Source organism: Coregonus lavaretus, assembly GCF_964263955.1.
Source record: "Coregonus lavaretus genome assembly, chromosome: 24".
Taxonomy (NCBI): domain Eukaryota; kingdom Metazoa; phylum Chordata; class Actinopteri; order Salmoniformes; family Salmonidae; genus Coregonus; species Coregonus lavaretus.
Genome location: NC_140011.1, coordinates 3,424,107 through 3,496,195, shown reverse-complemented (window position 1 = coordinate 3,496,195; position 72,089 = coordinate 3,424,107). Strand labels below are relative to the sequence as shown.

The window sequence follows — 72,089 nt, the reverse complement described above, 5'->3', positions numbered from 1 at the left end:
CTTTTCAAATAACCGAAAGTGAGAGGTTTTAATCTGAATAAAGGGGAAAAGGCCATTCTTGAACATGGGGTGAGACATTCTTACTAATTTGCTAGAGAACCAGATCGGATTTAAGTATAACGTTTGTATGACTGACGCCTTTAGTTAGAGGTCTAATGCTTTAATATTCAATCATTTCTGCCCTCCGAATTCATATTCATTATATAAATAGGCCCTTTTAATTTTGTCTGGCTTGCCATTCCAAATAAAATTGAATCTTTTTTGCTCATATAATTTAAAAAGCAGGTCGCTAGGTGTAGGCAAGACGATAAGCAAATAGGTCAACTGGGATATGACTAAAGAGTTAATCAGGGTGATTTTTCCACAAATAGACAGGTATTTTCCTTTCCATGGTAGCAAGATCTTATCTATTTTTGCTACCTTTCTTTTAAGATAATTTGAGTGAGATAATTTATTTATTTCGGAATATGTCTACCGAGTATGTCCACATCCCTGTCAGACCATTTTATTGGTAAACTACACGGTAATGAAAAAATTATATATTTTTGTTATCCAATACATAATATAGTACATTTATCATAATTTGGTTTTAATCCAGAGAGGTTAGAAAAAGTATCTAGATCCTCTCTGAGGCTGTGGAGGGATCCAAGTTGTGGATTTTAAAACAATAGGAATCATCAATGTACAATGACACCTTTGTTTTTAAGCCCTGGATTTGTAGCCCCTTGATATTATTGTTGGATCTGATTTTAATAACCAACATTATGATGGCAATAAGAAATAGATATGCCGATAGTGGACAACCTTGTTTTACCCCTCTTGACAGTTTAAAACTTTCGGAGAAGTAGCCATTATTTACTATTTTACACATAGGGTTACTATATATAACTGTAACCCATTTTATAAGAGATTCTCCAAAATTGAAATATTCCAGGCATTTATATATAAAGTCCTGTCGTACTTTATCAAAGGCCTTTTCAATGTCAGCTATGAATACCAGGCCTGGTTTCCCAGATTTTTCAGTGTTCTATTGTTTCCAGTACTTGCCTTATATTATCTCCAATGTATCGTCCATGTAAAAAACCTGTCTGATTAGGATGAATAATATATATATTCTATGCGCTAAGCATTTTGCTAGAATTCATTGGATCACAACCCTGAAATGTAAGAGGCCTCCATTATTTTATGGACTGGATCTTTATATTTACCACTTGGATCCTGTTTCAGTAATAATAAAATCAGACTTTCTTGTTGAGTGTCTGATAATCTACCATTTATATAGGAGTGGTTAAAACATGCTAATAACGGTCCTCTGAGTATATCAAAAAAGGTTTGGTATCCCTCCACTGTTATGCCATCCAGCTCTGGAGTTTCCCCGGACTTAAAGGCTTTAATTGTATCAAGAAGTTCCTCCTCTGTAATTTGGCCTTCACATGAGTCTTTCTGTACAGCTGTTAATTTTACATTATTAATGTAAAAAATACTTTGGTTAGTGGAGATGGAGTAGACTGAAACGAAAACATATGCTTAAAGTACTTTACTTCCACTTTCAAAATATAGTTTGGTGAATCATGTGTGACTCTGTCATTTGTAACAAGTTTCAGTACATTATTTTTGGTAGCATTTCTATGTTGAAGATTAAAAAAAATAATTTGGTGCATTTCTCCCCATATTTCATTTCCGTTCGCTTTATTTCATAATATATTACACTTGATCTTTCTTGAACAAGTTCCTCAATTTATTTTTGTTTTTCCTCTAACTTATTCTGAGCCTCTATGGTACAGTATTTATTGCTATCTATATGTACTGTTAGTCCTACCATTTCCTTTGTTAATATGGACTCTTTTGACCTAAATTGCTTTTGTTTTAGAGATGAGTACTGCATTGTCTCTAAAGGCACATTTAAAAGTGTCCCATAAAATAAGGGGATCTGCTGTACCTATGTTATGTCAGAAAAAGTAAGTTATAAATTATTCTGTCCAAGTAAAAACAGGGACATTACAGCCTTATTCTAAAATGTATTAATGTGTTTTTTTTGTCATCAATACCACCATAATGACAAAGCAAAAACAGGTTTTAATCAATTTTTGCTAATTTATATAAATAAAATAAAATGGAAATAAAACATTTACATAAGTATTCAGACCATTTACTCAGTACTTTGTTGAACCACCTTTGGCAGCTTAGGGATGGTGCCAGATTTCCTCCAGAAGTGACGCTTGGCATTCAGGCAAAATAGTTCAATCTTGGTTTCATCAGACCAGAGAATCTGGTTTCTCATGGTCTGAGAGTCTAAAGGTGCCTTTTGGCAAACTCAAAGTGGACTGTCATGTGCCTTTTACTGAGGAGTGGCTTCCGTCTGGCCACTCTACCATAAAGGCCTGATTGGTGGAGTGCTGAAGAGATGGTTGTCCTTCTGGAAGGTTCTCCCATCTCCACAGAGGAACTCTAGAGCTCTGTCAGAGTGACCATCGGGTTCCTGGTCACATCCCTGACCAAGGCCCTTCTCCCCCGATTGTTCAGTTTGGCTGGGCGGCCAGCTCTAAGAAGAGTCTTGGTGGTTCCAAACTTCTTCCATTTAAGAATGATGGAGGCCACTGTGTTCTTGGGGACCTTCAATGCTGCAGAAATGTTTTGGTACCCTTCCCCAGATCTGTGCCTCGACACAATCCTGTCTCGGAGCTCTACGGACTCTGGTTTTTGCACTGACATGCGTTGTCAACAGTGGGACCTTATATAGACAGGTGTGTGCCTTTCCAAATCATGTCCAATCAATTGAAATTAATAATAATAATATGCCATTTAGCAGACGCTTTTATCCAAAGCGACTTACAGTCATGCGTGCATATATTTTTTGTGTATGGGTGGTCCCGGGGATCGAACCCACTACCTTGGCGTTACAAGCGTCGTGCTCTACCAGCTGAGCTACAGAGGACCACAGGTGGACTCCAATCAAGTTGTAGAAACATCTCAAGGATGATCAATGGAAACAGGATGCACCTGAGCTCAATTTCGAGTCTCATAGCAAAGGGTCTGAATACTTATCTAAATAAGGTATTTCTGTTTTTTATTTCCAAAATTATCTGAAAACCTGTTTTCGCTTTGTCATTATGGGGTATTGTGTGTAGACTGATGAGGAAAACATTGAATTTAATCAATTTTAGAAGAAGGCTGTAACGTAACAAAATGTGGAAAATGGGAAGGGGTCTGAATACTTCCGAATGTACTGTATATTTCGCCCCCCTCAGCTCTGCATGCCCGGTCGGTATTCTGACATGTTTACTACAAGTTTAGATAGCTGGCTAGACTAACTGCCAATAGAAAAATTGTTAGCTGACACGGCTAATTGAGTTACTGTCAGTGACTGACATAACAAAAGAAAAACTGTTGATGCACAACCAAATTTCAAAATGACACCTGGTGTATTCTACTATTCTTACCGTCAGTAGTAAGTTGAGACCCCGACTAAGTGCTTGTGTCGCCAATGCCTGGAACTGGCCCTGCACACATTCTTGTTATGTCACACACTTTCTATCCCCACATAAACACACACTCTTTCTCTCTCTCTTTCCCCCAAAAACACACACTCTCGCACACACCATCTCAATGTGGTTGGTAGGCTTATCACCATTCCAGTTTGGTAGTCTTAGTTACACATGTGGTTATTGATTTCTTCCCTCCCTCCCCTCTCTCTCAATGCATAGTGAATAGAAGATAAAATAAGCTTCCCAGGCATTGTTAAGATGCAGTGGCGCTACACTCTCTGTCTGAAGAGAGCCGAGCAGGCAGCACATTTGAGGCAGCGCTGCAATAGCCGTGCTGCTGAAGATCTGCAATATCTGCATGATTCTCACATCACTCCCTTCCACACCACTTCCAAGCTGAGGTGGGGAGGGAGGGAGAGACTCTGCTTGCAGAATTCTGCTAGCGGTAGCTTGGTGAGGTGTGTGTGGGGGGAGGGGAGTGGGGGGGGTAGTGTGTGTGTGAGAGAAAGAGAGAGAGATAGAGCGCGAGAGAGAGACTGCATGAAGAATTCTGCTAAAATATCCTCTGTGTACAATATAAAACACCAAATAATGCATGCAGAGCAGAATTAGGCCAATACCCTCTAATTATCAAAATCCAGAAAAGAGCCGTTAAATTCTACAACCACCTAAAAGGAAGCGATTCCCAAACCTTCCATAACAAAGCCATTATCTACAGAGAGATGAATCTGGAGAAGAGTCACCTAAGCAAGCTGGTGCTAGGGCTCTGTTCACAAACATAAACAGAGCCCCAGGACAGCAACACAATTAGACCCAACCAAATCATGAGAAAACAAAAAGATAATTACTTGACACATTGGAAAGAATTAACAACAAAACAGAGCAAACTACAATGCTATTTGGGCCTAAACAGAGCGTACACTGTGACTGACCCAAAATTAAAGAACGGTTTGACTATGTACAGACTCAGTGAACATAGCCTTGCTATTGAGAAAGGCCGCCATAGGCATACCTGGCTCTCAAGAGAAGACAGGCTATGTGCACACTGCCCACAAAATGAGGTGGAAACTGAGCTGCACTTCATAACCTCCTGCCAAATGTATGACCATATTAGAGACACATATTTCCCTCAGATTACACAGACCCAACAAGAATTGGGTGAAATACCACAGTGTGCAATCACAGCAGCAAGATTTGTGACCTGATGCCATAAGAAAAGGAAAACCAGTGAAGAACAAACACCATTGTAAATACAACCCATATTTATGTTTATTTATTTTCCCTTTTGTACTTTAACTATTTGCACATTGTTACAAAACTGTATATAGGCATAATATGACATTTCAAATGTCTTTATTGTTTTGGAACTTTTGTGAGTGTTTACTTTTATTATTGTTTATTTCACTTTTTATTATCTATTTCACAAACATATGTTTCCCTTGCAAATAAAGCCCCTTAAATTGAACATTGAATTGAGAGAGCAAGAGTAGGGGTCTGACGTGTGAATCAGGTGGATAATTCTGAATTGATTTACAATATTGGGTAACACTATGTTACAGGTGTCACTGTTTTACATTGTAAGGTATGAAAGCCTTTAGACAGAAAAGTATCTCAGGTTCCATTTTTTAAACAAAACCATGGTAAGAGGGCACAATATACAGTTAAAGTCAAAAGTTTACATACACTTAGGTTGGAGTCATTAAAACTCGTTTTTCAACCACTCCAGAATTTTTTTGTTAACAAACTATAGTTTTGGCAAGTCGGATAGGGCATCTACTTTGTGCATGACACAAGTAATTTTTCCAACAATTGTTTACAGACAGATTATTTCACTTATAATTCACTGTATAACAAATCCAGCAGGTCAGAAGTTTACATACACTAAGTTGACTGTGCCTTTAAACAGCTTGGAAAATTCCAGAAAATGATGTCATGACTTTAGAAGCTTTTGATAGGCTAATTGACATCATTTGAGTCAATTGGAGGTGGACCTGTGGATGTATTTCAAGGCCTACCTTCAAACTCAGTGCCTCTTTGCTTGACATCATGGGAAAATCAAAAGAAATCTGCCAAGACCTCAGAAAGAAAATTGTAGACCAAACGTCTGAAGGTACCATGTTCATCTGTACAAACAATAGTATGCAAGTACAAACACCATGGGACCACGCAGCCGTCATACCGCTCAGGAAGGAGACGCATTCTGTCTCCTAGAGATGAACGTACTTTGGTGCAAAAAGTGCAAATCAATCCCAGAACAACAGCAAAGGACCTTGTGAAGATGCTGGAGGAAACAGGTACAAAAGTATATATATCCACAGTAAAACAAGTCCTATATCGACATAACCTGAAAGGCCGCTCAGCAGGGAAGAAGCCACTGCTCTAAAACCGCCATAAAAAAGAAAGATTACGGTTTGCAACTGCACATGGGGACAAAGATCGTACTTTTTGGAGAAATTTCCTCTGGTCTGATGAAACAAAAATAGAACTGTTTGGCCATAATGACCATCGTTATGTTTGGAGGAAAAAGGGGGTTGCTTGCAAGCTGAAGAATACCATCCCAACCGTGAAGCACGGGGGTGGGAGCATCATGCTGTTGGGGTGCTTTGCTGCAGGAGGGACTGGTGCACTTCACAAAATAGATGGCATCATGAGGAAGGAAAATTATGTGGATATGTGAAGCAACATCTCAAGATATCAATCAGGAAGTTAAAGCTTGGTCGCAAATGGGTCTTCCAAATGGACAATGACCCCAAGCATACTTCCAAAGTTGTGGCAAAATGGCTTAAGGACAACAAAGTCAAGGTATTGGAGTGGCCATCACAAAGCCCTGACCTCAATCCTATAGACATTTTGTGGGCAGAACTGAAAAATCATGTGCGAGCAAGGAGGCCTACAAACCTGACTCAGTTACACCAGCTCTGTCAGGAGGAATGGGCCAAAATTCACCCAACTTATTGTGGGAAGCTTGTGAAAGGCTACCCGAAACGTTTGACCGAAGCTAAACAATTTAAAGTTAATGCTACCCAATACTAATTGAGTGTATGTAAACTTCTGACCCACCGAGAATGTGATGAAAGAAATAAAAGCTGAAATGTATCATTCTCTCTACTATTATTCTGACATTTCACATTCTTTAAATAAAGTGGTGATCCTAACTGACCTAAGACAGGGAATTCTTACTAGGATTAAATGTCAGGAATTGTAAAAAACTGAGTTTAAATGTAGTTGGCTAAGGTGTATGTAAACTTCCGACTTCAACTGTAGATTAATGACAATTTTCATTGTCCAGGTGGGGAGATGTAGCCTACTGTAGCCCTTTTTAAATGCCCACTGTTCAAAATGAAAAATCATATTATTTTAAACATAAATATGTTTGCTACGAATGGGATGCAATAGATACAGTTGAAGTCAGAAGTTTACATTCACCTTAGCCAAATACAATTTAACTCAGTTTTTCACAATTCCTGACATTAAATCCTAGTAAGAATTCCCTGTCTTAGGTCAGTTAGGATGACCACTTTATTTAAAGAATGTGAAATGTCAGAATAATAGTAGAGATAATTATTTATTTCAGCTTGATGCTGCCACCCCTGTGCTTCACGGTTGGGATGGTGTTCTTCAGCTTGCAAGCGACCCCCTTTTTCCTCCAAACATAACGATGGCCATTATGGCCAAACAGTTATATTTATGTTTCATCAGACCAGAGGACATTTCTCAAAAAAGTATGATATTTGTCCTCATGTGCAGTTCCATAGTCTGGCTTTTTTATGGCAGTTTTGGAGCAGTGGCTTCTTCCTTGCTGAGCGGCCATTCAGGTTATGTCGATATAGGACTCGTTTTACTGTGGATATAGATACTTTTGTACCTGTTTTCTCCAGCATCTTCACAAGGTCCTTTGCTGTTGTTCTGGGATTGATTTGCACTTTTCGCACCAAAGTAGGTTCATCTCTAGGAGACAGAACGCGTCACCTTCCTGAGCGGTATGACGGCTGCGTGGTCCCATGGTGTTTGTACTTGCATACTATTGTTTGTACAGATGAACATGGTACCTTCAGGCGTTTGGTCTACAATTTTCTTTCTGAGGTCTTGGCTGATTTCTTTTGATTTTCCCATGATGTCAAGCAAAGAGGCACTGAGTTTGACGGTAAGCCTTGAAATACATCCACAGGTACACATCCAATTGACTCAAATTATGTCAATTAGGCTATCAGAAGCTTCTAAAGTCATGACATCATTTTCTGGAATTTTCCAAGCTGTTTAAAGGCTCAGTCAACTTAGTGTATGTAAACTTCTGATCCACTAAATTGTGATACAGTGAATTATAAGTGAAATTGTCTGTCTGTAAACAATTGTTGGAAAAATTACTTGTGTCATGCATAAAGTAGATGTCCTAACCGACTTGCCAAAACTATAGTTTGTTAACAAGAAATGTGTGGAGTGGTTGAAAAACAAGTTTTAATGACTCCAACCTAAGTGTATGTAAACTTCAGACTTCAGCTGTATATAGCTTTGTGGTTTGACAATCAGACATGCACTACATTGCATGTTATAAGACTTGCACTACATTGGATATGTGTGCACTATAGAGTGGGGAAAAAAAGTATTTAATCAGCCACCAATTGTGCATGTTCTCCCACTTAAAAAGATGAGAGAGGCCTGTAATTTTCATCATAGGTACACGTCAACTATGACAGACAAATTGAGATTTTTTTCTCCAAAAAATCACATTGTAGGATTTTTAATGAATTTATTTGCAAATTATGGTGGAAAATAAGTATTTGGTCACCTACAAACAAGCAAGATTTCTGGCTCTCACAGACCTGTAACTTCTTCTTTAAGAGGCTACTCTGTCCTCCACTCGTTACCTGTATTAATGGCACCTGTTTGAACTTGTTATCAGTATAAAAGACACCTGTCCACAACCTCAAACAGTCACACTCCAAACTCCACTATGGCCAAGACCAAATAGCTGTCAAAGGACACCAGAAACAAAATTGTAGACCTGCACCAGGCTGGGAAGACTGAATCTGCAATAGGTAAGCTGTGGGAGCAATTATTAGGAAATGGAAGACATACAAGACCACTGATAATCTCCCTCGATCTGGGGCTCCACGCAAGATCTCACCCCGTGGGGTCAAAATGATCACAAGAACGGTGAGCAAAAATCCCAGAACCACACGGGGGGACCTAGTGAATGACCTGCAGAGAGCTGGGACCAAAGTAACAAAGCCTACCATCAGTAACACACTACGCCGCCAAGGACTCAAATCCTGCAGTGACAGACGTGTCCCCCTGCTTAAGCCAGTACATGTCCAGGCCCGTCTGAATTGTGCTAGAGTGCATTTGGATGATCCAGAAGAGGATTGGGAGAATGTCATATGGTCAGATGAAACCAAAATTGAACTTTTTGGTAAAAACTCAACTCGTCGTGTTTGGAGGACAAAGAATGCTGAGTTGCATCCAAAGAACACCATACCTACTGTGAAGCATGGGGGTGGAAACATCATGCTTTGGGGCTGTTTTTCTGCAAAGGGACCAGGACGACTGATCCGTGTAAAGGAAATAATTAATGGGGCCATGTATCGTGAGATTTTGAGTGAAAACCTCCTTCCATCAGCAAGGGCATTGAAGATGAAACGTGGCTGGGTCTTTCAGCATGACAATGATCCCAAACACACCGCCCGGGCAACGAAGGAGTGGCTTCGTAAGAAGCATTTCAAGGTCCTGGAGTGGTCTATTCAGTCTCCAGATCTCAACCTCATAGAAAATCTTTGGAGGGAGTTGAAAGTCCGTGTTGCCCAGCGACAGCCCCAAAACATCACTGCTCTAGAGGAGATCTGCATGGAGGAATGGGCCAAAATACCAGCAACAGTGTGTGAAAACCTTGTGAAGACTTACAGAAAACGTTTGACCTGTGTCATTGCCAACAAAGGGTATATAACAAAGTATTGAGAAACTTTTGTTATTGACCAAATACTTATTTTCCACCATAATTTGCAAATAAATTCATAAAAAATCCTACAATGTGATTTTCTGGATTTTTTTTCTCATTTTGTCTGTCATAGTTGACGTGTACCTATGATGAAAATTACAGGCCTCTCTCATCTTTTTAAGTGGGAGAACTTGCACAATTGGTGGCTGACTAAATACTTTTTTCCCTTCTTACGAAGCCACTCCTTCGTTGCCCGGGCGGTTTGTTTGGGATCATTGTCATGCTGAAAGACCCAGCCACGTTTCATCTTCAATGCCCTTGCTGATGGAAGGAGGTTTTCACTCAAAATCTCACGATACATGGCCCCATTCATTCTTTCCTTTACACGGATCAGTCGTCCTGGTCCCTTTGCAGAAAACCAGCCCCAAAGCATGATGTTTCCACCCCCATGCTTCACAGTAGGTATGGTGTTCTTTGGATGCAACTCAGCATTCTTTGTCCTCCAAACACGACGAGTTTAGTTTTTACCAAAAAGTTATATTTTGGTTTCATCTGACCATATGACATTCTCCCAATCCTCTTCTGGATCATCCAAATGCACTCTAGCAAACTTCAGACGGGCCTGGACATGTACTGGCTTAAGCAGGGGGACACGTCTGGCACTGCAGGATTTGAGTCCCTGGCGGCGTAGTGTGTTACTGATGGTAGGCTTTGTTACTTTGGTCCCAGCTCTCTGCAGGTCATTCACTAGGTCCCCCTGTGTGGTTCTGGGATTTTTGCTCACCGTTCTTGTGATCATTTTGACCCCACAGGGTGAGATCTTGCGTGGAGCCCCAGATCGAGGGAGATTATCAGTGTCTTCCATTTCCTAATAATTGCTCCCACAGTTGATTTCTTCAAACCAAGCTGCTTACCTATTGCAGATTCAGTCTTCCCAGCCTGGTGCAGGTCTACAATTTTGTTTCTGGTGTCCTTTGACAGCTCTTTGGTCTTGGCCATAGTGGAGTTTGGAGTGTGACTGTTTGAGGTTGTGGACAGGTGTCTTTTATACTGATAACAAGTTCAAAGAGGTGCCATTAATACAGGTAACGAGTGGAGGACAGAGGAGCCTCTTAAAGAAGAAGTTACAGGTCTGTGAGAGCCAGAAATCTTGCTTGTTTGTAGGTCACTAAATACTTATTTTCCACCATAATTTGCAAATAAATTCATTAAAAATCCTACAATGTGATTTTCTGGAATTATTTTTCTCAATTTGTCTGTCATAGTTGACGTGTACCTATGATGAAAATTACAGGCCTCTCTCATCTTTTTAAGTGGGAGAACTTGCACAATTGGTGGCTGACTAAATACTTTTTTTTCCCCACTGTACATCTGGCCCTTCATTGGACACTGTGTTAACAAACCTCCAAACGAGCTTCAATGCCATACAACACTCCTTCAGTAGCCTCCAACTGCTCTTAAACACTAGTAAAACTAAATGCATGCTCTTCAATCAAACGCTGCTGGCACCCGCCCACCCGACTAGAATCACCACTCTCGACGGGTCTGACCTAGAGTATGTGGACAACTACAAATACATAGGTGTCTGGTTAGACTGTAAACTCTCCTTCCAGACTCACATTAAGAATCTCCAATCCAAAGTTAAATCTAGAATCGGCTTCCTATTTCGCAACAAAGCCTCCTTCACTCATGCTGCCAAACATGCCCTCGTAAAACTGACTATCCTACCGATCCTTGACTTCGACGATGTCATTTACAAAATAGCCTCCAACACTCTACTCAGCAAATTGGATGTAGTCTATCACAGTGCCATCCGTTTTGTCTCCAAAGCCCCATACACTACCCACCACTGTGACCTGTATGCTCTTGTTGGCTGGTCCTCACTACATGTTCGTCGTCAAACCCACTGGCTCCAGGCCATCTATAAATCACTGCTAGGCAAATCCCCGCCTTATCTTAGCTCATTGGTCACCATAGCAGCACCCACCCGTAGTCTGCGCTCCAGCAGGTATATCTCACTGGTCATTCCCAAAGCCAACACCTCCTTTGGCCGCCATTCCTTCCAGTTCTCTGCTGCCAATGACTGGAACGAATTGCAAAAATCTCTGAAGCTGGAGACTCTTATCTCCCTCACTAACTTTAAGCATCAGTTGTCAGAGCACCTTACCGATCACTGCACATGTACACAGCCCATCTGAAATTAGCCCACCCAACTACCTCATCCCTATATTGTTATTTATTTTGCTCTTTTGCACCCCAGTATCTCTATTTGCACATAATCTCTTGCACATCTAGCATACCAGTGTTAATACTAATTGTAATTATTTTGCATTATAGCCTATTTATTGCCTTACCTCCATAACTTGCTACATTTGCACACACTGTATATATATTTTCTGTTGTATTTTATGACCTTATGTTTTTTTTTCCCCATATGTAACTCTGTGTTGTTGTTTTTATCGCACTGCTTTGCTTTATCTTGGCCAGGTCGCAGTTGTAAATGAGAACTTGTTCTCAACTGGCTTACCTGGTTAAATAAAGGTGAAAAAAAAAGAAGCTTTTATTTCTAGTTTATTATTTTAAAGATGTCCTTCAGTGATTTGTTTTACTTTTAAAAGCGATATCTCAAATTGAAATACAGTAAAGTACACACACTAAAGGATCAAAAAATACATTTTGAGCAAAAAAGTGTTTTTTAGACACAACTGCAAACTTCAAGGAGTAGGGCATTCAAGGGGTTGGTCTGATGGGAATCCGTGATGTCATCGGCCTCCCCCTTTACTTGAGGGACAACAGAGGAGCAACATAGAACAAAAGAGGAAAGTCCCCCCATCCCCCACCTCCACTGGTGCTATGTCATGACATACCTGGACCACCTATTGAGATGTGCCTTTTTTTAAAGTAAATCAGGTGTTAAATTACAGTGAGGAAAAGTGATTTTGTACGTTTGCCCACTGACAAAGAAATGATCAGTCTATAATTTTTATGGTAGGTTTATTTGAACAGTGAGAGACAGAATAACAATAAAAAAATCCATAAAACACATGTCAAAAATGTTATAAATTGATTTGCATTTTAATGAGGGAAATAAGTATTTGACCCCTCTGAAAAACATGACTTAGTACTTGGTGGCAAAACCCTTGTTGGCAATCACAGAAGTCAGACGTTTCTTGTAGTTGGCCACCAGGTTTGCACACATCTCAGGAGGGATTTTGTCCCACTCCTCTTTGCAGATCTTCTCCAAGTCATTAAGGTTTCGAGGTTGACGTTTGGCAACTCGAACCTTCAGCTCCCTCCACAGATTTTCTATAGAATTAAGGTCTGGAGACTGGCTAGGCCACTCCAGGACCTTAATGTGCTTCTTCTTGAGCCACTCCTTTGTTGCCTTGGCCGTGTGTTTTGGCTAATTGTCATGCTGGAATACCCATCCACGACCCATTTTGAATGCCCTGGGTGAGGGAAGGAGGTTCTCACCCAAGATTTGACGATACATGGTCCCTTTGATGCGGTGAAGTTGTCCTGTCCCCTTAGCAGAAAAACACCCCTAAAGCATAATGTTTCCACCTCCATGTTTGACGGTGGGGATGGTGTTCTTGGGGTCATAGGCAGCATTCCTCCTCCTCCAAACACGGCGAGGTGAGTTGATGCCAAATACCTCGATTTTGGTCTCATCTGACCACAACACTTTCACCCAGTTCTCCTTTGAATCATTCAGATGTTCATTGGCAAACTTCAGATGGGCCTGTATATGTGCTTTCTTGAGCAGGGGGACCTTGCGGGTGCTGCAGGATTTCAGTCCTTTACGGTGTAGTGTGTTACCAATTGTTTTCTTGGTGACTATGGTCCCAGCTGCCTTGAGATCATTGACAAGATCCTCCCGTGTAGTTCTGGGCTGATTCCTCACCGTTCTCATGATCATTGCAACTCCACGAGGTGAGATCTTGCATGGAGCCCCAGGCCGAGGGAGATTGACAGTTATTTTGTGTTTCTTCCATTTGCGAATAATCGCACCAACTGTTGTCACCTTCTCACCAAGCTGCTTGGCAATGGTCTTGTAGCCCATTCCAGCCTTGTATAGGTCTACAATCTTGTCCCTGACATCCTGGGAGAGCTCTTTGGTCTTGGCCATGGTGGAGAGTTTGGAATCTGATTGATTGATTGCTTCTGTGGACAGGTGTCTTTTATACAGGTAACAAACTGAGATTAGGAGCACTCCCTTTAAAAGTGTGCTCTAATCTCAGCTCGTTACCTGTATAAAAGACACCTGGGAGCCAGAAATCATTCTGATTGAGAGGGGGTCAAATACTTATTTTCCTCATAAAAAAAAAAAATCAATTTATAAAAATTTTGACATGCGTTTTTCTGGATTTTGTTGTTGTTATTCTGTCTCTCACTGTTCAAATAAACCTACCATTACAATTATAGACTGATCATGTCTTTGTCAGTGGGCAAACGTACAAAATCAGCAGGGGATCAAATACTTTTTTCCCTCACTGTAGGTGAAAATGAGACTAGAGTGCTGCTTTAAATGTATGTAGTTCTGTCCTTGATCAGTTTTTGTCTATTATTGTTTTGTATTATGTTATGTTTTGTATGGACCCCAGGAAGAGTAGTTGCTTCTTTTACATTGCCCAGACATGCATATGTTGAGAAATGTGGATAATTAAGATCACACCACATCCAAGGCTAATGTAAGGATAGTGTAAACAGAAAAGTTGCATATTTGATGTTGAAGAAAGGCGGAACATCACATATTTTGAAAATGTAAAGACAGCCAAAGACTCTGGGAAAAAATTATCACTCTATAGAATAGAACAGTATAGAATATTACAGTATAGAATAGAATACTTTATACTTGCCTCTAGAAATTTAACATTGCCAATTAAAGGCTGCAGTCTCTGGGCAGATTGAATAATTCTCACATTGACCACTGGAAATTGATTTCTACTCAACATATTGGAAGCTATTATGAGACCAATGTGTGATTAACATAACTTAATGGGTAGAATACAATAAGTAAATAATGACATGGCACAATGACAAAATTATATGTTATTTGTTTGTCTACTTATATTTTAAAATTTTAGTCATTTAGCAGATGCTCTTATCCAGAGCGACTTACAGGAGCAATTAGGGTTAAGTGCCTTGCACAAGGGCACATCAACAGATTTTTCACCTAGTCGGCTCGTGGATTAGAGCCTGCGATCTTTCGGTTACTGGCACAACGCTCTTAACCACTAAGCTACCTGCCGCCCCATTGGCAATGTAATTTATTGTAAGTATAGCAAAATAGTTAAATAGCAGAATAGTTCATATTTTCCACTGTTTTCTGACTGTGGTGTACAGCCCTTATATTTCTTATGGGGCAGTTGGCTTTTATAATGTATCCACATTTTATGCCCAACTGATAAGTCTATGTATCAAAATGTAATCAGAATAGTTCAGAGATTGTTCAAGAATAATAATTAATCAATCACTCAAATGAGAAATTAATATCATAATGTGCATGGACAAATATTCAATATGTTCTTATTCTAAACACTAAAACTGATTTTTAAGTGCCCTAGACTTTATTTTTTGTTTGGTACAGAATTAAGATCAGAAACGAATTTGATGAAGATTAATATCCTCAATATTACAGACATTTTTAAGTCAGAAATAGTTTTTCCCATGTTGTAGGCTTGTCACAAAGACACGCATGTACTATTTGACCGGGCGCTTTAGCCCAGTGAGTCTCATGAGAGCATTCCAGTTTGGTAAAGTCAGTTTGGAATTTGAATAGCACGGAAGAACCGCCTCTGTCTGATTGGGCCTGATCATCTCATATGGGTGGAGTTTCCATGTCAATCAAAAGCATACGCGGGTCCCTATTGGCGCAGGCCAAGGTGGGCAGACTCCTCGTCTCCTTCTCCAAATATATATACTCTGTCAACGAGTGCCTAGCAAATGATTGCTTGCTCGCGTACAGAGGGAAGCGGACAGCCGTGTTCAATGTTTCACCACAGAGCTGATTTAGCCTTCGCCCCCAAACGAAATATCGTGACTTCCACTGAGAGAAAGTCGCTTTTCTGCGTCGGAGAGGAGCGGGAAACGACTATATCACCATCATGATCAACACGATGGAGTGTGCAGAGGATGCACAAAGTCTAATCTCCATTTCCTTACGGAAGATCCACAACTCCAGGACGCAGAGAGGAGGCATCAAGCTGCACAAAAATCTCCTGGTGTCCTATGTGTTGCGGAACGCCAGGCAGGTCTACATGAACGAGAAGTACGCGGAGATTTACAGGATGCAGCAGTACGAAGAGGTGATGACCGTCTGCAACGAGATCCAGGAGTTAAACCCACTGGATTTGGCCGAGGACTGTGAGGAGCAGAGTGGGGACTGCTGCGGCAACGGCGGGGTGAGCGAGCCGGCGAGTCTGTGCTGCGCGCTGCTGCCAGTGAGCCACCTAGCAGCAGTGCATTCAGCGCATATGCAAACCCCCTCCGCCTGCTCCGCGCCTATCTCTCGCCAAAGCGACGAGGTCTGCAAGGAGACAGAGCCCTCGTTCTACCAGAGCTGTTGTGCCGAGGATTACCCTGTATCGAATTGCGACTTTTCCCCGGTGAACAACAATTTACACTGCAACAAAACGACGGTGCTCGATTTGGACACGCACGTAGTGACTACTGTGGAGAATGGGTACCTTCACCAGGACTGCTGCGCGTCTCTCCAACAGTGCTGCCAGGGCGCACCATACCCAGCCAAGAAACGCAAGGTTGACTTTGAATATTATATATCTGATATTGAGGAGGTACCGGATTTTACGCCGTGTAAAATAGCGAAATTCGAGGACTGTTCCTATGCAAATTCGGAACACTTGGACACTTCGAACATTTCCAATCTGATCTCGATCTTCGGTTCGGGGTTTTCGGGGCTGGTGAGCAGACAGGCGGACTTTGAGCAAGCCTTAGCCTTGAACGGACAGTTCTGTAGCAAACAAGCCCAAGCGAGTCTCGGGGCATGGACTAGAGCTATAGTTGCTTTTTGACTCCATGGTAAACTAGAATAAAACACTTTATGAAATTGTACAAAGTCTAAATCAAATCGGCTTTATTTTTTTGCAAGAAAGGGTATTTCGTCCCCATGTAGCTCAGTTGGTAGAGCATGGCGCTTGCAACGCCAGTGTTGTGGGTTCGTTTCCCATGGGGGGCCAGTATGAAAATGTATGCACTCACTAACTGTAAGTCGCTCTGGATAAGAGCGTCTGCTAAATGACTAAAATGTAAACATTGAACCGTTTGTTTGACGACTTTCGTTTTCACAGGGAGGGAGGGAGGGAGAGAAAGGTTGTTGCCACATGCGATGTGCAAGCTTTAATTTTAATCTGAAAATGTCTACATAACGAATTTTACATAATAGTTGTGAATTGTATCTAACGAAGTTGATTTCGTTGCCTTAAACCCAACGCATACTACTGGTAGCTATTGTTGCAAACATTGAAAGTGTTTGAATGTCTCGCTCTCGGATTATGTTGTTGATCTCTCCAGAACAGTTTTGAACACAATGTTTCGTTTTAAGACCCTACACAAGGAGTGTGACTGAATAGCAACCATATAATGTAGCCTCAGCTCTAACCTAACTGGAAAAGTGTGCCCATGGATGGCTTTGCAACATGCTTTTGTTGTGCGTCGTGGTTTCATACGGTAAATAACTAACAGAAAGCTGTAACAGGCTACTACACAAGCATTGTTTTGTTGTACTTGGTTATCATGTATCTCTCGGTTGATATTTAAACCTTGGGTTATTCTAAGCACACCAGTAGTACATCAGTAGTATGCTATGTTACACGGGAACTAGATGGTACATTCTGAACACATACATTGACAGGTGAAGGCGCAATGGTTCAGACTTAAATTTCCCTCTCAAACTCGTGGGTGCATTAACTCTGAACCAGCTTGCGGTGTCTCCATTGATGTGCTAGTTGTACCCAACTTCCCACCTCACCTCTGATCAAAACCATTCATTAGGCTACTCCAACTCCCAGAGTGCATGTGTAATCTAATAAATCCAGGTCTTTTTTTTTGTTTGGTCTGTTGAGCGCCCCCCCTCCCTCCCACTGAACATATAACAAAAAGTTATTGATCAAGCCTTCATAGTAATTCATGATGCCAACATGGCTTGGTTTTGTGAGTTTTTTAAATGTATTTTCTAAAATCTTATGACCTTTTGTTCTAAAAAGGCAATCTCATGATTTAGCCATACATCCACACATTATAAGCACTATGTGTACTGAAATAAAGATGTGTTTCCAGACGTCCTCTTCATATTTTGTTGGTATTCTTGTATTTTTGTGCATATTAAATTGTATATCACCGGGTAAAACTGTTTAAGAAAATATTTGTTAAATTTATAAACTTAATAAAAAATTGAAAACAAATCAATACTCCTTGATTTATTGTTTGAATGGCACATGCTGGTCAAATGTTCTTTCCCTGAAACTAGAGTCAAGTCATAATCGCATGAAGTTTGTGAGGGATTCTGTGTCATTCTGTCAGCTACTGCAATGAGGTAGGCATATTTGGGAACCAGTGTTACAAAAGAAGAATGGGTCCTTCATTCACTGATATGTTGCATAGGCCTACACCACATTATCCCCTCACATCATTGTAGGTAACTTAGTTGTGTAGCTGTAACAATGGTCATTTTAAGACTTCCTCTAGACCAGGAATACCTGGTTATCAACACAAAGATATCCATGAATTATATGTATTTTGGGATACTACATTTCATTCCAAGAACCTCATAGCATAGCCAATCTGAAGACACTTCTGGTTCACTAGACATTTTTGGACTATTATTTACAGCATTATTGTTATTGATAAATGGGGCATCCGTGTTTAAATGTAAGAAAAAAGTAGCCTGATGTGAGTTGTTACAACTTGGTTGTTACAACCATGTGGAGTGCAACGCTGTAAGAACAATGGAGGATATTTGATATATAATAGTGTTTTTAAAACTGGTCTAGTTGAGAAAAGGCAGTGGCTAATTTTTTGTCCAAACTCACATAGGACTGTCTGTGCTTGGTTAGTTAGTGCACGCTCTGGCCGACTGAGACTCTGCTGTGCGCGTGCGCCTTTTTTGTCCGGCATTTTCCCCCAAACTTGCAGTCGTGTTATCTCTGCTATATGCCACTTGGTGGTGTTCTTCGAAATCAATGAATGACGGTATTAGAAAGCCTTTGTAGCGGCACCTCGGGCTGATCTGGGCTTCGCTGCCGCTGCTCCCCCCTCCCCCGGTCATCCACTCCGCTTCCCATCCCTCCTGTCTCCCTCGTTTTTATTCCAACCCGAAACCTCTCGACTCCTCTCAATTTGAGATACCGCAGTACGTCCAACACGTCAAAGCAGCTATAGGTTTAGTCTAACGTACTCTTTCAAGTCTCGATTGCCGGAACTCTTTTCCATTAGCCTTTGTGCATTTTAATTTGGTATAGGTAGGTCGTAAATAGAAAGTTTAACTAACTATGCGGGGTCGGTTTACTTAGATTATACTATTTTTTAGCATGATTTGACGATACTACGACAAATAATGGAACATCTACTATGCGTTGTATAACCTATAGATTACAGTTAATTTAGACATTTTAGACGAACGGTTAATGGACATCTGATTGTGCTTTGTTATTCTCTCGAATTCGATTATTATTTGGAGCATTAGGTCGCAATACACCGCTTTCATCTCAAGAAAGCGATCTGTAAAATAATTTTATATAATAAACCTTTAAAATGAAAGCGTTCTTCTCCCACAGATACAAATATTGTGGATTAGGGTTCGTTTAGTGGTGTAGAGCGAGCTCCTCCGCGTGGATTCCAAAGGAATAGCATCTATCTCAGCAATAATTTTACAGATTGGTGCAGTCAGAAAATGTTGTTTCACGTTACAATGACACAACTGGCCCTATTACAATGTATTTGTTTATTTGGATCCTCATTAGTCCAGCTGATAGGTGAAATATATATTTTAAAATTGTATAATACAAGTATCAAACTTGGTACACTAATACTAGATACCTTAAGGAACATTTTAAAGATTGGAGGCAGTCTGTGCAGCCTGTCAGTCAACCAGGGCGGCCATTTAAATAAAATGGCTGCCATCCGGATTCCCTTCTAGAAGAAAATAGGGTAAAATCATTCCAAACAATATCAAAATGACTTTGTAATGTTATCTACCCACTGAATAAACCCCACAGATAATATAGACAATAATTCTAATCATAAAGTACTCTTAAGACCTTAATAGGGGTCATGTTGAGGTCATTTTGACCATATTCCAGGAGCTATGTGACCACATTGTGGAATTTGTGATAGAGCCACCAAATTTCACACACAGCTAGAGCATGTCTAAATAAGTATTTTTGGCTATAGTGCCATCACAAATTTTGTCCATTACCCCACTGGCTGTCATTTTTATGCAGAGGTAGTGGCTCACGAACAGGTAACTGAAGGTTCGTCTAGTTAACTTTGTAAAACATTTTTTATGAACATACATTTGTGCCAGGTGAACAATGAGACACAACAATAAGATAAGGCAGCTAGCTGGTAGATACACAAATGAAACATTTATGATTTATGTTACAATGACTAGTTAGCGTGAACAGCTGTGCTGGGATGAAGTTGGGGTAAACAAATACAGTGGGGAAAAAAAGTATTTAGTCAGCCACCAATTGTGCAAGTTCTCCCACTTAAAAAGATGAGAGAGGCCTGTAATTTTCATCATAGGTACACGTCAACTATGACAGAGAAATTGAGGGGAAAAAATCCAGAAAATCACATTGTAGGATTTTTAATGAATTTATTTGCAAATTATGGTGGAAAATAAGTATTTGGTCACCTACAAACAAGCAAGATTTCTGGCTCTCACAGACCTATAACAACTTCTTTAAGAGGCTCCTCTGTCCTCCACTCGTTACCTGTATTAATGGCACCTGTTTGAACTTGTTATCAGTATAAAAGACACCTGTCCACAACCTCAAACAGTCACACTCCAAACTCCACTATGGCCAAGACCAAAGAGCTGTCAAAGGACACCAGAAACAAAATTGTAGACCTGCACCAGGCTGGGAAGACTGAATCTGCAATAGGTAAGCAGCTTGGTTTGAAGAAATCAACTGTGGGAGCAATTATTAGGAAATGGAAGACATACAAGACCACTGATAATCTCCCTCGATCTGGGGCTCCAAGCAAGATCTCACCCCGTGTGGTCAAAATGATCACAAGAACGGTGAGCAAAAATCCCAGAACCACACAGGGGGACCTAGTGAATGACCTGCAGAGAGCTGGGACCAAAGTAACAAAGCCTACCATCAGTAACACACTACGCCGCCAGGGACTCAAATCCTGCAGTTCCAGACGTGTCCCTCTGCTTAAGCCAGTACATGTCCAGGCCCGTCTGAAGTTTGCTAGAGTGCATTTGGATGATCCAGAAGAGGATTGGGAGAATGTCATATGGTCAGATGAAACCAAAATATAACTTTTTGGTAAAAACTCAACTCGTCGTGTTTGGAGGACAAAGAATGCTGAGTTGCATCCAAAGAACACCATACCTACTGTGAAGCATGGGGGTGGAAACATCATGCTTTGGGGCTGTTTTTCTGCAGAGGGACCAGGACGACTGATCTCTGTAAAGGAAAGAATGAATGGGGCCATGTATCGTGAGATTTTGAGTGAAAACCTCCTTCCATCAGCAAGGGCATTGAAGATGAAACGTGGCTGGGTCTTTCAGCATGACAATGATGGCCTAGCCAGTCTCCAGATCTCAACCCCATAGAAAATCTTTGGAGGGAGTTGAAAGTCCGTGTTGCCCAGCGACAGCCCCAAAACATCACTGCTCTAGAGGAGATCTGCATGGAGGAATGGGCCAAAATACCAGCAACAGTGTGTGAAAATCTTGTGAAGACTTACAGAAAATGTTTGACCTGTGTCATTGCCAACAAAGGGTATATAACAAAGTATTGAGAAACTTTTGTTATTGACCAAATACTTATTTTCCACCATAATTTGCAAATAAATTCATTAAAAATCCTACAATGTGAATTTCTGGATTTTTTCCCTCATTTTGTCTGTCATAGTTGACGTGTACCTATGATGAAAATTACAGGCCTCTCTCATCTTTTTAAGTGGGAGAACTTGCACAATTGGTGGCTGACTAAATACTTTTTTTCCCCCACTGTATTTGGCTCTTGGCAGGTCACGTGATCAGACCAGCAGATCACATGGTCATGCCAGCTGTGTGAACTTAACGCTACCCTGACAGAAGGCAGCTTTACCCGAGCTCATGGTCTAAAACCACTCCACCCTCCCCATCCTTATTGGTGTCGCCGGCGTTGATGATCACAGCACAGCAGTTGCTCCATGCATTTGAATAGGTAGGGGCTGGGGTGAATATAGGGTGATGCCGACCGCTCTCCTCAGCCTCCTTGCTTAATAAGTCAGCAGCAAACCGCACAGATTTCAGGGGCCATTTTTCTGAGTGTGCACAACCGGACAGTGACGAGGCAGAAATTGAGAACGAAAATGCGTGGAGAATTCAGAACAACTGCAGAGGGAGAGAGAGAGAGAGAGAGTGAATGAATGTTTACATTTAACTATGAAATTAGGAACGCCTGGCTGGATCTATCTGTAGGCCTATATATCCTTGGTGTAGCCTGGCTTTCCACAGTATCAAAATCAAATCAAATCAAATTGTATTTGTCACATGTGCCGAATACAACAGGGGTAGTAGACCTTACCGTGAAATGCTTACTTACAAGCCCTTAACCATCAATGCAGTTCAAGAAATAGAGTTAAGAAAATATTTACTAAATAAACTAAAGTAAAAAATTAAACAAAAAGAAACACAATAAAAGAACATAACAATAACAAGGCTATATACAGGGGGTACCGGTACCGAGTCAATGTGCGGGGTACAGGTTAGTCGAGGTAATTTCTATATGTAGGTAGGGGGTAAAGTGACTATGCATAGATAATAAACAGTGAGTAGCAGCAGTGTAAAAACTAAGGGGTGGGGGGGAGTTTCAATGTAAATAGTCCGGGTGGCCATTTGATTAATTGTTCAGCAGTCTTATGGCATGGGGATAGAAGCTGTTAAGGAGCCTTTTGGAACTAGACTTGGTGCAATGGTACCGCTTGCCGTGCGGTAGCAGAGAGAACAGTGTATGACTTGGGTGACTGGAGTCTTTGACCATTTTTTGGGCCTTCCTCTGACACTGCCTAGTATATAGGTCCTGGATGGCAGGAAGCTTGGCCCCAGTGATGTACTGGGCTGTATGCACTACTCTCTGTAGCACCTTACGGTCGGATGCCGAGCAGTTGCCATACCAAGCGGTGATGCAACCGGTCAGGATGCTCTCGATGGTGCAGCTGTATAACTTTTTGAGGATCTGGGGACCCATGCCAAATCTTTTCAGTCTCCTGAGGGGGAAAAGGCATTGTCGTGCCCTCTTCATGACTTTCTTGGTGTGTTTGGACCATTATAGTTTATTGGTGATGTGGACACCAAGATGCTTGAAACTCTCGACCTGCTTCGCTACAGCCCAGTCGATGAGAATGGGGGTGTGTTCGGCCCTCCTTTTCCTGTAGTCCACGATAATCTCCTTTGTCTTGCTCACATTGAGGGAGAGGTTGTTCTCCTGGCACCACACTGCCAGGTTACTGACCTCCTCCCTATAGGCTGTCTCATCGTTGTCGGTGATCAGGCCTACCACCGTTGTGTCGTCAGCAAACTTAAATGATGGTGTTGGAGTCGTGCTTGGCCACGCAGTCGTGGGTGAACAGGGAGTACAGGAGGGGACTAAGCACGCACCCCTGAGGGACCCCCGTGTTGAAGATCAGCGTGGCAGATGTGTTGTTGCCTACCTTTACCACCTGGGGGCGGCACTTCAGGAAGTCCAGGATACAGTTGCAGAGGGAGGTGTTTAGTCCCAGGGTCCTTAGTGATGAGCTTTGAGAGCACAATAGTGTTGAACGCTGAGCTGTAGTCAATGAACAGCATTCTCACATACAGTGGGGGAAAAAAGTATTTAGTCAGCCACCATTTGTGCAAGTTCTCCCACTTAAAAAGATGAGAGAGGCCTGTAATTTTCATCATAGGTACACGTCAACTATGACAGACAAATTGAGAAAAACAATTCCAGAAAATCACATTGTAGGATTTTTAATGAATTTATTTGCAAATTATGGTGGAAAATAAGTATTTGGTCACCTACAAACAAGCAAGATTTCTGGCTCTCACAGACCTGTAACTTCTTCTTTAAGAGGCTCCTCTGTCCTCCACTTGTTACCTGTATTAATGACACCTGTTTGAACTTGTTATCAGTATAAAAGACACCTGTCCACAACCTCAAACAGTCACACTCCAAACTCCACTATGGCCAAGACCAAAGAGCTGTCAAAGGACACCAGAAACAACATTGTAGACCTGCACCAGGCTGGGAAGACTGAATCTGCAATAGGTAAGCAGCTTGGTTTGAAGAAATCAACTGTGGGAGCAATTATTAGGAAATGGAAGACATACAAGACCACTGATAATCTCCCTCGATCTGGGGCTCTACGCAATATCTCACCCTGTGTGGTCAAAATGATCACAAGAACGGTGAGCAAAAATCCCAGAACCACACGGGGGGACCTAGTGAATGACCCGCAGAGAGCTGGGACCAAAGTAACAAAGCCTACCATCAGTAACACACTACGCCACCAGGGACTCAAATCCTGCAGTGCCAGACGTGTCCCCCTGCTTAAGCCAGTACATGTCCAGGCCCGTCTGAAGTTTGCTAGAATGAATTTGGATGATCCAGAAGAGGATTGGGAGAATGTCATATGGTCAGATGAAACCAAAATAGAACTTTTTGGTAAAAACTCAACTCGTCGTGTTTGGAGGACAAAGAATGCTGAGTTGCATCCAAAGAACACCATACCTACTGTGAAGCATGGGGGTGGAAACATCATGCTTTGGGGCTGTTTTTCTGCAAAGGGACCAGGACGACTGATCCGTGTAAAGGAAAGAATGAATGGGGCCATGTATTGTGAGATTTTGAGTGAAAACCTCCTTCCATCAGCAAGGGCATTGAAGATGAAACGTGGCTTGGTCTTTCAGCATGACAATGATCCCAAACACACCACCCGGGCAATGAAGGAGTGGCTTCGTAAGAAGCATTTCAAGGTCCTGGAGTGGCCTAGCCAGTCTCCAGATCTCAACCCCATAGAAAATCTTTGGAGGGAGTTGAAAGTCTGTGTTGCCCAGCGACAGCCCCAAAACATCACCGCTCTAGAGGAGATCTGCATGGAGGAATGGGCCAAAATACCAGCAACAGTGTGTGAAAACCTTGTGAAGACTTACAGAAAACGTTTGACCTGTGTCATTGCCAACAAAGGGTATATAACAAAGTATTGAGAAACTTTTGTTATTGACCAAATACTTATTTTCCACCATAATTTGCAAATAAATTCATAAAAAATCCTACAATGTGATTTTCTGGATTTTCTTTTCTTATTTTGTCTGTCAAAGTTGACGTGTACCTATGATGAAAATTACAGGCCTCTCTCATCTTTTTAAGTAGGAGAACTTGCACAATTGGTGGCTGACTAAATACTTTTTTCCCCCACTGTAGGTGTTCCTTTTGTCCTGGTGGGAAAGGGCAGTGTGGGGTGCGTTTGAGATTGCATCATCTGTGGATCTGTTGGGGCGGTATGCAAATTGGAGTGGGTCTAGGGTTTCTGGGATAATGCTGTTGATGTGAGCCATGACCAGCCTTTCAAAGCACTTCATGGCTACCGACGTGAGTGCTACGGGGCGGTAGTCATTTAGGCAGGTTACCTTCGCTTCCTTGGGCATAGGCACTATGGTGGTCTGCTTGAAACATGTAGGTATTACAGACTCGGTCAGGGAGAGGTTGAAAATGTCAGTGAAGACACTTGCCAGTTGGTCCGCGCATGCTCTGAGTACATGTCCTGGTAATCCGTCTGGCCCCGCGGCCTTGTGAATGTTTACCTTTTTATTTATTTATTTTTTATTTCACCTTTATTTAACCAGGTAAACCAGTTGAGAACAAGTTCTCATTTACAACTGCGACCTGGACAAGATAAAGCAAAGCAGTGCGATAAAAACAACAACACAGAGTTACATATGGGGTAAAACAAAACAAAGTCAAAAATACAACAGAAATACATATATATACAGTGTGTGCAAATGTAGCAAGTTATGGAGGTAAGGCAATAAATAGGCTATAGTGCAAAATAATTACAATTACAATTACCTGTTTAAAGGTCTTGCTCACATCGGCTATGGAGAGCGTGATCACACAGTTGTCCGGAACAGCTGGTGCTGTCATGCATGCTTCAGTAGTATTGCTTCAGTATTGCTTGCCTCGAAGCGAGCATAAAAGGCATTTAGCCCGTCTGGTAGGCTTGTGTCACTGGGCAGCTCGCGGCTGGGTTTCCCTTTGTAGTCCGTAATAGTTTGCAAGCCCTGCCACATCCGACAAGTGTCAGAGCCGGTGTAGTAGGATTCAATCTTAGTCCTGTATTGACGCTTTGCCTGTTTGATGGTTTGTCTGAGGGCAGAGCGGGATTTCTTATAAGCGTCCGGATTAGTGTACCGCTCCTTGAAAGCGGCAGCTCTAGCCTTTAGCTCGGTGAGGATGTTGCCTGTAATCCATGGCTTCTGGTTGGGATATGTACGTACAGTCACTGTGGGGATGACGTCGATGCACTTATTGATGAAGCCAGTGACTGAGGTGGTATACTTCTCAATGCCAATGGATGTATCCCGGAACATAGTAAGGGCAAAATGTTGGGTTTACAAACCAAGCTCACATGCTATGGGGACAGGATTGCGCCTTATGTAAAATGTGCTATCTTCTCAAAGCATGAGGGGTCCACAACCGTACAACTACACTTTAAGCAGCAGTACATACATTTCTATATCATGCTCTAGTCTCACCACGAAGTCCACAGCACTTCAATCTTATTCTCCAATCAGGAACTGAGCTGGATTTCTGGCTAATCACTTATAGAAATCAATCAATTAACTAACAGGAAGAAAAACAAAAACAGTACTCCGGATCTCCATGTTCGGATTTAAATAGCCTACCCTATAGCTTCCATTGAGTAAGCCCCACATTTTTGTAACTTATCATTCATGTGTGTTGTTACTGGTGAACTACTACTGAGCCCCAATATACCAAAGTCTGGTTGATAATTGTGTATCATCAGTGGAGCAACCAAAGGTATATTATTAAATTGCTAATACTGCTGAGTCGAGCCGAGCTCTTTTAAAGGCAATGTTTCTGCGTTAGTGGAGACCACATTCACGGTACACGTTGCATATGTCGGCTTAATCAGAAATGACCTTTAAATGTAAATCACGATGTAACGCATATCTTCCGAGGTCCAGCCTGAATCTAGGCCTAAGAAAGGAATAATAACCAAGCCAGCACTGTATGGTTCGGGTTGGCGCAATAGTGTGCTAAGGGTATATTCATTTCCTTTTTCATTTGTAACCCTATTTCGGTTAAATAAGTTAGTCGAGAACCATGTTGACATTTTGAAAACCCCCCACCAGCTTCCAGTTCCTTGAAATAACCGAACACCAAAATTATTAACTAATTATTTAATGACTTGGACGATCGTACAAGCAATAATGACATTGACACATTATGTGACAAAACTGAAAACAATTGGCCAAAACATCAGTGGACACTCAAACCAAAAACAAAACAATCTTAGAATCGCTGAAGAAATTAGTGTCTCAAATCATCCAATGCAGAGAAACACACACAAATCACATTTATATCATACCCCCTTCCTCTCTGTATCAAAAGACTCAAGGTCCCAGTGTTGGGTAAGAGCTATACATCAGGCCACTCACAGCAAAGCGCAAGTGCTTGTCCATGCAATGTTTATCTAAAACAAGGCTCACCTATCCCTGTAGACCAGGGTGGTGTTCATTAGGGCATGCAATGGAAAACATTTCAAAATATTACACAATGGAAAATGAGCGTTTCTTATTGGACAAGTCCAGGTAGTTCCTCCCTCTTTCAGTCTGTTTCCTCCATTTAGAGCCTAATGAACATGACCCAGATCAGCATTTGTACATTTACAGAAATAAATAGACACACTGGTAAAGGTGCACATGCTTTCAGTATTGCATTGAGAATTACTGACATCTTTCCGCAACGCACGCACGCGCACACACACAAAAATAGTTTCTGGACGCTTCAAACTTCAGGGGAGAGAACATAACCAAATCGAGTCACTGATTATCGTGGTGGCATCATTAGCAATTTGGGCAGGGTATTTCTTGTCGAAAGGCAGCTTTGGGTTGGTGTGTGTGCTAATATTGGGGTGGAACATTCATCCACAAGGATTGTTGGGAGTTTTGTCTCTCCGTCATACACAGGGTTTCCTTCCATGGCCGTCAGGGCTTCACGGGCTGGATTGAGAGGAGACTGCCAAACTTAAAGTGCTGAATGACAGGGAACTTCTAGAATGAGATGAGGAGAAAGAAAGGAGGGGGAGGGGGTTACAAGGATTAATAGAAATAAAAAGATTATGGTCAAAGAGAGAGAAAGACATAAGAAAAAGAAACATGGGGGGATTAAAAAGAAAGGGAGATGCGGCATCAAGAGGGATGAGGAGAGGGAGAAAGAGATTGGTTTAAACTGTGGGAAATACATAACAAGAACAGAGAGCAAGTGGTACAGTCTGCTTTACTCTAGCCCGATTTTGGTTGTCCATACCAGTGTTTGCCAACCCTGGTTCTCGAGTACCCCCAACAGTACATATTTCTGTTGTAGCCCTGGATAAACACATCTCATTCAGCTCATTGAGGGCTTGATGATTAGTTGACAAATTGAATCAGGTGTGCTTGTAAAGGATAACAATAAAAATGTGTACTGTTGGGGGTACTCGAGGACCAGGGTTGGGAAACACTGCTCCATACCAGCCAAAGCAATAGCTATGGACTGGGCAAGTGACCTTGGCCATTCAGAACCATTAACCCTTCTATGGTTTGGTCTAGGTAAGATAACACAAGGGGAGAGTAGCGTTAGTATTAGCAACTGGAGATACCACAGTGTTGCTAGCGTTAGCCCTTATCAGCTCACCTTTCATCTCCTCCACAGCTGCCCATCCACATGTCAATTACCTCTGACTGTTACAATTTGGTCGCATTTACATTTGTCTAAACATTGAGCATTGTATCTGCCTATCTTTTAGATAGCTAGCCACTTTTACACCCAATGAGACATTTCTATTTATACTCTCAATGGATTGGATGTCTCAAGGGCATTGAAGTGGGATGTTTTTCAGACTACATTTGTAGTGCGTAGGATCAATTGTTGTTTTAATTTAGATTGTTTGCGAGACATGAGTTTCTCTTTTTACTTGCAGATTGAGCATTGCTTCGCCGATACTTCAGTCGATAGATGTGCAAGCGCACACATCAATCTCATTAGATTAGCAATTCTGCCTCCCGAGTGGCGCAGCGGTCTAAGGCACTGCGGTGCTTGAGGCGTCACTACAGATCCGGGTTTGATCCCGGGTTGCGTTGCAGCCGGCCGCGACCGGGAGACCCATTAGGTGTCTGGGTTAGGGGAGGGTTTGGCCGGCCGGGATGTCCTTGTCCCATCGCGCTCTAGCGACTCCTGTGGTGGGCCGGGCGCATGCACGCTGACACGGTCACCAGTTGTACGCCGTTTCCTCCGACACATTGGTGCGGCTGGCTTCCGGTTTAAGCGAGCAGTGTGTCAACAAGCAGTGCGGCTTGGCAGGGTCGTGTTTTGGAGGACGCATGGCTCTCGACCTTCGCCTCTCCCGAGTCCGTACGGGAGTTGCAGTGATGGGACAAGACTGTAACTACCAATTGGATATCACGAAATTGGGGAGAAAAAGCGCAAACAAATTAAAAATAGCGATTTTGTGTTACGTAAAGCGCTATTTTTACTTGCAGGTCTATTGCCACAAAGTTGAGCGATGCATGACCAAAAGACATTCCAATAATCTGCAAATTACCCTCCATCTTATTTGCACTAGCTAAGGTTGCTCTCTTTAGCAGTAAATAATAACCAAGTTGGTATACTGTACTTGTGCGGTTGGCTAACCAGGTGGTAGGCAAAAACAATTAATATTTCTCCTGTCAACGCTCTACTCCAGGGGTGTCAAACTCATTTTAGCTCAGGGGCCACATGGAGGAAAATCTATTCCCAAGTGGGCCGGACCGGAAAAATCATGGTATATATAACTTAAAAACAACAACTTCAGATTGTTTTCTTTGTTTTAATACGATCAACATACAACATAAAGCTGGAGCCTGAGGACAGTGTGTCCAAAATAGTACAAGCACAACATCACTATTAATCATAAAACACGTCAAGTTTATTTGAAAATTCTAAAGAAAAAGAACACACAAACACACAATGCCTCAGTGATTAACAGAACTGTTTCACAGATCACAGAACTATATCAGGGTGTCATTTCTCAGGCAGAAATGTAGATAAAAATAATGAAATCCTGTTCCCCAAACAAGTGCAAGAACCACAGAGTCAAGAATAGGTTAAATATACAAATAAAATAAAATCAATTAAAAACAATAGCACATCAACATAAAAACATACAAACATAAAGCTGGAGCCTGAGGACAGTGTCCAAAAGCACAACATCACTATTAATCATAAAACACCTCAAGTTATTTGAAAGTTCTGAGGACAAAGAACACACAAACACACAATGCCTCAGTGATTCACAGAAGTATATCACAGATCACAGAACTATATCAGGGTGTCATTTCTCAGGCAGAAATGTAGATAAAAATAATGAAATCCTGTTCCCCAAACAAGTGCAAGAACCACAGAGTCAAGAAAGGTTAAATATACAAATAAAATCTATTAAAAACAATAGCACATCAACATAAAAACATAAACATAAATCTGAAAGCGTTGCTCAAACTCCCGTAACAGTCCCGTTATTTTATCTTTGAACCGCTTCATGTCTGCCACATGTTGGGTCGCGCACACATTTTTCAGACAGGGGAAGTGAGCTGCATCACCACCGGCAAGTTGCGTCTCCCACAATGACAGCTTCAACTTGAAAGAACGTATGCTGTCATAATACTGCGTGACAACTTTGTTGCGCCCTTGCAGCTGTTTGTTCAAGTTATTCAGGTGCTCTGTAACATCCACCATAAATTCTGCGGAATGAAATTCTAACACTGGTTTGCCCTTTTCTTCCATGAACTGTTCAATTTCTTCTCGTAAATCAAAGAAACGCCTCAGCACAGCACCTCGGCTTAACCATCTTACCTCAGTGTGGTATGGCAGGCCATAGATGTGGTCTTTCTCTCTGAGAAGGCTGTCAAACTGACGGTGATTCAGGCTTCTGGATCGGATGAAATTAACAGTTTGGATGACCACCTTCATGACGTTATCCATCTTTAATGACTTGCAACACAAAGCCTCCTGGTGCAAAATACAGTGAAAAGTCAAAAAATCACGTCCTCCATTTGCAGATTGGACTTTCTCTCTGAACTTTGTCACAACGCCTGCTTTTTTCCCGATCATTGAGGGCGCACCATCTGTAGCCAGGCTGACAGCGCGGGACCAGTCCACTCCGACCCTGTCGAGCGCGCCGACGAGTGCGGTAAAAATATCAGCTGCTGTCGTTGTATCTGTCATCGGCACCAACTCCACGAACTCCTCGGTGACGGTCAATGTGTCATCAACTCCGCGGATGAAAATGGCCAGTTGTGCAACATCTGTAATGTCCGTGCTTTCATCAATTGCAACCGAAAACGCAATAAATGACTTTACTTTTTGCTTCAACTGGCTGTCCAAATCCACTGAAAGATCGGAAATCCTGTCTGCAACTGTGTTTCTTGTCAGGCTGATATTTGCAAAAGCCTGCCGCTTTTCAGGGCACACAATCTCCGCTGCCTTCATCATGCATGTTTTTACAAATTCGCCCTCACTAAATGGTTTTGAAGCCACTGCGATTTCATTAGCAATGAGGTAGCTAGCTTTCACTGCAGCGTCACTGATGTCTCGGCTGTGAGTAAACACAGACTGCTGTTTCTTCAGACACGCCAACAGTTCATTCACCTTCTCTCATCTCCGCTGTCCTTGAAAGTTGTCATATTTGTCGGCATGAAGACTCACATAGTGGCGACGAAGGTTATATTCTTTCAGCACTGCAACATGCTCTGAACACACCAAACATACAGCTTTCCCATTCAATTCCGTGAATAAATAGGATGACCATTTTTCTTGGAACACTCTGCGTCCACTTTTCTCTTTTTTGACAGAGACATATTGGGGCAATGAGGGTGCCAAAGCACATAATGTTAAAAGTAGAAGCCGTAATAAATATCGCGGGCAAAACAGAGTAGCTCATTGGCTGCACGTGCTTGACCTACTTGCTCTGCCCCGGTATAAACAGTTTGCTTGCTTAACACAATTGCTATTGCGCCATCCAGTGGACGCAATTGGAACAGCAGTTTATTTTATTGAAAAATTGCAAACGGATTAAACCCGTTTGCGGGCCTGATCCGGCCCGCGGGCCGTACGTTTGACACCCCTGCTCTACTCTTTAAATGTTGGTGTGAAATTGTGCTCTTTCATTTGAAGTCTTGTGCAGATTTATAAACCAGCCAACTTCCCGCTCAGATCGTTGGAATATATACAACTATGATAAATAAAATGTGAGTTTGAGTACAGTGATTCTTATACTGCAATCGTGTGATCGCTATTGAAAACAAGAAAATGGAGATGGCTTTCACCTGGCCAGTCGTTCACACTCCTAGAGGTGATAGACTGTTGGAGTGATTGCATTGCCCAGATCCAAATTGACCACTAGCCCCTAGTTATTGTTGATCTGAAACAGTTGGGTGGGTATCAGCAATATGGTAACTACACCCTTCCCTCTAACGGATTATTAACATTGCTTCTGCTTACTACATTTTACATTTCAGTCATTTAGCAGACGCTCTTATCCAGAGCGACTTATAGTTAGTGAGTGCATACATTTTCATACTGGCCCCCCGTGGGAATTGAACCCAGAACTCTGGCGTTGCAAGCGCCATGCTCTACCAACTGAGCTACTACTTTGTAGTTAGACATTGCCAACATCTCCCCTCATGGGCGTTTCTTCCGAACAGCCTGTAAAATAGCAAGTTGGTTGCTAGCTCGCTAGCAAGAGCTTTCGTCAGCTGATTGCTAGCACAAAGTCGTAGCGCAAAGTCACGTCACTGATAATTAGTATGACGTTTTTCCAAATAATTTGCAAATGCTAAGAGTCAAAATATTTAGTGCGCAACCTTGGGTAGCACTTTATTTTACAGTATTTACCCGGTATTTACTTCAATATTACAAGGTATTACATGGTAATAACATAACAATACCCAATAAAAACTATTTTGGTTTCTTTGTGGTTCATACAACAGGCACCGTGAGATAATATACTGGTACCCAGTATCAGAGGTATCTAATGTAAGTACTTGTTCAATCAGCATTTGTTCAGTCTTTGTCAATTGACTTTATAAAGTCTGTAAATTAACACACCAAAAAAACACCCACGCCAGTGTCAGGATAAACATTTGAACAGAACATATTTTCTGGGAGTTGCATGTTTTGTTGTTGAGCCCTGGCGAAAGTGGAGAGATTGCGAAAGGCCTGACGAGGGAAGCAAGCAGCTATAGGCAGGGTAGGGGTAGAGAGGAACTGAGAAAAAAAAAGAGGGAGAGAGACTGAGAGCATGGAGCCGATCCCTATGTGGGGCCGGGGGAGGGAGAGTGGAATGCAAGCCGTTGATGGCTGCTCCAGCCTGGGACAGATAGAGAGAGGGAGAAGGGGAGGAGGTGGGAGAGAGTTAGCAGACAGCTTGGTCCCTCAGCTCTGGGAAGACTTGCAGGCACACTCTCAAAACCACAGGATGTGGGCTCAGGCAGGAGAAGGGGGTGGGACCAGCGCTGCACACACACACACACACACACACATTTCTGCTCTCTCAGTTCCTCTCTCGTTTAACCCTTGCCTGCCTCTCTCTGACTTGCCAATAGAATCATTAGACATCTCTCTTCATAACAAATTTGTACTTATAATAGCACCACAAGATAGGACATGACTCAAATGTATACTGACATACGCTAAGTCGTATTTGAGAGAGTATTAATGAACAACATTTTATTGATATTTTCTGATTTCTTTCTTCCTTTCCACTTGGGAGGACTATACTTCTGTTTGAATGACCTTGTCTAAACTAGGGCTGAGACGATAACACGAAGCAGACCAAACTTTTTGGTCCTTTAAAAACCTGCTGTATGTGTGCATTCAGAATGTGCATTCAGAATGTATTCAAACCCCTTCCCTTTTGAATGTGTGTAGGTTGCAAATGGCTCTTCCAAATGGACAATGACCCCAAGCATACTTCCAAAGTTGTGGCAAAATGGCTTAAGGACAACAAAGTAAAGATATTTGAGTGGCCATCACAAAGCCCTGACCTCAATCCTATAGAAAATCTGTGGGCAGAACTGAAAAAGCGTGTGCGAGCAAGGAGGCCTACAAACCTGACTCAGTTACACCAGCTCTGTCAGGAGGAATGGGCCAAAATTCACCCAACTTATTGTGGGAAGCTTGTGGAAGGCTACCCGAAACGTTTGACCCAAGTTAAACAATTTAAAGGCAATGCTACCAAATACGAATTGAGTGTATGTAAACTTCTGACCCACTGGGAATGTGATGAAAGAAATAAAAGCTGAAATAAATAATTCTCTCTACTATTATTCTGACATTTTACATTCTTAAAATAAAGTGGTGATCCTAACGGACCTAAAACAGGGAATTTTTACTAGGATTAAATGTCAGGAATTGTGAAAAACTGAGTTTAAATGTATTTGGCTAAGGTGTATGTAAACTTCCGACTTCAACTGTATATGGTTAAAGACACTCTTGAACAGAACCAAGGCCACCTATAGACCACCAAAGCCCAAATTGGCTCGGCAAAATAGTTTTTAGTTTCAGGGCAGTGAAGTCCTGGAACTCTTTGCCAGAAAGTTACAGAAACTTGGCAAATAGTTATTTTAAGAGATTAATTCACAAAATGTCTTGAACGACTAGAGTGGGTCTAAGAGGTTATTGTAATATGTTATGTTGTATTTAAATTAATTTGTGCATATGAGGTATGTGGGTAACTCGTAATATGTATAGGTAATAGGAATGTGGATCTTTGTGCTTTTACTTAGCTTTTGTTGTTTTTGTAATTTCTGTACGTTTTTTTTTTTACATTTCTTAAGGGCTCTTGGAAGACTAGCCCTTGGGCTAAAAGAGATCCTAATAAAATCTTAAATCTAATCAAAATCATGTTTTGGGAAAGTAATGTTGCTCTCATGGAATGATACTATTTGACACTACAGCTATATCCTAGAAATCAATTGCTGTTTCCATGTTAAAATGTCATCATCATCATCTTACAAAGTGCACCTTAAAGTGTAGCTTTAGAGTGTTTTCATTCTGTGTCCTCTTACCTCTGCCTTGTACATTCGGATCAGGCCCTGGTTGACTTTGGACCAGTTGGGGACAGCACTGATGTTCCACAGCTGATTGGAGTGCTCAGCAAATGGACCCGTTTTCATCTGGGGAGGGAGACGGAGAGAAACAAAATAATAAGAGAGAGAAAGGAGGAGAGAATGAAAGAGAGCAAAAAGGTACCAGTTTAATGGAAGACATAGGCCTTAGACATTAGAAGACATTATGGTAGGCAGGTCAACAGTTGTCCCACTGTCCATCTCATACGTTCTGGGGTGCCAGTGAGGAGAGTGAATTACCTTGTGTGTATGTGCGTGTGCATGCCTTATATTTGCCCTAAGAAAAGAAAGAGAGATGGACACAGAGAGAGGCCCATGAATGGATGAAGAAATAAATCAATTAATGGATGGACACTCCCTCCACAGCTCCCCCATTCCTTTTCCAGCACCTTCCCTCCACCAGATGGGGCAGAATGTGGAATAAGTCAAGGGGTTTGAATACTTTCTGAAGGCACAGTATATAATGGTGTGAATAGACAGAATGACAGTATTTGAATAGAAAAGGTGTGTACAGCAGTATAGGATGAGCCTTGACTAGAATACAGTATATACATATAAAGTGGGTAAAATAGTATGTAAACATTATTAAAGTGACCAGTGTGTGAGCATGGGAGAGTGTAGTGTGCGAGAGAGCATGTTAGTAAGAGACAAAATACGCAAGCGCACAAACGGTAAGTGTGTGAAACAGTGGTTGAGTTAGAGAGAAAGGAAAAACAGGGGCACAGAAATGAGGGAGAAAGAAAAGAGCGGAATGTGCTGAATGCACAAATCCATAAAAAAGACGGTAGAGCTGGAGAGCTAAAGACGCAAAAGAGACCTACATATACACAACACATACGCGCCGATAAACTAACTCTTCTGCCTCTTCACATAAGGAAAGTAAGAGAGACATAGAGAGAGATATGGAAGGATAGAGAGAAAGATTGAGAGTAAAGGATTCAGTCTGAGGCAGGGCCTTCCACTTCTTATCCTTCTCGCTCCCCCTCTCCATGCAGCCCTCTTCCCCCTCCCTTTCCTTTCCTTTCTCCTCCCCTTGACTCTGGGAAAGAAAGATGGAGAGAAAGAGAGAGAAAAAGAATCAGAAAGAGAGTACCGACAGAGAGAGAGAGAGAGAGAGAGAGAGGTAGGGAGGCCCCCTCAGCACAGCTGCAGCATCCTTTCTTGGCCCAGCCTGTCGTTCGGGGGGAGGAACAGGACATAGCTGCACCTCCTCCCCTACTTTCCTCCCCTCCTTTTCTGCCACAGTCTCAAAATCAAACTCCCCTCTCTCCGCCACTCCACCCCACACACCCTTGCCTCTTTTGATCAGGTTTTCTGGCTCGCTGATGTGAAGCTGGATAGAAGGTATTGTGTGTGTGTGTGTGTGTGTGTGTGTGTGTGTGTGTGTGTGTGTGTGTATCTTGTGAAAAACAGACATCAGTCCTATATAAAATCAGTCCTTACCTTCCTTGCACTAACATTTGCCTTTTCATACAAGCATTGACTTTTGCTGGTTGCTGCTTTATTGAAGAAAGTTTTACTCACTATGACTGTGAGATGTGGTTGTTGTACCTAGCTATTTTAAAGCCCCCGTGCAGTCTTTGTAATACATTGTTTAAATCATCACTGTATGTTTAATAAATCACTGTGTATTTATTTAATGAAAATAACTCCAAAATATATGCTCAGTCTGATCATGTGAGTGTTAGTAAACAAATGTGAAAACATTTACATACACAGCCCTGATTGGCTGATAGGATGGTCTAGAGCAGGGATGGGCAACTTTGATGAGGGTTGTGGCTCGTGGGTCTGAATACCCACTTCCATAACCCCCACCTTGCGAGCAAAACATTTTAAAAATAAAAAAACGTTTTAAAGTTCATTTCCTGCAATTCTACACATTTTGCCATAGGGTGGTGGCAAATGTTTGCAGTTTTTAATATGATAACTGATGATCAATGGGCCCCATCCCGGTCGGTAATTCGACCATGCTTACTACAAGTTTAGATAGCTGGCCGCTAGAATAACTTAACAATAAATACATTTTAAAAAAAGCTGACATGGGCTAATTGAGTGACTGCTGATGCACAACCAAATTTCGAAACTGCACCTTGGGTATTCTATTATTCTAACTCCCAACAGTAAGTTGGGTACCCTTTTTATTTTTTAAATCGGTGCGCAGGCCTACAAAAGGTGGGCGCAGGCCGCCAGTTACCTATCCCTGATCTAGAGCCCAGATGAACAGTCATTGGTCTATTATAATCAGATCACATTGTGACGTCATGAAGTGGGCCAAAAGTTCCATCCCACCTGAACAGGCTGAATTCCAGGCATTCTTTTCAAACACACAAAAAGGGCATTATCCTTTTCACAATTTCAGAATGTTATTTCAACCTCAATGTGGAAATATCATAAAGAAAACAAGAACATCACTTTTTTAACTGCGCTGCCCCTTTAAGATGAATAAACTGTCAGTATCTCTAGATAAGTGTGTCTGCTAATTACTAAAATGTAAAAACAGATCTAAATGTAATTATAAACTGGGTGGTTCGAGCCCTAAATGCTGATTGTGATAATGTTAGCACTGTGTACATCCAAGGGCCAGCTGTGCTGCCCTGTTCTGAGCCAATTGCAATTTTCCTAAGTCCCTCTTTGTGGCACCTGACCCCACAACTGAACAGTAGTCCAGGTGCGACAAAACTAGGGCCTGTAGAACCTGCCTTGTTGCTAGTGCTGTTAAGAAAGCAGAGCAGCGCTATATTATCGACAGACTTCTCCCCATCCTAGCTACTGTTGTATCAATATGTTTTGACCATGACAGTTTACAATCCAGGGTTACTCCAAGCAGTCTAGTCTTCTCAACTTGCTCAATTTCCACATTATTCATTACAATAAGATTTAGTTGAGGTTTAGGGTTTAGTGAATGATTTGTCCCAAATACAATGCTTTTAGTTTTTGAAATATTTAGGACTAACCTAATCCTTGCCACCCATTCTGAAACTAACTACAGCTCTTTGTTAAGTGTTGCTGTCATTTCAGTCGCTGTGGTAGCTGACGTGTATAGTGTTGAGTCATCCGCATACATAGACACACTGGCTTTACTCAAAGCCAGTGGCATGTCGTTAGTAAAGATTGAAAAAAGTAAGGGGCCTAGACAGCTGCCCTAGGGAATTCCTGATTCTACCTGGATTTTGTTGGAGAGGCTTCCATTAAAGAACACCCTCTGTGTTCTGTTAGACAGGCAACTCTTTATCCACAATATAGCAGGGGGTGTAAAGCCATAACACATACATTTTTCCAGCAGCAGACTATGATCGATAATGTCAAAAGCCACACTGAATTCTAACGAAACAGCCCCCACAATCTTTTCATCATCAATTTCTCTCAGCCAATCATCAGTCATTTGTGTAAGTGTTGTGCTTGTTGAATGTCCATCCCTATAAGCGTGCTGAAAGTCTGTTGTCTATTTGTTTACTGTAAAATAGCATTGTATCTGGTGAAACACAAACGTTTCAAAAGTTTACTAAGGGTTGGTAACAGGCTGATTGGTCGGCTATTTGAGCCAGTTAAGGGGGCTTTACTATTCTTAGGTAGGGGAATAACTTTTGCTTCCCTCCAGGCCTGAGGGCACACACTTTCTAGTAAGCTTACATTGAAGACATGGCAAATAGGAGTGGCAATATTGTCCGCTATTATCCTCAGTAATTTTCCATCCAATTTGTCTGACCCCGGTAGCTTGTCATTGTTGATAGACAACAATAATCTTTTCACCTTTTCCACACTTACTTTACGGAATTCAAAATTACAATGCTTGTCCTTCATAATTTGGTCAGATATACTTGGATGTGTAGTGTCAGCATTTGTTGCTGGCCTGTCATGCTTAAGTTTGCTAATCTTGCCAATGAAAAAGGGAAGCATTGGAGTCAACATGGGCCAACATCCCTGTGGAATGCTTTCGACATCTTGTAGAGTCCATGCCCCGACAAATTGAGGCTGTTCAGAGGGCAAAAGGGGGTGCAACTCAACATTAGGAATGTGTTCCTAATGTTTTGTATACCCAGTGTACATAGAAAGTCCAATTCCTCTAACTCCCAAAGTTTGGCTCAGTTTCACTTGAATTCAGTCAACTCAATTCAATGATTTAATTAACACATAAAAAACCTCAGCAGTAGGGGGAAAATATCAATTCACGACTCGCATCACACACAATTCATTTTGTGTATGAACTGAACTGAGATGACATTAACACTGAACCCTATGGAACACCCATTTTCTGTTTTTCTTTATTGAACAACACCTCATTAATGAATTTGATGCACTCCAAAAACATGTAGTCGTGGTGATTTTCATTTACCACTTTCTCATCTACAAAGTGCCTGGGCTCCAGCATGGGGTGGTCTGGGACAAAGGGAGGAGGAAGAAGAGGAAGAGAAGAATGAAGCAGAGGATAAGAAAGAGGACAGGGAGGGAGAACTTTTATTAGACACGTCGACCACTGGGTATCACACTCTCCCTTACCACACTGCAGTATACCCTTCATAACTGGATCAAATATCCATGACAAATATTTTCAAATACTTGAGCTGTGCTTGAGTGAAGTAGGCTTTGCCGGGGCTAGGGGAGTATGCATCTTACCTAAAAACTGGGATCTGCCCCATATGAAAAGGTAGAAACTGGAAACCATTGAGCCCCATATGCCCTGGCTGCCTGCAGGCTCCATTCTATGGTAAGGCTACCAGCCACGCACGCATTGAGAGTGGGGAACTGTCGCTTATTGGTGTGGCGCTAAAATGTTCTAATTTGTCCACGGACTGAGCTCTCCCCACATGAGAATACGACACGTTGCCAAGTTTACTTTCCCTGGATAGCCTAGCTCACGCGAAAATAACTGGAGAAATATAAAGAAAGGTTATGATAAGGGAATAGGCTACAACACCATTGTGGAAACAGGTGCTGCGCGAGTGAAATCCCCACTTTGGAAGGACAACAGCGCGGTAGATGGATACACAGCCTGCACAAAGTGCAAGCACGTAGGCCCATTTGTTTGAGATAATTCAGTTAATTATTCCATTAATTCAGGCTTTTGTTCATTAGACCATACACAGGCCATATAAAGTGTAAACCGGTGCGTCTGGTAAACGTTTGAGTAGCCTACTAAATACAGTGAGACATTCTATTTTTATTTACAATAAAAGTGACTCCAAAATGACACAATACATTTTTTACCATTCATTTCTATTGGGCATAAAGTAATCTGAAATGCAACCAAAACAAACAGCAAATGCATCCAACAAATTTGTAGAGTCACAAGCTTAATGTAGTCATTGTGTGCTATGAATATGGGACTAAATACTTAACTTTTGACTTCTTTAATACACATAAGTGAATTTGTCCCAATACTTTTGGTCCCATAAAATGGAGGGGACTATGTACAAAACGTGCTGTCATTTTTAAATCGGTTCACAAGATATGGATAAAAATACCCTCAAATTAAAGCTGACAGTGCACTTCAACATCATAGTCATTGTATCATTTCAAATCCAAAGTGCTGGAGTACAGAGACAAAACAACAAAACATTTGTCACTGTCCCAATACCTTTGGCGCTCACTGTAAATGTAGCCTATTGTTGCAGCCGACAGTGCATATTCGATTCTGGGAATTATTTATTTAATATAAATAAAATAATAATTGTATGCGGGTGGGTCGGGTTCCGGAGAAAAATCTGCCCTGATGCCGGGTATCGGGTGGGGCTCAGCATTGATGTGGGCGGTATTGGGGTGGGTGCGGCTCAACAAAACGTAGCCGTGCAGGACTAACACACACGAAACAGTGCCTACATTTTAAAAAGACTAATAAATCCATGTAATGTAGCCTACACCTTCACAATAAATACATTATTTATTTTAGACAGGTCTAAAGAAGCATGATATGAAGAAAATGTAGTCTATTTCAGAAGAAACTAATAACACACTGAGTTGTCCTTATGTTAGGCCTGATGTGGCAATGCCAAATGGCTGAAGGCTACATAGATCATTTAGCAGACAAGATTTGCTTAGAATTCCGTGGCATTATTTTATAGTATGAAGAATACAATTGAACAAAACTGAATAAAATACAAATATTTTCTCCAAACAATTTGAGGGAGTGCACACATGCGGCTATACTGTGTTGAGCGGTTAACAAAGAAATAGGTAGTCATATATGCTTAATTTAGAGTTATTAATGTAACTTTAGTTGTTCTACAAACGTTGGGCTACATGTTTTAATGTTTAATACATTGTAAGGCTGCATGATGAGACTAATGATGATTTGAAAAAAGGAAAGGCATGAGCTCTGCTTTGTTTTTTGCGCAGGCTGTACACACTTCATCAGTCTCTCATTCACAATTTGACAAGCACTTGATAATGCCTTGAATTTCACTGCAGCATCCCCTTTGTGGCCGTAATGCACCCTAAAAAAATCCCTGCCTTTTGCGGCCCTGGGTGCTGCGTTGTGCCCTTTTCCCTGAGTGCTGCGCAATCCGAAGCGCCTCTCACTCACAAGGCTCTCCATCACGTGGTCGGGTCTTTCTCACATGCTACAAGTGAAGACAGACACATCGGGGACGCAACTGCGCGCGTCCTTATCCAATTCCGAGGTGCATATTGAAGATATTGGAAGAACTGTCCACATTTACTTTTCGTCAGCCAATAAGATGAGTAGGCCTAACAAACAGCAAAAGCACTAGCCTATGTAAATCTACTATCCCCCATAGTACAAAAGTCTACCTACTCTATTCTGTGCGAGAAATAAATATTCCAAACATAGTCTGGGACAGTTGTGGGGTGCAATAGATCCCAAATTAATGCAACCACTAGCATCAAAAAAACATGTTTTACGGAATATGGCTGATGCAATAGATCAGAATGTTTAGCTTAAAATGTTGATAAACTATTAGGCTATTTCTTCACACTATAAGCGCAGCAATGCGCACATGGCAGTAGGCTATAAGCGTGAATGTTCCATTAGCGGGAAAACACCATTATCAAAAGTGACGTAAATGTGATTACGCATGTAATGTTTTTATTATAAAGGTGCATTATTATGGTGAAAATTATCTTCCCCAAACGCGCTGTTTATGTATGCCAAGTTAGCCTCTAAACCCCTTGTAAAGCGGATTAATGTACAAATTTTTTACACGTTTTTTATTTATTTACTTTTACCCCTTTTTCTCCCCAATTGAGTGATATCCAGTTGGTAGTTACAGTCTTGTCCCCTCGCTGCAACTCCCGTACAGATTCAGGAGAGGCGAAGGTCGAGAGCCAAGCGTCCTCCGAAACACAACCCTGCCAAGCCGCACTACTTCTTGACACACTGCTCGCTTAACCCGGAAGTCAGCCCCACCAATGTGTCGGAGGAAACGCCGTACAACTGGCGACCGAAGTCAACTTGTAGGCGCCCGGCCCGCCACAAGGAGTCGCTAGAGCGCGATGGGATAAGGACATCCCGGCCGGCCAAACCCTTCCCTAACCCGGACGACGCTGGGCCAATTGTGCGCCGCCTCATGGGTCTCCCGGTCACGGCCGGCGGTGACACAGCCTGGGATCGAACCCGGTCTGTAGTGATGCCTCAAGCACTGCAATGCAGTGTCTTAGACCGCTGCACCACTCGGGAGGCCAAAGTGCTTAATTTTAAGAAGTTATTTGGCCACTTTAGTTGTGATACAAACCTTATCAAAACATATGGCTTATGGGCTAGGCTACACATCTCAACATAAACTGTTCAGACTGTGTGAATCAGGCCTTCATGGTCAGATTGCTGCAAAGAAACCACAACTAAAGGACACCAATAAGAAGAAGAGACCTTCTTGGGCCAAGAAACACGAGCAATGGACATTAGACCGGTGGAAATGTGTCCTTTGGTCTGGAGTCCAAATTGGAGATTTTTGGTTCAAACCGCCGTGTCTTTGTGAGACGCGGAGTGAGTGAACGGATGATCTCCACATGTGTTGTTCCCACCGTAAAGCATGGAGGAGGAGGTTTTATGATGTGGGGTTGCTTTGCTGGTGACACGGTCTGTGATTTATTTAGAATTCAAGGCACACTTAACCAGCATGGCTACCACAGCATTCTGCAGCGATACGCCATATCATCTGGTTTGGGCTTAGTGGGACTATCATTTGTTTTTCAACAGGAAATGACCCAACACACCTCCAGGGTCTATAAGGGCTATTTTACCAAGAAGAAGAGTGATGGAGTGCTGTATCAGATGACCTGGCCTTCACAATCCCCTGACCTCAACCCAATTGAGATGGTTTGGGATGAGTCGGACGGCAGTGTGAAGGAAAAGCAGCCAACAATTGGGAACTCCTTCAAGACTGTTGGAAAAGCATTCCAGGTGAAGCTGGTTGAGAGAATGCCAGGAGTGCGCAAAGCTGTCATCAAGGCAAAGGGTGTCTATTTGAAGAATCTCAAATATATTTTTGATTTGTTTAACACTTTTTTGGTTACCACATTATTCCATGTGTTATTTCATAGTTTTGATGTCTTCACTATTATTCTACAATGTAAAAAAATAGTCAAAATAAAGAAAAACCCTTGAATGAGTAGGTGTGTCTAAACTTTTGACTGGTACCGTATGTGTGAAATTTGTTTTTGATTTAGAATGGACCATTATCATGCAACAGGGGCAGCGGGAAAAAGTTGGAAGTTTACGTACACCTTAGCCAAATACATTTAAACTCAGTTTTTCACAATTCCTGACATTTAATCCTAGTAAAAATTCCTTGTCTTAGGTCAGTTAGGATCACCACTTTATTTTAAGAATGTGAAATGTCAGAATAATAGTAGAGAGAATTATTTATTTCAGCTTTTATTTCTTTCATCAAATGATGTCAATTAGCCTAGCTGTTTAAAGGCACAGTCAACTCAGTGTATGTAAACTTCTGACCCACTGGAATTGTGATACAGTGAATTATAAGTGAAATAATCTCTGTAAACAATTGTTGGAAAAATGACTTGTGTCATGCACAAAGTAGATGTCCTAACCGACTTGCCAAAACTATAGTTTGTTAAAAATAAATTTGTGGAGTGGTTGAAAAACAAGTTTTAATGACTCCAACCTAACTTTCGACTTCAACTGTTCATCTATGCACTTAAATACCGAATGGAGGACGCTTTTCCTGTGGTTCATTTTCATGCCAGCCAGGTAGGCTATACTCCTGTTGTAAAGATAAACAATGTGCATAATATTTGGACAGTTGAGAAATAAATATATTTAGATTTTACATTTTAGTCATTTAGCAGACGCTCTTATCCAGAGCGACTTACAGTTAGTGAGTGCATACATTATATATATATTTTTTCATACTGGCCCCCCGTGGGAATCGAACCCACAATCCTGGCGTTGCAAACACCATGCTCTACCAACTGAGCTACATCGCTGCCGGCCATTCCCTCCCCTACCCTGGACGACGCTGGGCCAATTGTGCGCCGCCCCATGGGTCTCCCGGTCACGGCCGGCTACGACAGAGCCTGGATTCGAACCAGGATCTCTAGTGGCACAGCTAGCACTGCGATGCAGTGCCTTAGACCACTGCGCCACTCGATATTAGGCCTAGCCTACAGAAAGCTGATGGGATCCTACTCTTTTTAATAGAGGCCCTCACGCTGTTCTCATGCAATTGCATAGCAACATGAGCTCATGGGCTCTCATGAAGTGTTTGATTAGATTTTTGATTACATTTGCATTGATGTCAGAGTAATTAGAGGGACAATAGAGTGCTGAGTACCAGGCAGTTAGCAAGTTTGGTAGGCTACAAATGACCATCAGCAGCATCAGAGCTTGGAGAAGCCTAATTACCGTGACTAAACGGTCATGTGGAATTTGACTGCCTTCATGACACATGACCGCTGGTGTGGCGGTAATAAAGTCACTGCAACAGCCCTAGTGCTGTTGTAGCTTATCGTAGACCTATTTACTTACACAAAGTCAGCAAAATATCTAAGCGCTGCATGCGACGGGTTCCCGTTCCATTGCAAACAGCAAGTAGGCCTAGATCAGAGCAAAAAAAGATGGCCATAGCCTACCCTCCCCAAGAATCCCTCGAACATATCACAACTGGTGAGAGGATATGCATGGTAAGAGAAGTGTAAATTAGCTGAGATGCAAAAATACAAACTATGCACATGCGACATATCAACTCTCTGGCTTCATTCATACATTACACCAGTCATCACTATTTACTCAACATAAAGTCCCCAAAAGAAAGCATCCCTTAGGCCAGGATTCCCCAACTTCCCATACATATAAATGTGGTAACGATGAGTCGAAATCCACTTAGCCTATTGTTTTCTGGCACATTCATTTATTTTCTTCAGCGCGCAGGGTCCGACAATAACGATGGCCCGGGGTCAGTAAAATCATGTGGCAGTCGGGCCAGTGGATCTCGTCTGTCACTGGCCCAATAGCGATTTTTGCATTCCAGTTCAACATTTACCTGCTCTGTCGCAGTCTACCACTGAAAACCACTAAAGACAATCACCACATATCACAACAAAACCTTCAACACACACAAAAACAATTTATTTTATTAAAACACTTGTGGATAGGATACACCGTGTGTTTTTTTTTATGACTGTGTATATTCTTTCTATGCTGAAGAACTAGATACAGGGGAAACTCCTTGTCTAAAAGTACGTTATCCATGAAACCTGTGTGCCTCCCACTTACGCAAAAAACGCTGAAGACGGAGGTAGTCTTTATTTTCTTTTTCTTTCTGTGTGTGTGCATGTCTGTGTCCGTGTGTGTGTGTGTGCGCTTACCTGGTCAGCTTGGCGTAACAAGTCCTGTAGACCTTGTTGCCAAAGCGAGAGGGCTGGTCTGCAGGAGGGGTCTCATCTATCCAGCGGTCCAGAATCCCCAACAGAGCCAGAACCTTTTCTATGGTCTGAAATGAGAACAAACACATAAAACCCCAAAACAAACCCTCCTAACATTGAACTGTTTTTCTTTGGGTATGTTTGATTTTTATTAGCACTTGAGCAATTTTGCCAAGAAGGATGTGTAATTATTATTGAGGTGACATGCAAAGTTAGTGGAGACCTATCCAAAAAGCTGTAATTGCTGCCTACATGTACATTTTAGTCATTTAGCAGACGCTCTTATCCAGAGCGACTTACAGTTAGTGAGTACATAAATTTTTCATACTGGCCCCACCATGAATTGACTTGTCAAGTTTTTATTAATTGTTACTTCCCAAGACACTAGTCTTGGCCAATAAATGTGAAAAGAACACAAAGGGGGTGAATACTTTTCCAACACACTGTAGCGAATGGTTGTTTGCGCACCAACAACAGCCCAAGGCATTGTGACATGATCCCATTCTCCCCATTTCTCCCTCTCTGTCTGCCTGACGATGGAAAGAACACAATTATGGGACCCATTATAGAGGGGTGCGTTGCCCATATTTCACACTGACTGATAGACAGTGTCGCTATGGCTGCAGATGCCCCTCCCAAACAACTCAATAATTCATGATCAGGCGGGTGCTTTGCTGGTGACACTGTCAGTGATTTATTTAGAATTCAAGGCACACTTAACCAGCATGGCTACCACAGCATTCTGCAGAGATACGCCATCCCATCTGGTTTGGGCCTAGTGGGACTATCATTTGTTTTTCAACAGGACAATGACCCAACACACCTCCAGGCTGTGTAAGGGCTATTTGACCAAGAAGGAGAGTGATGGAGTGCTGCATCAGATGACCTGGCCTCCACAATCACCCGATCTCAACCCAATTGAGATGGTTTGGGATGAGTTGAAATGCAGAGTGAAGGAAAAGCAGCCAACAAGTGCTCAGCATATGCGGGAACTCCTTCAAGACTGTTGGAAAACCATTCCAGGTGAAGCTGGTTGAGAGAATGGTTTTGATTTGTTAAAAACTTTTTTGGTTACTAAATGATTCCATCTGTGTTATTTCATAGTTTTGATGTCTTCACTATTATTCTACAATGTAGAAAATAGTAAAAAATTAAGAAAAACCCTGGAATGAGTAGGTGTGTCCAAACTTTTGACTGGTACTGTACATTAATAAAAAGGTTAAGAATAACCACACACAAAAATACACAAAATCATACATGACACACAATACACACACTTTCACTTCTTTCAAGTTCTGTTTTTCTAACCGAAAAGTCATAACAAGCTTATATTTCCACTCTGTCTTTAGTCAGCAAAATGAAAGTGCAAAATAAAGAATGTAATATTGTAGAGTGCAGGGCTTTCCAGTTGCATGCACAGATTACAATACTCAGCCTAAATGGAGGCAGCCAAAAACAGTAAAAGTATTATTTAGAGGACTTAAGGCTTACAGCTTCGTGTGACTGTTCGGGAAAGAAAATCACACTATATGGCATACTAATCAATCATTGGCACACTAATCAATCATTGGCACGTCATCCATACAGATGTTTTCAAACAGATGCAGACATTATATTATGACAATAACATTTATTAAAGTTGAGCAGCATATGAAAACATTAATATAGCCTAGCTAATGTCAGTTTGCCTGTAAAGTAATGGCTATGGCACTACGTATGACCAAGCCTGCCACAGATAAGAAAAAGCTGGGACAATATTGCCTTTTCCATCAATTGGCTTCATGCCCAAATAGCTCTCTCGTTGCAGTGCATTAGCACAAGCTTATCAATAAAGCTAACTAGCTAACCGATTGGCTGGGCCTGGCTCCCCAGTGGGTGTGCCTGGCTCCCAAATGGGTGAGTCTATGTCCTCCCAGGCCCACCCATGGCTGCGCCCCTGCCCAGTCATGTGAAATCCATAGATTATTTTTGTTCATTATAGTTACCAAGTGTAACATTAACCATAGCCATCACTTGGCTCATGGTGATCATACAAAATCTATACCATGCATGAATAGAAGATACAAGGTTGTTGCATAATTGTATGAAAAATGTATGCACTCACTGGATAAGAGCGTCTGCTAAATGACTCAAATGTAAATGTAAAATAATTTGCTCGTCACTAGCTAGTGCCTCGATACCAAATTATATAGCATTAGCACAGAGCCTAGCAGACCTTAAATGACAAGATAACCCATAGCTGGTTACCATGCTAACCAGGGGTGTATTAATTACGATTTTTTTTTTGCCATTTAACAAACGGAAGCAAACAGAGCAAAACGACAGTTTCTATTGGACAAACTCAGTGTAGGAGCCTCTCGTTTCATTCCGTTTGCGAAACGTTTTGATGAATGAATACACCCAAGGACCCTAGCTAAGAATTTGGATTTGAGAATTCTCAGCAAACCAGGACCTATTGATTGGCTTGCAAAAAGTAACGCTAGCAGCATTAATCCACGTGGGGAATCTCCTGCTACTCCTTTCTTATCAGCAACTATTGCATGTCATTAAATATTCCAGAAAACTCAGTATTAAACGATGAAGTTACCTGAATGGTGTTCGGTCTCCGCCATGTTTACAAGATGTCAGGTCAAAGACAGTACTGTATGAAGATAGGCAGAAACTGCTTCTCCAATAGAAATCCCCGATCACGCTTGTAGGCGATGTCAAGACGATGTTGGCTAGCTGAGCTCATGCGCAAAAAGACCTCTTTGGATCTAATTGTCGTCTCACGACGAACTGCGCATGTGCAAGCCGTCAAAGGCACTCCTATATAATGTTTTTGACGAAAATGAAAACGTGTCAGTTTGTCACTTTCACGAGGTTGGAGTAATAACATGTTCAACTACTTAAGACACTGTCTCGAATCTAGGTTGTGCCCTTAGATTTCGAGAAAATTAACAGCTAATGGAGATTTCTTCTCTCATTGATTTTTCAAACCCCAGCCTGGGCTACTTTGCAAGCGTTCCCGGAAGTCTTGCGATGTTGTGTCTCTGGGTTTATAAACTCTGTGGTGAGGTTTTGAAAACGTCACCTTTCAAGTTTCTTCTTCTTCGGCCGACTGGACGCTGTGTTGCCTATTGCTGCCTTTCCCAGGTAAAAGTGAGAATTGCACATTTATATATCTACTATAATATCAAAAATATGAAAAAACGTTACAAGCGCCATGCTCTACCAATTGAAGTCTGAGCAATTGTATTAGTATAAAACATATATAATTTTCCACTTTTTTTGAGCATACAATATAGCTCAGTATTTTAATTATTTATTTTATACTGTCCTTTTTTCTCATCTTTATCAAGGGTGTCAATAATTTCGGACCACTCTGTATATTAGCATTTCCGTGCTTCATGTCCAAATAATCTTAAAGTATCAAAAATGTATTGTGTAGCTCAATTAAGTTACTTATAGATGATGTGGACATTATTTATAGATGATTTGAAGCATGAAAATGCTATTATAGGAACCATTGACTTGCATTGAATTTGTGCCACAAATGTTAAAAAGTGAGCATTTGAACTTTAGAATTGATAGTGCCTATATCCACTCTGAGTTTATATATGAAACAGTGTGGCATAATTAGACATTTTTCTGATTAATTTGTATAGTCTTTAAGTATATTTGGTTACACTATAGTTGAAACCTCTGTCACGGGGCCTACATATACAGTATATGAACAAAAAGGTGTGTTTGTGTGCTGTCTGGTTGGGAGCAGACATCTTCATGTAGCTTTACTTAGAGATAACCATTTCATCATTGTGTTAAGTTTATTGCCACAAGTTGACATCCGCTGTCATTACTGTGTGAATATCTCCTGAGTTTTATGTCATAATTTTGGAATCACCATGTAGGACTTATGACTGAATGTTCAAGTAAATTGTAACTGCATATTCCTCTTTTAAACTGTTGAAGTACTTCAATGAGTCAATACATCAATATTTGAATGTTTGATCCACACTGAGACGTTACCAGTGGAGTACCTGGGGCAGAAACAGCTGTGTATGAACCAGTACTACCAGGTCCTGTCCTCGTGTCGCGTCCCCGGCCTGAAGAGAGACACGGTGGTCAACCACTCCCACAGCTCCAGGCCTCCCACTCACATCACTGTGGTGCACAATTTCCAGGTAAGGTAGTGCGGCTGAGAATTTGTTGGCCTGCAGCTATATCGGTCCACTAATACAAGAAAGACCCAGTGCCCTACTTTTGTGAGAAAAATAAAATAAAGAATAAACAAAATATGTTTTCATATTTTGGGGGAATTCTGATTTTTCTCTGGGTGCTGCAGCACCCTCAGCACACCTACATCCTGCGGCTATGCTCCCGTCTCTCTTCCTCCATCAGTTCTTTGTGCTGGACCTGTATAACAGCGACAGCATCCCAATGACGGTAGACCGGCTGTACATGCAGCTGGAGAAGATCTGGAACTCCTCGCTGCAGACCAACAAGGAGCCCATTGGAATTCTCACCTCCAACCAATGCAACACATGGGGCAAGGCCTACAACAACCTCATCAAGGGTGAGGAAACCTGGAGAGTGGAGACCAGAAACATAGGCAGGGAATGAGGGGGGAGGGGACGCTCCTAAAGTCGCTCCTCGTCTTGTGTGCTTTTACTTTGCTTGTGTTGATGTGAAAGGACTGGGCCAGGACTAGGTTAGAGCTTGGTTAAACTGGGTCTGAAGCTGGTTTGAACTAGTCTGAGACCATGAGCGCTGATCTAGAATCAGATCCCCCTTTTATTCATTATGATTTAAAAAGCAAAACTGATCCTAGATCAGCATTACTACTTTAAGATGCTTTGTGAATAAGGGCCCAGAACTGGGTCAGAAGTGGATAAAAAATTATTCAGAAGAACTAGGTCAGAACTGGGTTAAGGTTGGTGTGAATACAAAGGAGATAGGCATCCACCAATACATATCTACATTCCCTCCCCCCTTTCCTCCACCTAGATAAGACTAATAAGGACTTGGTGCGGGCCATCCAGAAGAGCATCTTTACAGTGCATCTTCTGGGCGCTCCCATGCCCTGCGTCTCTGACGAGTTGTACTGCAGCCGGGCCGCTGTCCAGATACTCTACGGAGGGAGCAGTCGCTGGAACACCGGCACCGCTGGTTCAAAAAACCCTGCAGGTGACACTACACACACACTTGTATACGTACACACACACACACATACACATACAGTAGTATATACACTACCGGTCAAAAGTTTTAGAACACCTACTCATTCAAGGGTTTTTCTTTATTTTTACTATTTTCTACATTGTAGAATAATGGTGAAGACATCAAAACTATGAAATAACACAAATGGAATCATGTAGTAACGAAAAAATAAATGTTATATTTGAGATTCTTCAAATAGACACCCTTTGTCTTGATGACAGCTTTGCACACTCTTGGCATTCTCTCTACCAGCTTCACGAGATTGTCACGCTCTGGCTCCGGGACTTTGTGTGTTGAGCCAGGGTGTGTTCGTTTCGTGGTGTTTTTGTTTGGTTGGGTGGTTCTATGTGTTGTATTTCTTTGTTTGGTTGAGTGACTCCCAATCAGAGGTAACGAGTGTCAGCTGTTGGCTCGTTGTCTCTGATTGGGAGCCATATTTAATCTGTATGTTTTCCTGTGGGTGTTGTGGGTTTTTGTTCATTTCGGTTCGTGTGTAACCGTAGACGTCACGTTGTCGTTTTGATCATTTCTATTAATAAAAGATGTTCACATTCAACGCTGCGCCTTGGTCCTCCTCCTCTATGTATGACGATCGTGACAGAAAAACCCACCAAGATGGGACCAAGCAGCGTGTCCAGGAGCCATCGCCAGGGAGATCCCTCACAGATCTCCTTCGCCTCCTGGACTGGGTCAAGCCGAGGGAGGAAGACAAGGGCTTGACGTTATGGCAGAAGGGCGAGAAGCTGGCGAGGGATATGGAGAAGTGGTCCACGGGTAGGAGAGACGCCCCGAAAATTTTTAGGGGGGGGGCTCACGACGGCGGACCAGCAGGAGGCCGCGATAGAGCGGTCCAGTGGGTTGCCGGAGAAGGCCGCCGGGTTACGGGGGCCACTGGTAGAAGAGGGGATGGAAGGTGTGGAGGCACGGCGAGAGGTACTGGCGTGTGTTGCCAGTCCGGTCCGGCCCGTTCCAGAGCCCGGTGTAGAACCAGTGGTGTGTGTCCCCAGTACGGTCCGGTCTATTCCTGCTCCCCGCATCGAACCTGCGGTGCGCGTCGCCAGCCCAGTCCGGCCCATTCCTGCTCCCCGCATCAAGTCTGTGGTGCGTCTTGTCAGCCCGGCTCTGCCCGTTCCTGCTCCCCGCACCAGGTCGGGGGTACGCATCGCCAGCCCGGTCCGGCCCATTCCTGCTCCCCGCGTCAAGTCTGTGGTGCGTCTCGTCAGCCCGGCTCTGCCCATTCCTGCTCCCCGCATCGAACCTGCGGTGCGCGTCGCCAGCCCAGTCCGGCCCATTCCTGCTCCCCGCATCAAGTCTGTGGTGCGTCTCGTCAGCCCGGCTCTGCCCGGCTCTGCCCGTTTCTGCTCTCCGCACCAGGTCTGTGGTGCGCGTCGCCAGCCCAGTCCGGCCCATCCAAGCTCCCCGCACCGGGTCAGTGGTGCGCGTCGTCAGCCCGGTCCGGCTCAGTCCTGCTCCCCGCACCAGGTCAGTGGTGCGCGTCGTCAGCCTGGTCCAGCCCGTTCCTGTTACTCGCACCAAACCAGGGATGCGAGTCGTCAGCCTGGTCCAGCTCGTTCCTCCTACACGCACCAAGCCAGGGGCGCGTGTCGTCAGTCCGGCTCCGACCAGCGGGGCTAGACAGGACCAGGGGTACTTTGGGGGGTTGAAGAGGAGGTGGGGATCAGGGCCGGAGCCAGAACCACCGCCGAGGAGGTATGCCCACCCAGCCCTCCCTTGTTTAGCCTTATTGAGGCGCGGTCGCAGTCCGCGCCTTTAGGGGGGGGTACTGTCACGCTCTGGCTCCGGGACTTTGTGTGTTGAGCCAGGGTGTGTTCGTTTCGTGGTGTTTTTGTTTGGTTGGGTGGTTCTATGTGTTGTATTTCTTTGTTTGGTTGAGTGACTCCCAATCAGAGGTAACGAGTGTCAGCTGTTGGCTCGTTGTCTCTGATTGGGAGCCATATTTAATCTGTATGTTTTCCTGTGGGTGTTGTGGGTTTTTGTTCATTTCGGTTCGTGTGTAACCGTAGACGTCACGTTGTCGTTTTGATCATTTCTATTAATAAAAGATGTTCACATTCAACGCTGCGCCTTGGTCCTCCTCCTCTATGTATGACGATCGTGACAGAGATGGCTTGCATAATCAATGCTTGGAGTTTGTCAGAATTTGTGGGTTTTTGTTTGTCCATCCGTCTCTTGAGGATCAACCACAAATTCTCAATGGGATTAAGGTCTGGGGAGTTTCCTGGTCATGGACCCAAAATTTCGATGTTTTGTTCCTCGAGCCACTTAGTTATCACTTTTGCCTTATGGCAAGGTGCTCCATCATGCTGGAAAAGGCATTGGTCGTCACCAAACTGTTCTTGGATGGTTGGGAGAAGTTGCTCTCAGAGGATGTGTTGGTACCATTCTTTATTCATGGCTGTGTTCTTAGGCAAAAACGTGAGTGAGCCCACTCCCTTGGCTGAGAAGCAACCCCACATATGAATGGTCTCAGGATGCTTTACTGTTGGCATGACACAGGACTGATGGTAGCGCTCACCTTGTCTTCTCCGGACAAGGTGTTTTCCGGATGCCCCAAATAATCGGAAAGGGGTTTCATCAGAGAAAATGACTTTACCCCAGTCCTCAGCAGCCAATCCCTTTACCTTTTGCAGAATATCAGTCTGTTCCTGATGTTTTTCCTGGAGAGAAGTGGCTTCTTTGCTGCCCTTCTTGACACCAGGCCATCCTCCAAAAGTCTTCGCCTCACTGTACGTGCAGATGCACTCACACCTGCCTGCTGCCAATCCTGAGCAAGCTCTGCACTGGTGGTGCCCCGATCCCGCAGCTGAATCAACTTTAGGAGACGGTCCTGGCGCTTGCTGGACTTTCTTGGGCGCCCTGACACCTTCTTCACAACAATTGAACCTCTCTCCTTGAAGTTCTTGATGATCCGATAAATGGTTGATTTAGGTGCAATCTTACTAGCAGCAATATCCTTGCCTGTGAAGCCTTTTTGTGCAAATCAATGATGACGGCACGTGTTTCCTTGCAGCTAACCATGGTTAACAGAGGAAGAACAATGATTTCAAGCATCACCCTCCTTTTAAAGCTTCCAGTCTGAGTTAGAATAACAATCAGCATGACAGAGTGATCTCCAGCCTTGTCCTCGTCAACACTCTCACCTGTGTTAACGAGAGAATCACTGACATGATTGCAGCTGGTCCTTTTGTGGCAGGGCTGAAATGCAGTGGAAATGTTTTTTTGGGATTAAGTTCATTTTCATGGAAAAGAGGGACTTTGCAATTAATTGCAATTCATTTTATCACTCTTCATGACATTCTGGAGTATATGCAAATTGCCATCATCAAAACTGAGGCAGCAGACTTTGTGAAAATTAGTATTTGTGCCATTCTCAAAACTTTTGACCACGACTGTATATATATATATATATATATATATATATATATATATATATATATCACACACACACACACACACAATGTATATTAAACACACAACACACAGACCCTGTATGTATTTTGCCCTTCTTGAAGTAGTCTGTCAAGTGTTCCTGACTTTTCCCGTTTCCCATGTTTCCAGTTTATCATTGGAGATGACGGGTCATGTGGTCTTATGAATGAGCACGCCCCCCGCCGAAGGCCCGCCCATGTCTTTGATTGACCACGTCGTCAAGTACACGTAAGGACACCACTGTTGGGTCATCTCGTTAATTTACACAACACTGTCTCTTCAATCACTCACTCATCCCTGTTGTGCCGGCTGTGCATAGGGCAGCAACAAATGTAACTTGTAAAATCATTTAGTGACGTCAATGGAAGATTTTTGGAAAATGTTGATCTACTCCGCCGTGTCTGCAGGTAGAATTCACCCCTTAATGAGTACAATGGCGTTTGAAACCCATGCCCTGATGGTTTCCTGCCATGTTCCTAACAGGAAGAAGTCTGAGATGGTGGGTACCCAAATGGTCCCCCTGCCCATGCCCCAGAAACTATGTTTCAACATCACGCCCGAGATCAAGAAGGACATAGAGAAGGCTAAGGCTAAGCAGAACGTCAACATGTTAGAGCGTAGATATACAGATTCACTATCTTAATTAGAAAATAATCCTGCAAAAACAGGAAATGTAAATTATATAAAATTGACATTTTTGTACATTTTACATTTGAGTCATTTAGCAGACGCTCTTATCCAGAGCGACTTACAGTTAGTGAATACATATATATATATATATATATTTTTTTATACTGGCCCCCCGTGGGAATCGAACCCACAACCCTGCCGTTGCAAACACAATGCTCTATCAACTGAGCTACATCCCTGCCGGCCATTCCCTCCCCTACCCTGGACGACACTGGACCAATTGTGCGCCGCCCATGAGTCTCCCGGTCGCGGCCGGCTGCGACAGAGCCTGGATTCGAACCAGGATCTCTAGTGGCACAGTTAGCACTGCGATGCAGTGCCTTAGACCACTGCGCCACTCAGGAGTACACCATTTGTAGGGGTTGATAAATTTTTTCGTTAGGGAAAATCAAGTCAATTTTTTAAGTGGAAATTACACACTTCAGAAGCTTTTTCATACCTTGAATACACTACAATTTGTATTATTTGTACAGAGTGATCAAATTTGGATAGCGGATCTGTACTGCACATATGTGTATGTTCTAGTTCTGTTTCTATGTTAGAGGTACATGCTACATACTGTACATTATATGTAGGATCTTAATTTGAACTAGTTTGCTACAGCAGGAAAATAATCCTGCAGCAACTGGAAATGTAAATTATGTGGATTATATTACTTTTTTTTATAGTGGTTTATACATTTTTCATAAGGTAAAATCAAATTAGAAACTTCAAAGTGGGAAATTATAAACTTCAGAAGCTGTTTTGAACCTCAAATACACTACAAGTTGTACATATCCTGCAACAGGTTGATCAAATTAAGATCCTACATCTGTAGCAGTGGTGGTCACCTGCCTTGGTCCTGGAGAGCTGTAGGGGGTTCCAGGCTTTTGTTCCAGCCCAGCGCTAACACACCTGAATCAACTAATCTTATTTTCAAGACCTTGATTACATATTATACAGGCCTATGTATATATTTATGAAAAACAGTTTTGATGTATTCAATTATGAATGTATATATTTGTGTAGGCCTACCCTCTAATATTCTACATATTGTCATCTACCCTCCAGAATGGTGCATGACCTGGATGTCAAAGTCATTGTCTTCTCACACTATGGCAAGAACGTCCCCAAGACTCACAAGATGAGCCCCAATGCCTTCATCCAGCTGGCCTACTACAGGTGAGTATACACACCATGCTAATTACATTTGAGTGCTTATTTCAGTGACTGCAAAGAGCTATGTCATGCCTGCATTGCTTTACAATGACCAGTTGAGGGCACCAGATAGCAAAATATTCCCCAACCGTAGACTGTACCAGGCCTGGAATTTCGTGATTTTTAGGGGTAAGGCCTTCAAGAGGTGCCCAATCTGCCAGAGCACCAAGGCCATAAACCAAAATAGCCAATTAAATTCATTAGAAAAACAAAAAACACTAGCTATTCTGTTAAGAAAAACATAAGTGTATGCAAATGTCTTAAAAGTATTAGCCTACATGTCAAAGTGTAGGTGATAGACTATTGGCTACAGCCTCTCATGTCCACACAGATGCTGACATGAGCCGCCAGAAAATGTAGCCAAACGTTAATATATTTGTCGACATATTTGACAAATATAATATAGGATAATTAACATTAACGTCTAAAGACTTGATTCTGTTGACATACAGTCGCGACCAAATATATTGGCACTCTTTAACTTTTCTTAAATAATTCCCTATTTCTTCTAAAATAAGTTGAAGTTGAAAAAACGTAGTCTCCACACCTTGTTTTGGGGATTTTCAACAATGTAGAACCAATTTTATTTTTGTAAACTTATGTTTATGATTTTAATTGCCCCCCCGGAGCTTGTACTTGGTTGCACAGCCTTTGGCCAAGATACTGCCGAAAAATGCTTCTTGTAGCCATCAATAATTATTATTATTATTATTATAATAAGCTTGCTGCACCTGTAGCGTGCTTAATTCGGCGTTGTGTCTGAAATAAGGTCACTCTGAGAACTGGATTGATTTGTGGGGATTTATTTGCCACCTGCAGAGAGTTGACAAAAACAGGTTGCAGAGTCAGCTCTTGCACACATGCTCTCGCACACCTTCTCCCAAAGATAGGCAGATGAGAGGTCACAAAAATGTATTGTGGCGCACAAATGCAGTGCACCTAGCACACCACAACACATTCACCACAGTACAAAATAAAACACACAAATGACAATTTGCAATTCTCATTATAAATTATTCTACATCATACCTGCAGAGTTGACAAAAACCGGTTACAGTGTCAGCACTTGCGCACATGCTCTCACGCACCTGTCAGGGCACAGCAAACCACTAACTACATGAAAACAATACACCATCATACACCATATGCTGCGCTGCTAACCGAGCTAAATACATTTTTTTTAAACACGCTCGTGCATGGCAAATATAATATACAATGAGAATTGCAGAAAAATATATAAATACAAATGACAAAACTTTTCTCCCGCTTGAAATAACATATTTACATGTTTTTACACTTAAAAATAGAGGAGTAGAGGACAACATACCTTCTCTCAAGGATAGGCAGACAAGAGAGGATGATAAAAGGGGAACCAAACAAATGGACCAAACCAACCAAGGATGCACTATCATACCTGACTACAATTTTTTTTAAACATGAGATAATACAGTTTAGTGCTTTTACATAAAATAAAATGACAATGGAATGCAAATTAATACAAAAATAAATGTATCACCTCTTGAGGTGACCCATTGACCCAGTCCTCTCTGCTCTATCAAAATAAAAGTCCTCTGTACAATTCCTTCAAAATAAAATGCCTGTGCATAATATAGGGTAACAACATCACTCTGCTGCACACTTTTCCACTGGCAATGTGTCCCACTCTTCAGCAGCAAACTATGGAAGTCCAGAGAGGACATAGAATAAAAATAAAATGACCCTTGTTATTTCGAGATCACAACTGATTTTTCTCACTACATAACAAAAGTTGTTTTGTCAAGATCACAAGATAATGTTCTCGTGATCATGACATAACAAAAGTTGTTTTTTTCGAGATCACAAGATAATCAAAAGTACCGCTGTTCAGATTCACGATAACCACATCATGAAGGAGCCTTGTGGCTGCGTTGATCGCAATGCGCTCGTGGGGCATTTAAGCCCTGAACAATGCCTGACAGGCAGCTCTGTCTCCAAGGCTGCGTGCCAATCGCATGTAAGGAACAACGCAGCTAACTTGGCTGGTCTTGTGAGCTAGCTAGTTATATAGGTAGTGTTGTTAGCTAGCTAGCTTGTTATCTATGCTCGTTGTTAGCTTGCATAACTGATATGTGTAAAAGTATAAGAGACACTAAATGTTTTGTGGATAATATAACAATTTACAGTGGGTGAGCTAAATTCCTGACAGGCTGATCAGATTCAATTTCAGCTTCAGAGGTTGATAAGTCAGGATGCTTCCTTGTAGGCTGTTTCATAGGTAAGGCTCCTTGCAGGCAAATTAGCTGTCAAAGTGCTTTATAAGCAGATGCATGTCTGATCCAGAGGGTGAGCTCTACTCCTGGCAGGCTGATCACCTATGAAAAAGCCTACAAGGCAGAAACCTGACTTATCAGCCTCTGAGGCTGCTATTGAATCTATTCAACCTGTCAGGAATGGATGTAACCCACTCTGTAAATGTAAATATTATCCATAAAACATGAAGTGTCTGTTAGAATTACACTGCTCTTTCCATGACATAGACTGACCAGGTGAATCCAGGTGAAAACGATGGTCCCTTATTGATGTCACCTTTTAAATCCACTTCAATCAGTGTAGATGAAGGGAAGGAGACAGGTTAAATAAGGATTTTTAAGCCTTGAGACAATTGAGACATGGATTGTGTATGTGTACCATTCAGAGGGTGAATGGGCAAGACAAAATATTTAAGTGCCTTTGAACGGCGTATGGTAGTAGGTGCCAGGTGCACCAGTTTGAGTGTCCACCATCCAAAGGACATCCAGCCAACTTGACACAACTGTGGGAGGCATTGGCGTCAACATGGGCCAGCATCCCTGTGGAACGCTTTCGACACCTTGTAGCGTCCATGCCCCGACGAATTGAGGCTGCTCTGAGGGCAAAAGGGGGTGCATCTCAATATTATGCACTCAGTGTATACACATCAGTTATGCAGGATAACAACCACATATATAACAAGCTAGCTAGCAAAAAGCCACTTAATCATGCCTTAATCCTGGGAAAATAGTCTTTGGACAAATTAAACAAAATTAGAGCTCTTTGACAGTACAGATCAGCGCTGTGTTTACTGACAACAAAATGAAGCATTCGATGAAAAGAACACCCTCCCTACAATCACACATGGGGAGGTTTGATAATGCTGTGGGGTTGGTTTGCTGCATCTGGTACTGGGGGCCTTGAACGTGCATGCACAAGGCATCATGAAATCAGCAGATTATCAGGTATCCAATGTTCAACCCATTGTCCAAAAACTGGGTCTCCATTGAAGGTTGTGGGTCTCCAGCATGACAATGACCCAAAACATACATCAAAAAAGCACCCAGGAATGGTTCAAGAAGAAACACTGGACTGTTCTGGATTGGTCGGCGAAGAGTCCAGATCTGAAGCACATCCAAAACCAATGGGGAGATCTGAAAAGCAGTTGGTCGAGGGCACCCCTCAAACATTGAAGAATTAGAGCAGTTCGCTGTTGAGTGGGAAAAATCTTTCAATTTCCATTTATTTTAGAATACATTTTTGTGAATTATTTAAGAAATTTGCAAGGGTGCCTATATATTTGGCCGCAACTGTACTTGAGGCACGGTTCGTTCAGATAGGAGAGAAAGGCCAGTGCCTGTTGCGCATCGCAACATCACCCACCTTGCAATCTGAATAGAGAGTCAGCATTTTAAAACTATTTAACCATACAGTTTATAGTTTAGTCATTTAGCAGACGCTCCTATCCAGAGCGACTTCCAATTAGTGAGTGCATACATTATTCATACTGGCCCCCGTGGGAAACGAACCCACAAACCTTGCGTTGCAAGCGCCTTGCTCTACCAACTGAGCTACAGGAGGGCCATAAACTTATTTATTTAAAACCTCATGTTATGAGGCATGTCTTACATTGTTTCAAAGTAGCCTAGAAAAATCCGACCATAGAAATGTTGAGGGAATTATTTTATAAACACTTCCTCATATGCCATTGAAACCAGCATTTCTCTCATGTTCGATTGGGTTTCAAATTAACTTTCTTTCATAACCCATGATAGTTGTTGCATCTTTAGATCACACCTCTTTCTAAATTTCTAACTGATATTTTAATCTCTGTCACATGAAACAGCTCGCATGTGCGGTGAGATTTTGAGAATGGTGTTTTCCTGCTAATTGCATTTTGGAACATTCGCGCGTATAGCCTACTGCCATGTGCGCATTGCTGCACTTATATTTTGAAGAAATAATAGTTGATCAACATTTAATCTAAACGTTCTGATCTGTTGCATCAGCCTCACTGCTTTTTAAAATTGTTTTCATGTACAGTGGTATGAATTTGGGCTTTATCATCCCACAACTGTCCCAGAGTCTGTTTGGAAAATGTATTACTCGCACAGAACAAAAAACTAACCAATAGAATAGGTAACGTTTTCTACTATGGGGTATAGTAGATTGACATAGGCTAGTGATTTTGCTAAGAAGGACGCACGCTGTTGCATCCCCGATGTGTCTGTCTTCACTTGTACTTCGGAGCTGCCAGGCCTGTGAGAAGGACCCGATCACGTGACAGGCATTAGCTAATAAACATTTTGATATCTGAGAGAGCCATGTAAGTGAGAGGTGCTTCAGAGCACCGATGATTGTCAGCCGGGCAAAGGGAATTATAATTATTATATTCAGCCCAAGGGCACAACGGCCACTCAAGGGGGAATTCGAGGCCTGGACTGTACCAATGCAATACCACTGGGATGACCTTTCCACTTCAGATGTGTGTCTTTTCCTTAGCATAAACTCTCTCTTTCTCTCTCTCTCTCTCTCTCTCTCTCTCTCTCTCTCTCTCTCTCTCTCTCTCTCTCTCTCTCTCTCTCTCTCTCTCTCTCTCTCTCTCTCTCTCTCTCTCTCTCTCTCTCTCTCTCTCTCTCTCTCTCTCTCTCTCTCTCTCTCTCTCTCTCTCTCTCTCTCTCTCTCTCTCTCTCTCTCTCTCTCTCTCTCTCTCTGTCTCTGTCTCTGTCTCTGTCTCTGTCTCTGTCTGTGTCTCTGTCAGGATGTATCAGACCTGAACCCAATAGAAAATCTTTGGAGGGAGCTGACAGTCCGTATTTCCCAGCGACAGCCCTGAAACCTGAAGGACCTGGAGAAGGTCTGTATGGAGGAGTGGGCAAAAATCCCTGCTGCAGTGCGTGCAAACCTGGTCAAGTCCTACAGGAAACGTATGATCTCTGTAATTGCAAACAAAGGTTTCTGTACCAAATATTAAGTTCTGCTTTTCTGATGTATCAAATACTTATGTCATGCAATAAAATGCAAATTAATTACTTAAAAATCATACAATGTGATTTTCTGGATTTTAGATTCCATCTCTCACAGTTGAAGTGTACCTATGATAAAAATTACAGACCTCTACATGCTTTGTAAGTAGGACAACTTGCAAAATCGGCAGTGTATCAAATAATTGTTCTCCCCACTGTATGTATTTTATATAGCACCTTTCACACAGAATATCAAAGTCGCTTTAGAAAAACAAAAAAACTATATCAGAGAGCTGGCAGTTCATGAAAGATGGTCTTCCACAGCTGGATGATGATGCAGTTCAGTACATGAGTAGCTTGAGGGGAGGTGGCGTCCAGCCAGGGAGTGAGAAACATTGGTCAAACAGGCAGGCCCGGAGCTCTTCATCAGGCACCTCTCTGTCTAACCCACCGAAAGGTGTAGCACCCACCTGGGTGATGGTTCGGCAGCTATAAGTGGTTGAGAGACCCCCACACCTCAGCAGTAATCACCACAGTCCACATCCTTCCAGAAACCGGGGCAGAGTGGAACAAACAGCTGGTGCATCATTCAAATTTAGATTAGTCAGCTAGCTATAGCTAGCCAAGCCAAGTAATTAGACTTGCCATTGTAAGTCCTGCAAATCCATGGGTTACCACCAGATATTATCAAAATCAAAATCCCCCCAAAATATTTAAAAAATGCAACATCACTTAAAAATAACAAAAATATGTACAATATTTACAGAGCTCTCTGCCTAGGCTTCCTCACGATGCTATGGAAACCAAGGATATTTCTTATATTGTATTTTCAACCAGTGACTATCAGAAAAAGAACAGAACATTATTCTTTACACGTTTTACAGTGTTAGTTTCATCAGCAGTTGTACAAATATGATACAAAATTCAGGGAAAACAGATTTATTTACTGCACTGGGCCATTTATTCTGTCTGCCTCTTGAAGATTTGTGAGAGTCTGACTATATAGTCCCTGCTTGGTACATCTTACCTTGTGTAAGAGAAAGGGTGTTAACACTGGTGTCCTGGATAAATTCCCAATACCATCATTGACACCTAATCATCTCCAGCTTCCAGTTGGCTCATTCATCCCCCCTCTCCCCTGTAACTATTCCCCAGGTTGTTGCTGTAAATGATAATTCTTAGTCAACTTACCTGGTAAAATAAGGGTGTGATTGTGTTTAATATACAAAACATTATGAACACCTGACATAGACTGACCAGGTGAAAGCTATGATCCCTTATTGATGTCAACAGTTAAATCCACATCAATCAGTGTAGATGAAGGGGAGAAGACAGGTTAAAGAAGGATTTTTAAGCCGTTGAGACAATTAAGACATGGATCGTGTATGTGTGCTATTCAGAGGGTGAATGGGAAAGACAAAAGATTTAAGATTGAACGGGGTATGGTAGTAGGCGTCAAGAACTGCAACGCTGCTGGGTTTGTCACGCTCAACAGCTTCCTGTGTGTATCAAGAATGGTCCACCACCCAAAGGACATCCAGCCAACTTGACACAACTGTGGGAAGCATTGGAGTCAACATGGGCCAGCATCCCTGTGGAAAGCTTTTGACACCTTGTAGAGTCATTGCCCCAATGTATTGAGGCTATTCTGAGGGCAAAAGGGAGGGTGCAACTCAATATTAGGAAGGTGTGTTCTTAATGTTTTGTACACTTAGTGTATATGCCATTTAGAAGATAATTCTATCCAAACTGTGTAAAGATTGAGAAGAGTATGTTGGAAGAGATTGTAACAAATACAATGCATGCTATTTGGGAGAGCAAGTGTGGGAGTGGGATGCTGGAATGTTAATTTTGACAACTTTGTACCTGCTTTCTCTGATTTCCTGATTTTAACATCCTAATTGTGTAAATACAGACATTTTAATTTTGAAAGCACTTGTGTGTCTGTCTGGGTTTGTAGCACGATGTTGTGTTTTTTAAATACAAGAATGTACTGAATGCTGTAAGTAACACTGGTGATGTGCTGAATACTGTAACACTGGTGACTTTCACTGCAACTTCCACTGCAAGTTTTCATGCCTCAAAAAGTACATTTTAAAAGTAGCATGAAAGCTGGCCTGAATAGAAAGTGAGAGTTACCCCAACCACCTTCACTGAGCTATGCTGATAGTTTAGATTAGAACCATCGTCCTCTCTATTCTCTGTCAGAACCATGGACAGCACCCCACCACTTGATAAGATTCATGGCACCATGGACAGCACCCCACCACTTGTTAAGGTGCCTGGTTCCATGGTCATGTTCCCCCGTGTCTAGGGTTTTGTTCCCCTGCTCAGATGTTGCTGACGCATGCCAGATCTTACAAAACCTGGATAGGTATTTTAGCTAACTACATATGTTCAGTGGCGATTTTAGCTGTTGAGACAGAAAGCCGTCCCAACAGCAGTCCAGACATCTTATCACTGCTACAACTGGCTATCAGCGGAGCCTTGTCTGGCAGCGAAACAGTTAATTCAGCCTCATTTACTGCCTTTAAAAAAAACATAGCTGATATGGCTGACTTGCTTTAACAACTGTGGTTTCTACTGACAATTGAGATGTACAAACTATGGCATAGGGGGTCGACGAGCGGATAAAAGGCAATTTTTGGAGTTACTTTTTTGTACTCTTTTTGCTAAACAGGTGGGGCTCATAAACCTGAATGATGCGTCGCCACTGCATATGCAATCTGGTGCCCGACAGCACAGCCAATGACGTGGCACGCAACGAGGGAGAGCTCGATTTGTTGTTTTGAAAAGTTGGTTGTTTTGAAAGTGTATTGGAAGGTTTCTTAGTAGCTAGCAAATTTTTTAGTTTGGATCCCGCATCAGTTGCTGGGACAAATACTCTCTGTCCAGTGATCCTGCCGACCACGGCTGTCTAGCTGCTAGCTAGCTGCCTATCAAGCTAGGTGGGCTTTCTTGAGGGCTTGAACGCAGCCCACGACACGGTTAGCCATTGTGGCTGGGACCGTGGGTTGTCCCGGGTTTGTGGATGTCTAGATCCCTGCTGATTGTTGTTTTCAATCTTCCCTGTGACCTGCCCTGTCTGAAACTGTGAGGAGTAACAGCGTAACCTACATTGCTAGCTATCATGACAAAGACCAAAGCTGGCGGGAGTACCGTTGAGGACAGTGGTGTCTCTATCACAGGTGAAGGATCTTTTAAACGAACAAAAAATAGTTCTATAAGCAGTTGTTACAAGTGTTTTGTCCAAATACGGGTGGATTCAACTAATAAAATAATGTACTACCTGATCAGAGAGGTCCAGGACCTGAAGAACAGTTTGCAGTTCTCCCAGGGTCAGCTCGATGATTTGAAACAGGAGAACGGCAAGATGACAGCAATCTGTAAGTCATTGAGAGAGGACATCAGTTCTGTGTGTGAATCCATGATAACAATGACGGATAGATCTCGAGGGACAATCAAGGTGGAACAACATGGTTGTGGATGGAAATGCAGAATCTCCACATGAGACCTGGACGGAGTCTGAGGACAAAGTGAGGGAAATGATCTCTAAGAAATTGAAGATGGACCACAGGAAGATTGAGGTGGAGCGTGCCCACAGGACTGGAAAACCCACCACCTGCCCAGGTGACAGGCCCAGGCCGATAGTGGTCAAGTTCCTGAGGTTCAAGGACAAGGTAGCTGTTCTGGAAAGAGCCAAGAACTTGAGAGGAACGTATATCTTCCCCAACGAGGACTATGCTGAAGCTGTGCACCAGAAGAGGAAATAACTTATCCCAGCCATGAAAGCTGCTAGAGCGCGTGGGGATATTGTTCACATCCACTATGACAGGCTCATTGTCCACCCTCCCTCCCAGAAGCCTGGAAGGGATGAGAGAGCCAAGCCTATGGGTTCATAGCTTCAACCCCGCAGCACACACACACACACCAATTGATGAATGGACTGCTGAATGTATATTTTTTGCTCTTGCTTTGTTTGCTCTTTTCCATATTATGTCTATCTCTGATAAGCTACCCAGGAAAGGGCTGAAAATAGCCCATACTAATATATGTAGCCTTAGAAATAAGGTTAATGAAATCAATAACTTGCTAACATCAGATAACATTAATATATTAGCCATTTCTGAGACTCACTTAGATCATTAATTTGATGATACAGCAGTAGCAATACAAGGATATAACATCTATAGAAGAGACAGAAATGCTTATGGGGGAGGTGTTGCTGTATATATTCAGAGCTATATCCCTGTAATGCTTAGAGAAGATCAAGTGTTATTGAAGTGTTGTGGTTGCAGGTTCACTTGGCATATCTAATGCCTTTTCATTTGGGGTGTTGCTATAGGCCACCAAGTGCTAACAGTCAGTACCTAAATAATATGTGTGAAATTTTGATAGTGTATGTGATGTAACTCTGTATTCCGGAATAAACTCTGTATTCTGTGATTTTCCCTCCTGCGCCTGACTCCTTCAAATCACCCATCACAGGTTGTAATTGCACATTGAGACAACCCCTCGTTCTCTTAACAGCAGTTTTGTGGTGAATTTGTAATGATATTATTTCATGCTGTCAGTGGACATATATGAGGTTTTGGTGTAAAGCGCATTACCTCTCATCCTGTTAAACAGTTGTGCTTTTGTTCCCATCTATGTCATTGAAATTAATCTGTGAAACGTATGTTATGTCTAAAGACAGAGACACTTGATGTTCATAGGTCATTTTTGTACTAGTGTCTGTAGAGTTGGTTCGCTCCGCCACGGAGGATGTTCTTGTACAGTTGGTTCAATCCACAGGCAGGGGTGTTCTTGTAGAACCAACTCTACAAGAATACCCTGCTGGCGAAGCGAACCACTCTACAGATACATACAGTAGGCTGGAAAAGACAGTTAGTGATGGGAGAACAGACTCACTCACTGAGTGGTTTGGTGCTTTGCTTTCCCACTAACACAGCTGTGTGTGTGTGTGTGTGTGTGTGTGTGTGTGTGTGTGTGTGTGTGTGTGTGTGTGTTTGTGTGTGTGTGTGTGTGTGTGGATAGCTAATTGGTTTGTCACTGTGCAGTTTGACTACAATAATAACATATGTTAATGATTTGTAGTGCTGAGCGTTTAACCAAAATATCGGTTATTTTTCATTATTTTAAACAACTAATTGATCGACATCAGTTCAATTATTTTAATTCCATTTCCTTCTGTTTTTTTCTGGCAGCTCAATGCGCACATTGTGTAGTTTCTCTAGAGATACATCAGATCAAGCCCGAACTGTGCAATGTAGTAGGGAGTTGTAGTTTCCAACAGGACAAAATTTGACAGTTTAGTGGTAATTAACTACAGTGACCATTATCCATTGCGTGCCGGTGTTTCTTTTACACCTACTACACTAGGTTAGTGTGCGGCAGACACGGAGAGAACAGAAAAAAAGAGTACGTGATGAAGAGGGATAGAAAGAAGTTTCTTCGCATGTTATCTGTACCTGAAAATACATGATCTAAGTAATTGATAGTTGGTATTCAGCAGTCATAAAAGTATGCCTTATTTACTTTGAAGAACTACAAAATAGTGATTTTGTCAGACAGCAGCTCTATAGAGATGGGGACTTGGAATTAAATAATAGTCATCAAATAAAACAAATGTAATATACACAACAAGTTAAATATTTTATTAAAGTTAAGACATTTGAATAAATGTGACTAGTTTCAGGAAACTAGGCGTATGTCGCAAGTCACGACTTCACAGGAGAGGCATTTTAACATTTATTTTTGTTTTTTATCAAAATGCGTTTTTTTTGGCAGAAATGCCTTTTGGAACATTTGAACTTTCATGTGCCTAAATAACAAAGTTGTATGTCATCTATAAACACTAATAAAGTTGTTATATTACGAGCCTAGTTGGTTTAGCCACAGAAAAAAACAGGAACCTTCCTGCTAGCCATGATTGGCTGAGATAATGAATGGGCTGGACATGCCGAGAGATGAGTTTCGGATTGGTCTGCCATGTAGCATCTTCTGTCTATAAAATGAGCTGCTCATTATGTGTAATCCTTTCTACTGCAGTTTTTCGAAAGATATAACATTAGCCATGGAGAACTGCAAATGTGCGCTCAATAACATTGCTGCCCTGAATTTATCAGGCGCTATCGACAAAGGTCAGTGGGAAAAAGTTGTGATGGACTACTTTCAGGAGGACGATTCTTATTGCATTGCACCCGGTCAGTGTGAACGAGAGTGACTTGACACAATGGGTCAAGCAAGCTGTACAACACAAAATGGAAACAACACAGGACGTCTTATTTAATTAAAGGAGTTGCAGTCTGCCGTGAAGCGTTCATCCATGTATACGGGTAAGAGTCTAGCTACAGTTTCAGATATTATACGTTTCTCATTTTGTCAGAAAGTTGTTTTCATTGCAAGTTAAAGCTTACTGTTAGCTAGCTAGCTAACTTTAGGTGGCTGGCTCTCTAGCTAACATTATGTGTATGATCTGTGTAGTAATATTATCTCAGAAATCCATTTGCATTGCTAGTTATAGCCTAAAGTTAGCTAGCTAACCAGCTAACATTGAACCTATTTGGTTAACTTAGCTAGCTATGACAATCGGTTTGTATTGCTAGTACTCCATGGATTGGGATTATGGTTCATTCTTTAGCTAGCTAGCTAGCTACATGTCTAAATAAAAGACTCCACTTCGCCAGATGATTACATGACCCATCAAGTTAGCCAGGTGTGTCTGACAGTGATTACGGCCATCTATTGTATAATAATGCTAAAATATTTGTATCTGGAATTTGTCTTTCATCATCAGTAGAACACGGCTGACTCTCCTCCACCAGTCATACAAGGAGAATGGTCTAATGCCTCCCATCAAAAAGAGAGCTGGCCCAAGCAAGCACAGTTTACACCTGAAGTTGTGAACTTCATCAACAACTATGCAGAGGATAATGCAATAGTATTACCAGGACGCCACCCAGAACACAAACACTTTGGTGGAAAGCAGCTGCCATCTCATGTGACAAAAGCAGCAGTGTGGCATCTCTACAAGGAATCGATGAGAACACTTGGTATGTAAAGCATAAACAACACGTTTTTATTATTTAATTTACCTCCAACATGGTTGGCACTACTTTCATTGATCTCATATTATTTGTGTATTTTCCAGAGGAGCGTGTAGTCGGGCTGTCTTCCATCAGGAATCTGTGGAGAAAATTGCTGCCCCACATCTCAAGCACTAAATCCAGGACAGACCTGGGATTGCAGATTGCAGTTGCTGGTGTTGTGAAGGACAGCACTGTGACAGGGGTCAACATCCCACAGCTGGTTGGACTGGAGGATGGTACGGTGCTGGTGGAAAGCTATGGCTGGCAACAACACCTGACTCTGTACTTCAGGCCGCTGCCACAGATCAAGCAGTACCAGCACTTCAGGTGAATATCATTTTCATTGCATTGTATGAGATTATTATTCTTATCTAAACTTGGGAGGTGAATTTATGTTATGCAAGGTTGTAATGTCTTCTCAATTTGTTTTGTTATTTCCTGTTTTACAGCTTCGATGCTCTGGAGCCTGGTGTTGTTGTAACCAAGGAGCATTCAGACTCAATCGGGACCAGGTTTCAGCTGCTGCGCAACCTTCCTCCCAAAGATGGTCTGCTTGTACAAGCACCACCTTGACTGGACACAGCTAGACAAACATATATTTTTTTAGAAGATCAGGGAGGTTTGCGATGAAGAGGCTATGGACATCACATGCCCTGCACCAAAGTCAAGGGCAGGACAGAAACAGGCTCTCCGAATATAAATTCCCTTGTTCATGCATAGTTTGGACGGACCAGTTCATCACTGGGGGCGAGTTCTCAGTCATCAGCACTATCTGCAGTGCCTCTATTCACATGACTCTCTCCTAACACACACGCCATACGTTGCTGCTACTATTAATTTTTTGTATCCTGCTGCTCAGCCACTTTACCCCTGATTGTATGCATATAACTACCTCATCAATCACCAGTATCACTGATATCGTTATTGATATTGTTTACATTTACATTTACATTTTAGTCATTTAGCAGACGCTCTTATCCAGAGCGACTTACAGGAGCAATTAGGGTTAAGTGCCTTGCTCAAGGGCACATTTACGTCATTTAGCAGACGCTCTTATCCAGAGCGACTCACCAATTGGTGCGTTCACCCTATAGCCAGTGGGATAACCACTTTACAATTACAATTGGTGCGTTCACCCTATAGCCAGTGGGATAACCACTTTACAATTTTTTAGTGTCAATATATTATTTTGTTCTTTCTCTACTGGCATTGATGCTTGTTATTTTTTTCTTTATATTGACACTATCTATTTTTTATGTTGCAAGTAACCATTTCGCTGTACCGTTTCCACCTTCTGTAGAGATCCATCCACTTAGCAAGATGTGGCTGGGTGTTATAGCATTTCTTTCACATGACCCATCAATTTAGACAAGTAAAATAAAATCTTTTTTTCTGTTTACCTGGAATTTTTTCTTATTGTATGCTACTACTTTTACAACCTTTAGTCTTAATCTTTACTACACTACTCACTGTTTAGCACATGACCTCACATGTGAATCCTTAAAGAGATGGGTGGGGCTGGCTTAAGCGGGTGTGAACAATGCTGAATGGGTGTAGACAAGAAGAGCTCTCCAGTAGGTGTACCAAAACATTCAAGGCCCATTTCCTCAAAAGAGGGGTTACAAGTTTATCAACTTTCAAAGCAGAATTACTTTCCCATTGTTCCACAAATGCAGTGTATGATATACCATTTTGTAGCTCTGCATCTCTGCTTTTATCAAAAGTAAAAAACACAATTTAAAATTTTGCTACATAAGACAGAATCAAGGTGGTTGGTCACAAATGATTAATAAGTGATAAGCAGTAATGGACAGTCACCACCATCATGGGACTTTTATTAATTGTTTTATTCTGTTACAATATTTAGCTAACATAATGCAAAGTGTGTTTAATGTGAAAAGCATGATTCTTTTTTAAATAATCAAACCGAAACCGATCACAAAGAGCACTAATCGCTCAGCACTATGAATTTGAAAATACTTTTGTTAACTTGCTCTCTCTTTCGCAATAAAGAAAACATCAGTGTGTACTTTTTGTCATGGATTTATTAAGGTTCACACATTGCTATTGGACTTTAATTGTTTATAATATTTAATTTATTTGTTGTATTGAGGAATGTATAGTTAGTTTTTTTGCAAAAAAAAATGAAATAATAACTCGTTTTATTTTACTTATTCTGAATGGTAATTGACAAATTTCTTTAAAATAATAGCTTCTGTTAATTTACGTAGCCTACATTTGCAATTTTTCAAAATATTCCATAGATTTACAGAGATTATTATTTATTTTTTAAAGGAACTTTGTATTCGGAAAGTAGTCAGACCCCTTCCCTTTTTCCACATTTTGTTATGTTACAGCCTTATTCTAAAATTGATTCAATAAAATGTTTTCCTCATCAATCTACACACAATACCCCTTAATGACAAAGCAAAAACTGGTTTTTAGAAATTGTTGCACATTTATTAAAAATTAAATAAAAATATACCTTATTTACATAAGTATTCAGACCCTTTGCTATGAGACTCGAAATTGAGCTCAGGTGCATCCTGTTTCGTTTCTACAACTTGATTGGAGTCCACCTGTGGTAAATTCAATTGATTGGACATGATTCGGAAAGACACACACCTGTCTATATAAGGTCCCACAGTTGACAGTGCACGTCAGAGCAAAAACCAAGCCATGAGATCGAAGGAATTGTCCATAGATCTCCGAGACAGGATTGTGTCGAGGCCCAGATCTGGGGAAGGATACCAAAAACATTATGCAGCATTGAAGGTCCCCAAGAACACAGTGGCCATCATTCTTAAATGGAAGAAGTTTGGAACCACCAAGACTCTGAGCAATCGGGGGAGAAGGGCCTTGGTCAGGGAGGTGACCAAGAACCCAATGGTCACCCTGACAGAGCTCTAGAGTTCCTCTGTAGAGATGGGAGAACCTTCCAGAAGAACAACCATTTCTGCAGCACTCCACCAATCAGGACTTTATGGTAGAGTGGCCAGACGGAAGCCACTCCTCAGAAAAAGGCACATGACAGCCCACTTGGAGTTTGCCAAAAGGCACATAAAGGACTCTCAGACCATGAGAAACAAGATTCTCTTTCTGATGAAACCAAGATTGAACTCTTCGGTCTGAATGCCAAGCGTCACATCTGGAGGAAACTAGGCACCCCTCATCACCATCCCTAATGTGAAGCATGATGGTGGCAGCATCATGCTGTGGGGATGTTTTTCAGCGTCAGGGACTGGGAGAGTAGTCAGGATCGAGGGAAAGATGAACGGAGCAAAGTACAGAGAGATCCTTGATGAAAACCTCCTCCAGAGCGCTCAGGACATCAGACTATGGTGAAGGTTCACCTTCCAA

The 72,089-nt window shown here is 42.1% G+C and overlaps 2 protein-coding genes across 2 annotated transcripts; one reads left to right on the top strand and one right to left on the bottom strand.

Annotated features, from left to right (window-relative positions):
- Positions 1-15,524: 15,524 nt before the first annotated feature.
- LOC311099305 (immediate early response gene 5-like protein) lies at positions 15,525-16,451 on the top strand (the record flags this gene model as incomplete). Its single annotated transcript, XM_084140026.1, has 1 exon — positions 15,525-16,451. One exon carries the CDS (start codon positions 15,525-15,527, stop codon positions 16,449-16,451), a length of 927 nt encoding a protein of 308 aa, XP_083996152.1.
- A 10,603-nt stretch (positions 16,452-27,054) lies between these two features.
- LOC311099344 (serine/threonine-protein phosphatase 2A activator-like) lies at positions 27,055-46,208 on the bottom strand (the record flags this gene model as incomplete). The annotated part of the gene is made up of 6 exons (XM_084140062.1): positions 27,055-27,940; positions 34,970-35,077; positions 39,306-39,406; positions 39,644-39,657; positions 45,812-45,936; positions 46,197-46,208. 6 exons carry the CDS (start codon positions 46,206-46,208, stop codon positions 27,875-27,877), a joined length of 426 nt encoding a protein of 141 aa, XP_083996188.1. The 3' UTR covers positions 27,055-27,874.
- Between the last annotated feature and the right edge of the window lie 25,881 nt (positions 46,209-72,089).